The sequence below is a fragment of the Lupinus angustifolius genome, chromosome LG10, assembly GCF_001865875.1.
Source record: "Lupinus angustifolius cultivar Tanjil chromosome LG10, LupAngTanjil_v1.0, whole genome shotgun sequence".
NCBI classification, from domain to species: domain Eukaryota; kingdom Viridiplantae; phylum Streptophyta; class Magnoliopsida; order Fabales; family Fabaceae; genus Lupinus; species Lupinus angustifolius.
Window position 1 is genome coordinate 16,156,092 of NC_032018.1, and position 72,089 is coordinate 16,228,180.

General features: G+C 31.5%; 4 protein-coding genes across 4 annotated transcripts; 2 read left to right on the forward strand and 2 right to left on the reverse strand.

Annotated features, from left to right (window-relative positions):
- Positions 602-2,944, reverse strand: LOC109358855 (squamosa promoter-binding-like protein 16). Its single transcript, XM_019603336.1, has 3 exons — positions 2,317-2,944; positions 2,038-2,174; positions 602-1,419 (listed from the first exon to the last, which is right to left on the reverse strand). The coding sequence occupies exons 1-3, from the start codon at positions 2,664-2,666 to the stop codon at positions 821-823; spliced, it is 1,086 nt and encodes a 361-aa protein (XP_019458881.1). The 5' UTR covers positions 2,667-2,944; the 3' UTR covers positions 602-820.
- LOC109358508 (protein LAZY 1) lies at positions 14,578-17,112 on the reverse strand. The gene is made up of 5 exons (XM_019602772.1): positions 17,004-17,112; positions 16,858-16,924; positions 15,223-15,968; positions 14,877-15,114; positions 14,578-14,768 (listed from the first exon to the last, which is right to left on the reverse strand). The coding sequence occupies exons 1-5, from the start codon at positions 17,007-17,009 to the stop codon at positions 14,749-14,751; spliced, it is 1,077 nt and encodes a 358-aa protein (XP_019458317.1). The 5' UTR covers positions 17,010-17,112; the 3' UTR covers positions 14,578-14,748.
- Positions 31,146-37,491, forward strand: LOC109358507 (probable metal-nicotianamine transporter YSL6). The gene is made up of 8 exons (XM_019602771.1): positions 31,146-31,635; positions 33,589-33,761; positions 34,165-34,262; positions 34,599-34,736; positions 35,022-35,211; positions 35,528-35,660; positions 36,196-37,307; positions 37,406-37,491. The coding sequence occupies exons 1-7, from the start codon at positions 31,296-31,298 to the stop codon at positions 37,128-37,130; spliced, it is 2,007 nt and encodes a 668-aa protein (XP_019458316.1). The 5' UTR covers positions 31,146-31,295; the 3' UTR covers positions 37,131-37,307; positions 37,406-37,491.
- Positions 50,146-51,906, forward strand: LOC109358825 (transcription factor TCP20). Its single transcript, XM_019603284.1, has 2 exons — positions 50,146-51,637; positions 51,721-51,906. The coding sequence occupies exon 1, from the start codon at positions 50,540-50,542 to the stop codon at positions 51,437-51,439; it is 900 nt and encodes a 299-aa protein (XP_019458829.1). The 5' UTR covers positions 50,146-50,539; the 3' UTR covers positions 51,440-51,637; positions 51,721-51,906.

The following is a 72,089-nucleotide window of genomic DNA, read 5'->3' on the forward strand; positions in this document are numbered from 1 at the left end:
TGTTTCAAGCTACATGGATGAAAAGACAAAACACTTAAGGTGTCATATGTAATAAAAATGTATGGCTCAAGCTTGAGGAAAAAATTTATTGTACAATTATAAGATCTACAGTGTTCTGTGGGACACACGAGAAAAAATTCAATGTAGTAGAGATGAAATTGTTGCATTGAATAAATACACATACTAGACATGATAGGATTAAGAATAAATACATTAGAGAGAAAATTAGGTAACTATTTTTTTATAAAAAAAGATGGTAGAGTGGTGTCTTAACACAGTTTCAACATGTGTTGGAGGAGATTTTTATAAACTCAATAAAGAAAGTAGATTAAATAGATGTTAGTCAAATTTCTAGAAATAATGAGAGACTAAAAATGCAATAGGCAATACAATTAAGAGAGTTGGCAATACAATTAAGAGAGTTTTAGTAATTAATGTTTTTTTAATGAAAATGATTTAAATAATAATATTATGACATTTATTCGATATTACAATGAATATTTTCAGTTATTTCAAAGTCTTATGCAATTAAATGGGATTATATATCATTGAAGTTATTTTTTATTATGAGAAAATCAAATCTACTATAAAAGTACAAATCTTTCATTGAAGAAAATAACATAAACAAGTTTCATGACAACTTAGAACAGAAAACTGATGCCAAGAAATCCATCTTAGCATGCTTTAAAATTAATTGAGTATCCCAATTTAAATTGTCAGGAACAAATGAAAGCTTTAACAAGTTTAGCTTTATTACTGAACCACACAACTTAAGGCCAAAATTCCATAAAATTCTTAAGAAAACACATAACTTTGCTACTTACTCCCAGAAAGAGGGAAGAGTCAGTGAGTCCCCATTTTTCACCAATCCATCAGGTCCCATTTGCAGCATTCCATTACAATGAAGGTTGGTTGCATTTGAGTCAAGAACGAATACCGCGCCATTCGGCTTATCTATTTTTCTTCCCGAGCACGAGTACTCATCCACGGCATCGAAATTCACAGATCCTGTTGGAGATTGTATTGGACAGGTGGTGCCAGACTGCACCAAACTCAACTTGGAGCTTTGTGTTTGAAGTGTTGACAGAAGATAGAGAGCACAACTTGAGTCAAAAGATCCAAGTTTGCTATCAGAAGACAGTTTCCGGCTGCCCTTTCCGCTTGCTGATGCGGCAATGGCACCAGAAGTCGGTTGGCAGATTGGAGTTCCAAGCATTGCTTCATTACCAATGCTTGCTTTCGGAGCATTTTCTTGCCAGAGAAGAACTTCCTTCTCCTGCTTATGCTTGTCAATTCGATATAAAAGTCGGTGATGATCATAACCCGACTCAGCTCCAGTTTTGGCCGTGGCAGGCCACACATTTCTCATAATAGGGTTTGCATATGTCTGAGAACTATCAAATTGCAGGATCCTTGGTCCTAAGTTGTGGAAAGATAAGTCAGTGCCAAAGTCCATATTAATTAGACACTTGATGGAAGAAAAGAAATAATAGCAAGCTTATTTCTACTAAAAAGAAAAGAAATTGCAGGATCCTTGGTCCTAAAATTAAAGGATGCATGGTTATGCGACCACAATTTACTTTTTCTTTCCAATTATGTACTAAGGAGACAAATTCGTCCGATTCTTTCATATTAGTACACTTATCTTGTTACTAGTTCCATCTTTAATATCAATTTTCACAATGATAAAATTAAATCCAGCTTAGAATCATTTGATGCCGCATACAAACCAAATAGCAATGACTAATTTTAATCTTAGCATAGAATTCAGTTCATACTAAACCTTGAATTGACTTCTACCATATTCTAGTTCTATTGTCAGATCTCTAAAATCATTGACCAGCTTAAAAGTAAAGCATTATTGTTACTTGATTTTTACCGACCTACTTTCTTCTATTCTTTCATGTTAGTTCAATCATATCTTGTTACAGATTCCACCATTCAAGTAAAATTTCACAATACTGTAAAAATTGAGATCCGGGTAAACCATTAACAGACAAAAAGTCATTTTAGAATCTCGGAATGCCACACACTAACCTTTGTAATTGTACAGAAATTCCTCAGCAGCCATGAAAAGAGACGGTGGCTGAGGTTTCCTCCTGCGCCGATTATGACCATCTAGACGTTTCCTGCAACTCCTCTTGACATCATCAAACTCCCCGAGTGAATGAAACCTACAACAATCAGCACCACCCCATGTCACAAAAAAACAACAACCTCGAACACAAACACGTCAAATAAAGAAACAACAGAATTGAACAATTTCACACCCACAAACCACCACAACACCCACATAAGCAACTTCAAAACCATTACCTGCTGCATTGCTGGCAGAACCGCTGCTGTTTACCCCCGACCAACACAACAGGGGTTTTCGAGTGCTTTTCGCAGACCCTATGACGCTTATGATACTCCCTACAATCACTGAGGTCAGAGTTGCACCCATCAACCAAGCAACACAAATTCTGCGATCCATTACTCGAACGCGATCTCTTCGATGACCCCGGAGTTGATAACACAGTCTTTAAGTCTTTGAATTCCTTAGGTGTACCTAATTCCGGGTTTTCCATCAAATCAGAAGCCTCACCAAGCCTCAAACCCACTGAAGCAGCATCAACTTCCAACCCAGATGGATACCAAGTAAACTCTTTCCAATCCCAATCCATGAACACTAATTCCTTAAGCACTTTCTATGATGCCAAAACCAAACCTGAAAAGCCACTTACACAAGAATCAGAACACTTACATACAACTTCTAATCACAAAAAGCTTAAAGCTTTGACTTAGAAACATAAAAGGGGTGAATGAAACAAAGAGATAACAGATATATGAATTGGATTCTCAAAGGAAGCAAAAGAAGAATAAAAACCTAGTTCCCAATTTTATTTTTAATTGAATCAATGGACCATGACACACACACAAAAAACAAAAAATAAAAATAAATAAATAATTAAGTAACAAATAAATAAAAAAATAGATGGATAGTGGAAGATATAATAATATACTTAAAAAATCACAAAAATGAATGTCTTATCTAACATCTTAACCTTGAAGCAGTGTTGAAAAGAAATGAATGTAAATTCAAGGACTTTGTTGTTTTGTTTAATAGAAAAATGAACACAAAGTTTTAAGAAAGAGACTAACTTCAGCTTATACACATAATTTGTAGAACTTACATCCTAATTTTGTATACTAATGATGATAATGAAGGTCTAAGAAAATGGGCAGAGAAGAAACAATAGCCATGTTTGATGATGCTTCTGCTTTTCCTTGTTTAGATGTGGGAAAGAGATAGAAGCTAGATCAACACAGTAACTTCATTCAAACAGTAAGATCTCTTTCTTTTCTTCTTTTTTCCTGTTTTGCTTTCTATGTTGTTCTTTGCTTTGCTTTTTTCTTTTTTTCTTTTTCAATATTGGTTAAAGAAATGCCACATAAACTTAGGATAATGCTTCTAGTGTACTTTATAATTCTTGTATATCTTAATTTGATCTAAAAAAATAATAATTTAAATAAGTTTAATGATCTCAAACATAAGTTAAAATATTTATTACTAGGTGTTATATGACTTACTAAAAAAATATTAATTTAACACACATTTGATATTTTATAGGTGAAAATTGATACATGTGAAAAATAAGTTTTTACTTTTATTTTTATAATGCAATCATATCATTACTTCATTTAGCTCACCCTCTTATTCAAATTGCATACCATATTATATAACGCAGTCGTAATATTATGGTAGTTGTAATGATTGTCATAAATGCATCACATCAAAATTGTAGTGTGACATTAAATCACAATTATGTGATCCATCGGAGCACAACACAACCGTATTACACCGCAATGCAACCACATTGGGTCACATCACATTGCAAAGATCGCAATCCACATCGCAACGACCACAATGACCATAACTGTAATAACTAAACTGTGATACAATCGCAACCGTAATTTAAAACACTAACCTCAAATGTATCGTATCAAATTTCACATTAAGGTTTGTTATAAAGGAAATGTTATGATGATAATATAAAAATTAATGAATTATAGATAGGATATTGGTTATCAAAACCAATAAAATATATGTATAAAGTTTGATAGGGTAAAGAAATATAGTTAATTACATGGAGAAGAAGAAAACAAAAGTAAGACTATAATGGGAGTAAAACATTATATAAATAATATAGCACTACTTTTTTGTATGATTCAACCTCATATAATGTGGTAGTGGGGGGCCAATTGGACATGGAATGGAAGAGAATAGAGAAAGTGAGTGCAGCTTTGGACTGTTACCTGTTACTTTCCAGTTAATAAATAATTGTATATTTAATGAATGATAAAGCGTGACAAAATGAGAATATAAAATGTCTAACACAATCCAAACATATTTAATTTTTATAATTTCAATCTATTTTAAATCGGGTTTTTTATTTTGAACAACCGTAGTATATTAATCACTGGTATATTAATTGGCCACTACTGCCAAAAAAAATGATTTTTAATGAAGATGATATATTATTTTTTATATTAAACTCGGTATAAAAGTCCAAGAGAGGATTTCTACTTCAAAATAGATTGTAAAAAGGCTACTACATCCTCATTGAGAAGAGGGCCTAAAGAAGGATGGGTAATACTAAAAGAGTAAGGGAAGCTAGATAAAAAATAAAAAATTATTATTAAAAATATATAATTATGTTTATTTTATGACAAGTAGTGTTCACTGTTCAGTTAGAATTTTAGTAAAAATATAAAAAATCAACAGTGATATAAATTTAAGAATAAATTATGCTAACTTCTCTTGAGGTTTATTCAAATGACACCCACCCCATTTTTTATATCAAAATTAACACTCCCATCCATTTGACTCATTGATTAAAAGAAATATTAAAGAATCTTAACGGAATATGCTTTATGTTTACTTTAATAACAATTAAAGAAAATATTGGATATCCACATAACATGTGACAATTATTTCTCTCTATATTTATGCAATTGCAAAATGATATCACTCCCATACTTGAATTTCATGTTAGTCACACACCCATGAGACCCATTTTTCAAAGTAGTGATAGATGAATATGACAAGTAGTGATAGATGAATATATTACAAAATATTTGCTTATCACAAATCCAATCATTTCAATTGGTACAAGGTGCAAGTGTTCCTAATAAAAAAGGCTAAGAGCCTTTTGTTTGGTGGGGAAGGGTTAATGGTTGAACCCATATCATTCATATTCGATAGGTTTTGATGAAAATACTAACATCAATATATAATAGAAGAAAAATATTATAGACCTTAAAGTTGAAAAACACAAGTTTATGGATAAGATTTAATATGCTTTCTAGTTTAGGATCTTACCTTTATAGTCATTTTAATTTTGATATCACATATAGCTCTTGAAAAATATTTTATAAAGTTTTAAAGGGAAGAAAAAGAATTACAAGATCCTAAAAATGAATTTTTAGAAAACCAAGTAACGAGTTACTTGAAAATTGAAATTAAGACTCGTATGTGTTCAAGACCCATATGTTTTCAAGACTTGTTTGTGTTCAAGGACTATGTGCGCTCAAGACCCATCTTAATTCAAGTTAAGATGTTTCTGAAGCTCAATCAAGATTTCTAAACAAGCATTTTTCTTTCAGAAAAATTCACTCTTAATGTGAAGAATTCAAGTCATCAATCAAAGAAGAATGAAAGATTAACTTAGTTAAATCAAGAAGGAATAAAAGAACATTTCCTAAAATTATATTTGAATAAAAAGATGAATGAATTACAATTTGGACAAAATAATCATGTTCATCTCCTTTTATAGAAAATAAATGATACTTTATTACTAAACAAGGAAAGTGTTCAGTACAAAGTACAACTGAAGCACGTTGGTCACCACTCTTGGAGACTGTCACTCTCTCTTTTATCAGAACGCTTCAACAACCATGAAGCATTAAAAGCATAATTTAGAACAACTTTGAAACATTAATAGTGGTAGAAAAGTAAAAGAGAAAATCTAGCTCAAGAGAAGAAAAAATCTAAATGAATATTAATTTCAAGAAGTTGTAGCATAACTTAAACGACTATAATAACAACTACATTAATTGTCTCATCTATAAATAGCCTCAACATTTGAAGAACAATAAAACATATGAGAACACTTAAACAAATTGAATATCAATTAAAACTCTTATTTTTTTAAGCATTTTTTCATACTGCATTTAATAGCACCAAACTATACTGAACATTTTTGTTTGATAATCTATTATTAAATTTGCAATGTTTCTCTTTCATATTCATTTCACTCTTTGAGCGAGATTGTAAGACTTGCAAAATTATAAAAAATCTTTTAACATAAACCATTGTTTAATGTTGAGCATAAAGAGGCTTGGCGTGCAAACAATACTTGATATGTTAAGCTTGGAAATGCTAGGTGTACAAAGAGTACTTGTTAATATTATCAATATAGGATTATAATGGATTCTCGGTGCTGCCAAGGAAATGGATGTAGCCTACGATTTTGGGTGAGCCAATACAAATATTTGTTTCAATTCTTTGTCTCTAAACTCATTGTTTAAGTTTTTACAATTGTTCTTTTAATCTTGGGAGTTTTGATTATATTTTATCAACAAAAGTTCTTTTCTTAAACTTCATTTAATCTCTTTTATTATAAAAAGTAATGGTCTAAAATTTATTGTGAAAAATAGATGAGTTAATTGTGTGAACTATTTTGTGATCAAAATTGTTATTTGTACCAACAAGGTTTTAAAATCTATTTTAAACTTGGAAAACCCAATTGAACCCTCATGTGTTTCTTTTGGTTATATCTAGAGGTGTCAAAATGGATAGACTCGATTGGGCCGGCTCGTGAAAGCTCGAAAATTTATAGAGTTTGAGTATTATTTTAGTTAATTTTTATTGAATCCAGACTTTTTAGCCTAGATCGACAGGACTATATTAAAACCGGGCTTACCCGGCCAGACTTGATTTACTCACTTTTTCTTATTTTTTAATCTTTTTTGTGATCTTTGGCTTGACAACCAACTTTAGGTAAAAATTATCTGACAAAATTACTTATTATAAAAATATATAATAAATAATGTGTTATCAACTTTGAATAAAAAATATAATGATGTCTAGAACATAACTATTTTTAAATTACAATATTGTTATAAAGTTAAGTAGTATATAATTTTTCATATTTTACATAATATTCTTTTAAGCACAATAACAAAAAAGTGTATCAAATCAAATGAGAAGACATTAAACCATGTAGATTTCACTTTTCATTTCTTAATTGTGTATTTAATTAGATTTAACTTCTACAACAAAACATTATAAAGAAAATAACTTTTACAACAAAACTAAAAGACATCCTAATTGTTTACCGTAGAGAGCTCCACACAACCATATTTAACATAATATTTCACAATAAAAGTGTTGATGAATAACATACAAATGATCATCATACAAAAAGTAAAAATAAACGATCATATATTACGATGATGATTATACTTTGACATATAGAATTACTTGAGTCTATATTACCGTTACTATAAGTCAAAGTGATAATATTTTGATAGTATCCAAATGTTTTATATAAAAGTGAAATTACAAATTGTATTATGGTAGGGAGTGAAAGTCCAATAGAAATGAGAGGTTTAATATGAGTTAGGTTAAAAATCATATAGTGGACTTGACACCATATCTTAAATCAAACACAAGGCATTATATCCATAAGTTTGGTTGCATTGGCCATAACAAATGTGTTAAAAAGTGATACATTAATATCAAATTATATATATATTAAATATTTTAAAATTTAAATAAAATATTTTTTAGTATTATGCGGATCGGCTTACCACAACCCACAACCCGTTTAGGATGAGTTTGTGCTATAATTTAATATACATAAATTGTATTCAGACTTTTTAATCAAGTTTAGGTCGAACACAATATGGGTTATTCCGAACCTGTCTAACTACATCGTTTTGACACCTCTAGCTATGTGTGCTAGAGTTTCAAGTTTTGATGAAGTAAGGATACTGCATTCATGATGTAAACATGAAACTGTTGGTTTTGATGAAAGACAATCACTTCAGCAAAAGCTACAACCACTTCAGCAAAAGCTATAATTCAACGAATAGATAGGCCAATTTATAATATAATTATTGCACATAGACAAACAAGCAATTGTATACAATAAAGAGAAGTTGTCTCATTCATCTAGCCAATGCCCTAGGGATTTGAGTAATTGATATATTAGAATTAAACTATGGACAACACAATAATCATAACCTAATTTCATCCTAAAGTTCCATTAATAATAAGGGTACAATCACCTGATAATATTGTACTTGCAATGAAGGTTAATTGATCACTTGGGGTACAATAACCTAATCAACAAACAATCACTTAATAATATCAAATAACTGACAAGAATCATGCATCAACATATTCAGATTAACAACTATTTGGGGTTCGGTCACCACTACAACTTGCAAGTAATTAATTTGATTATTGCTAATTTAACTTGTAGCACATTAAAATAGAACCAATCATATAGATAAGATAAAATATAAAATAGAACCCATCAATCGTCATCTCATAATAAAAATTAAAGAATCATACACAGCCCTAGACAAGGGAGTTAGGTAAATTAACATAGTTAAATAATAACAATAGTAAAGCACTTATAATTATAGCCATAAAAGAATAGAAAAGAAAATAATAAAAGAAATATGTATTGGCCTCTGGTGAATCTAAGTAAATAGCTAATGTGGGAGTTATGTTTGAGTCCTTCAAATAGAGCTTCTATGAGGCTTTTCCCATCATGAAGGACCTCATTAGAACTAATGCTCAACCTATCTCTTCTCTTCTCCTATCCTAAAACAATATTTCCCCAACCTTTCTGCAAGTACCATATGCTTCATGCACGTATGATTCTTTATTAACACATTGGAATGCAGTAGAGATTCTCTTCAATAATAAAGAGACAAGTAGTTAAAAAAATATGATGTGACATTTCTACTCTTTTATATACAATAATAAAATAACAATTTTGTCACTGAAAATAAAAGGAAAAAAAGAAATTTTCTCTCTAGTAATGGAGATGATCTTTATTCATTACGAATAATAAATTACTATTTGTACATAATTCCTCTCCAGCATTGTAGAGTCATGTACTAGTGTATTCATTAGTTATGAGAATGAAACGAAGTGAAAATATAAGAGCAAAAGTGTTAAATAAAGGAATTCAATCAAGTGAAATTATAATAGAGTTTGACTGTTCTCTTTCTCTTCATATTATACTCACCATATTTCCAACCGTAGTTGTACAAATGATTTATAAACATACACAACTGCAATATCATAATACACAAGAAGGGGTGTAGAATTGAGTTTTGGTTTTTTATATTGTAAAGTTAATTTAAGGTGAAAAGACATATGAAAAGGTTTGAACAAAATTCTTCACTAGATATGTGTGGTATATGAGTTAAATAGATTGATTGAAGTAGTGGGCTATCAGTAAGTGTATTTTTTGGAAGACAATTGGGGTTCAGATATATCCTTCGAGTATATGTTTCCTATATTGAGTGTCATGGGAAGCTGGGAGAATGAGGTATGGATTTGGATATTGCACTATTTGACCGACAATCATGTGGTCGATTTGGATAATCAGAAAAAATATTATATTCAACTTTTAAACCTGATTTCTATCAATAATATCGTTGAGTCAATAAAGGTGAACACATCTCTTTTGGATCAATAGAAAATTACATAAACTAACTATAATTTATGATAATTGTATTATCTTTCGAATATTTGTTAATTTCTTTTTCTCCTTTTTATCTCATTTTTTCATCTGTTACATATGTGATCTTAGTACCTTTGGTATTTTATTAATAAAATTTCCCATTTGCCGACTAAAAAGAATCTATTGAGAGGGAATAGCAAGCCAATATCTACTATACAAATCTTTGAAACAAGAACGAGAGCAATATTTTAAATTGTTGTTGTGGTTACGATTATGTTGCTTTTACAATAATTGTCGCGATATTATTACACAAACTCCTAAAATTGTAATATTTCAGCCGCAATTATTACAACTATAGGATGTAATTTAAAATACTGTACACAAATATGGTGGATCATACTTAGTCAAGAACAATTATCATACTTGACGCAATTAGGGTTTTCTGTGGAGTAGATGAAAAAAAGGACGAACCATATTTTCTTTGGATGTAAGTGTTGATACAGAATATGGAAGAAATTCTATAACAACTTCGGGCTATACAATGTGCTATAGACATGTGGAAGATCAAGTTTCAATAACCATGAGGCGAAGTTGACGTGCAAAAAAAAGATAAAAGGAAATTTGGGTTATGACTTGATTTATTATCATAGTCTGGGATACATGGATGAAGATAAATATGAAAATTTTCGATGAAGAGATATCTACAAATTTGGAGACTATTCTAAAAAATATTTATTTAAGGATTTGGTTTATGTTTAAAGCTAAACTTATAGGAGAAAATTTCTCTAATTTAAATTGGATGTTAAATCCATCGGATTGTATCAAAACATTTTAAAATTTTACTTGTTCTCGGAGAATATTTTTAATATCCATTTTAATTATTTTAAATTGTGGTCGTAGTTATGTTGCATTTACTATAAGAGGATAATATCTGTACACTGACAGTGTAAAGATTTATACATAATAGTATATTATTCATCATCCATTTGTATTACTTTTTCTAGGGATCAATGGTGATTGAAAATGAATAATGGATGATACAGTAATAATATAATTTTTTTACACTGTTAACACATATATTCTTTTCTCTTACTACAATTATGGAATTGTAGGAAAAGATGACTATGTGGCCACAATTCTTTTGTAGATACAACATAAACCACAATGTTGTGGCTGTCATTATGATTATGGAATGTAATTTAAAACACTAGACATTGTTGGGTCTGCTTATGACTGAGGAACCTACAACCACTAGGGAATCAATTTTTACCTAGTCATTGGGAGAGTGAAGATATATTGTGAGACATCATGTCTTTAACCAAAACTTTAGGATAATTATTTTGTTGGTCTTGTCCACTTATAAACTTACTATGCTAGAATTGCAACAAACACTTAAATTTGATATTCAACAACACAGTAGAATGTAGGGCTAGATTCAACAAAGTTTTTAAAGCATTGTAGTAAGTGGGGAATTAATGGCGCTTGCTTGAGAAAACGCTGTTGATAGTGATACATTCAATAATGTTTTCTTCTCAAGAAAGCATTGTTGCAACTTTGAACAATGTAACACTTTCCCAATCAAGCATTATTGATTGTGACACATTTAACAATGTTTTCAAGCAAACATTGTTAAATGGGTCAAATCTCTACTTTCAACTTATTCTCATAAGAGTATTGATTGATATAACAATACTAATATATCAAAAGTTTCTGCATATGCACATCCAGTAACGCAAAACACATACATATAAAACAAATTCAACAATTTAAAGCAACACAAAACACATATGTAACAAATCTCATTTAATTTATTACTCCAACAATAAGTACATCATCTATTTGAAAATCTATACAATCCAACAATGTATGTCTATCTATACTAATTAGTCTACCCATCTATATAATACTTAGGATATAGTTAGCTCAATGTTCCATATGTTGTGTAATGTGATCGTCGGTGTATGTCAATACATTATTGAATTCACATAAAGTCCTAGCTTGTATTGTGTTCTTTTATCATTGTTGAATGTCATGGAAGATTAGTATGCTAAAGTTAAGTGTCGTAGGAGCTGAGTTGTTGAATGTCATGGAAGGTTAGTTGTTGAAGCTCAGTTGTTGAAGGTTAGCATGTTGAAGGTTTTCTTTGGCCGAATGAAAATGAACATACTGAGAGTGTGAGGAGGAACGTGTGTGAGGTTTTGTATTTTAATATTCAATAACATCAACAACGCTCACTAGAAAAAGTAATGTTGAATATACACTTTCAACAATGTTCACTACTAAGGGTTTTTAAATCTATAATTTCAACATCGCTCACTATAATGAGCATTGTTAAATGTGTATATTCAATGACGTCCACTATAATGAGCGTTGTTGATTCTATTTTTAAATACACAAACGTTAATATATTAGTTCTTACAAAAACCTCATTTGTAAACTTTTTTTAATGAATATAAAAATTATATATGCGGAATATTAATAGAATATTTTATTTAAAATATTATTATAATACTTTAATTAGAACATTATTAGAATATTTTAATTAGAATATGTAATATAAATGTTTTAGAAAAGCAATAAATGAGATACCAAGTTTTAAATCAAAATCTTAAAACAAAGGTATTAAGGTCTTTTGCATTTGCAAGTTGTTTTATTCATCATTTCAAATCTATTGTGAGATTTCACAATTGAGTATAGCCAATAATCTCCCATGAAGTGTGAATATCACACACTTACTAGTCTACTTTCTTTGAACCCATCATATCTCCATCAAATAAATGACTCTAATACCAATGTTTGGTTAATTAGAAACGATCATTCACAACATTGGTCACAATCAATCAAATAAAAGAAAGATAATAAAAGAAAAGAAAATGATAGAAGAATTCATTAATTTCATTAATAAGGTTCAAGCAATTAGCTTATATTCCTAAGTATATTGAGTGACTATCATTATATTATTAGAGATTTTAGCACACCCAATTAGGGTTTACAAAATACATATAAATATCTTGGTACCTTAATCCAATACCATGAGCTCAAGGTTCATATGATGTTTCTAATTGGTGCAAGATATAACAAGGAACTTTAGCTTAATATATAATCTTGATGTTTCTAATTGGTGCAATATAAGTTTCTGAATATCCTTGGTAATGATACCAAGAGCTCATTTGTTCTTCAAACGTACAACTTCTCCAAACTCATAATATCTTATAATGGAACACACCACATAGTTATCTATTGCTATAAGGACTTTTAACACAATTGAAAACCATGCGTGAGAGATTACCAACAACTTATTTCTTTAGTAATAAGTCCAACTAAACTATGGAGCTTTCTCGGAAAGCCTCAACAATAACAATCATTGTAAATACCGACAGATAAAGTTCATCGAACTATCCCGCTCCACCTTAAGATGTATACTCATATCACACATCTCGCTCAATGCCAACCATTATCACACACCTCGCTTAAGGTGTATACTCATATCACACACCATAAGGGTTCACCCACTTTGCTAATACATCTCTCAATTGCATATTGATCTTTGATAGTTCTTATTGCTTTATTCACAATATGACTACCTTGAAGATGATTTAATATGCTGAGACTTACAATGGCTTATATACACTTAGGATGTCCTTTCACTTGGATATGAATTTCATTTATGTAAAGAAACCTAGTATACATTTATTTGATTTGTGGAATTTTAGGCTAGGTAGTTCTGCTCATTTACTTCTTCACAATATATTCAAAGTTTTCCCTTGTGTTCATTTTGATTCCTCTAAAGTTTATGACTATTGGCATCTAACAATAAATCACAGTCCACTTTTGATTTGGTGCATACAAATATTTCAGGGTCTCTAGCTTACACTTCCATCCATGGATATATATATTTTTTCACTATTGTTGATGACTTTAGTAGGCATACTTGGATCTTCCTAATAAAATCCAAGAATGAGGCACGAACCCTGGTGAATAATTTTATCAAAATGATCCAAACATAGTTTAACAAAACAAAAAAGGTGATTAGAACTAATAATGGTTCAAAATTTACTATGTCTTCCTTCTATCAAGGCATGTGCATCATTCATCAAAAAACGTGTGTTGAAACACCCCAGCAGAATTCCATTGTTGAAAAAAACACATACATATCCCTAATGTAACTAGATCACTGTTTTTTCAATCCAATCCTCCAAAGGCTATATGGTGCTATGCTACCAAGGATGTTGCTTACCTTATTAATAAGTTACCTAGCATTCCTTTAAAAGGAATGCCTACCTTACTCCACTTAAAAGGTATTTGGAAGCCTTTATTTTGCCTCCAGCCTTACTAACAATATATCCAAACTTGATCCTAGAGTTAGAAAATGTATTTTTCTAGGATTTCAATCTCGAGCAAAATCCCTTATTTAAAAACTGACATGTTTATGTTCACCCTAATTTAAGTGTACAATGCATGAGCATAAACAATGTGACTTTAATTATCAATACTAGCTCCAAAGATCAACTTACCTATATTTTCAGAAGTCCTAGGATAACATGCATATGTGACAAGCTTGACAAATACGATCCAGTTTGATGGGGAGTGTTGAGATATTGTTAATTTATTATTAGATAATAATATTATAAATGTATTTGATATTGTTTCCATAGTTAGTTGATTTTATTCTCTAAACTTTTGGGATTGATTAGGCTATTAATGTATTTAAATATTGTAGCAATCCTTGATGAATTACATGTGATTCTCACAAACTCCTTAATTGGGTTTGGTCTTGGTTGAGTTGTAATGGTAGAATGATTCTGAAAAATTGATTAGAAAGTTGTAAAAGTAACGAAAATATGTTTGCTTATTAAAAAGATTTGTTGAAAGTTACAACATTATTGAATGGTGACTGAGAAGTACACACATGACATGACATGACATGATGATAGTATGAAATACTGTATCTTATAGAGAGGCCCAATTCATTACCACTTTGTTGCAGCTTCATTTGCTAAAGCTCCAGCACCAAATCTACAAAGTCAATAATTATAATCAATTTTGTATATTTAGTTTGAGATTTGCCTTATGTCATATTTTATATGGAGATTGTATGCTAGAGATATGCATAGTAACACTTACAGTCTGCATCTGTTTTGATCCAATGCTCATTGTTTCCATTTGAATTGCACTGTTGGGACCACTTTCTTGAGTTCTTATCTGAATCAAATCTTGTGCTTTTTTCTGTGGCCTCTCCGTTATCATATTCATTCAACAATTCATTCGGAACACTCTTCATCTTATCTTTCTGGGATTTAACCAAATCTTCTGTATTTTCAGAGTTATCAGGATAGACTTTTCTCTGAAACATACGTAGAATCTGCATATCCATATGAATGAACCAAATATTTTATCAAAATATCATACTATATATGCTTTATTATACATTCCAGACATTCATGCAGAAAATGTAGTGACATTGACCAACCTTTTGGAGCTTTTTATTGGTTGAAGCAGAAACAGCATCATTCCCAGACTTATTGCAGCTTTTGGAAGAACATTGGACCTTTTTCAACATCTTTTTCATAATCTGAATGGCAGAATTATGTGTTTGCTTCATTTGTGTCTCTGCTATTAGTCCTGTTTCTGTGCCATATGCAGTTGTTGTTGTTGTCTTTGTCTTATTAAATAGTTCAGCAAGTGATGCTCTCTCTTTTCTCACTTCTGTTGTCTCTGGCAGTTCAATTGATGACCCTAATAAGTACCCTTGCAGAGGACATAAACTTGTTCCATAATCTTCACCTTCAGATCCATCTATTTGTTTTTCACTAAGACTGATAGTACTCACGTGGCTGTTTCTTCGCGATGGTTCCAAGAAACTTTCATCCTTTTCAGCCACAAGGAATTTCTCAAGCTCGTAACTTACGAGCTTTAGATCATTCTCGCTCACCTCCACCTTTTCGTTTACTGAAGGCATGAGGAATGTTGGTGTTGCTGGCTCGTTGGTGAATGTTTCGACATCGAGAGTTCCAATTGTCAAGAAGCCTTCAAAGAGCTCAGAGATGGCTGCAGGTGTTTCTTCTTGCTGTTTATATTGGTCTCTGTTGTTATCTAACCCAGAATATGATGTTTCACTTAGGAAACTGAGTTGGTTTATGGAGCTGAAGCTTGTTTTTGTATAGGAGTATTGGTTGTCAAGTGTTGGCTTCACTGTAAGGCAAGTACAAAGGTTACAAAACTTGGTGAAACATATTACTTTATTCCAGAGCATGAAATAGAACTCCACATTTTAGTACAGAAATGCGAATTGGTTCTTGTGTAGCAATTCGAGATTCTTTTGCGAATTGGTTCTTGTGTAGCAATTCGAGATTCTTTTGCAAATTGGTTCACCATAAGGAATGAACCAGATTTGCATCTATCGTTGAACTATTGAATTTAAAGAAGAAACAAAAAAAAAGTAATGTGCTCTCACCTATATGAATGAGTTTTAACAAATAAGAAATAATCTTATCATGGTCAACAAGAGTTGATTCAAACTTATAAGAAACATTACTAGAAACGGTTGTGCATGAATAGGGTAATTAACTAAGTTATTTTTGATAATATAAGTATAAAGAACATACTAAACGTATCAACTTTTATGCCCTTAAGATATCAGTATTTGATAGAGTAATGTACTGTATACTACCTATCCATACCAGAGAGAACCTCATATCATAAAACTATCTTTGAGAGGAATAATGAACATGTGAAAAAAAGGATAATAATCAGATGAGTTATATGTGGGCAAGGGCGTTGAGACTGATATATGTGCAACATTTTTATCTGAACAAGGTTAGAGTATTTTTCACAAATACTGGTGCAGCTCAGTAAAATAAATGTAGTGCATATTATTGTGCTATGACATTGTTGGACAGCTACCGGCCAGTTAAACAATATAGTTCTGTCAAAGGATAACTAATGACGGTTTGTAGCACTCGTTGGAATCCTTACAACAACAACGACCAAGTCTGTAGCCCACTAAGTGTAGTTAGTTACATGAATCGAACGATGTCATAATGTTAAAAGAAAAAGTAAGAAAAGATGCAGAAAAAAGAGATGGATAATAAGGACAGCTGAATACCAAGTGGGAAATCCTTGAAAGGATCCGTATCGTTCTGCCGAAGTTTTCGATGCACCCATTGAAATAACTGCAAGAAGTAATGGTAGGTTGAAGGTAAATGATTGAAATAATTGTTCAATTTTAAGTTAGGCAGAGTTTACACTTACCTTCATTTTGATATCTTTAGTTGTAGTCAAGGTTTTCTTGTGAGACAGGTTATCCTGAATGATATATATGCAAGCAAGAAAAGTGTCTAGGATTGAGAGGTTGTTATTGATAAAGTGAAAAGGCAAAAAGACCTTCCATTTTAGACACTTAATTAGTTGGGAGTAAGTAGATGCCAGAAGGGTCTATAATTGATGTATGCATAGAGAAAAACAATTAGATAGTTCCAACAAAATGGTTGGCTATTCTTTTCAAAATCTAATCAAATATACAAATTGTGTGGTGGAATGTGTAACAAGTTTCTATATGTCTATGTATTAACTTTCATGGGTTAGATCATAATAATGTATGTCAGTCCATAACCTTTGATCCAAGGCATACCAAAAGGTGCACTTAGATACCAATGCATGGTCAATTTTGTAAGATTAAGTTGTTTTACATGTCAATTGCTAAAGCAGTTTTACCATTGAACATTAAATATAGATATATGGAATGTTCATTGTTACAAATGTGCATAATATCATGTTTTAACTCATTAGGGATAGCAGAAGAAATTATGGAAATTTTAAGCTTTGTAAGTGAACATGTTTTCAGTGACATGCTATTGTTGGAGAGACTTCGGTTTTATTCAGAAGCCCCCCACATGCTTCTACAAATAGTAAATACTTTTTGTGAGTGCAAACCATATTTCTGGTAGCATTGGTTATTATTGATAAAAATGGTGAATTTGGCACAACGGTAAGATTTTTGTTTAATGACCACGATATCATAGGTACAAATCCTCAAAACAGCATTTCCGCGTTGGAGCCTCATGCAGTGGGTTGTCCATAAGTTATTATTGATAACTTTTTCCAAGGCTAGTAAAGGCCACAGTCCTAATATCTAGACTGTTTTCAACATTATATCTAATGTTAGTTAAGATTTAGAGTGGCAAACATGATACTTTGCAGGGTCAGGTTGCAAATGTTATTGATATGTTTAAAGCATTCAGAAAATCTTGTCATCATGCATGGATGTCACTGGAAGCTTTTGGTGATATATTAATATAAACATTAACATTATTGTCTCGCCCATATTCAGCTGTTCTCTTTTGTACCCCGAGATAGGTTAATATATACTGGAACATTATAAGTATATTTAGTTGATACGTTTAATATATTTTTTATATTGTTAGTACAACAAAAGCGATTGTTACCTAACGTTTACCACAATGAATGAAATAAAGGGTTTAAAATATGAGTTTAACTCCTCTCCAACGCCTACCAATATATTATTAGAGAATAAAGATTATTTGGGTCTATATGGTGTTTCTAATTGGTGATTGTATTGGATGCGCTGCGATTAATAACAATGGACTTGAGTCCAATATATAACTTTAATATTCTTTCATTATTCGAATACCAGGCGATATGAGACTTCATATAATAATATATTTCAAGCATCCAAAATGATTTCACCTTGATTGAAATAGACAAATAGCTTAGTCCATGAGAATTCTACATCATAATTTCCAACCTAGCAAATATTCTACTCCACTTTGCTCATTGCCTAATTTTCTTTAACAACTTCTCCATATAAGAGTTTGCTCCCCTTCAGCATAAGTCTTTCTGAACATTCTTGACGATGCTATCAAGAGCCTAGCTCTTCAAACATGTAGTGCAACTTCTCCTATCACCGTCAAATGGAACACATCACATAGTTCTCCATTGTCAGGACGCCTTTCGTTATTATGGAACATCTATATCGAAGTTCATCAACAACCACCCTCTTCAATACTCAACCAGCTGAACCCATGGAGTTTCCTTGTAAATCTTCAATTGCTACCAACATTGTTTGCTCCATAAATCATAGTTCAAAAGAACTATCATACTCCACAATAAAGAGTATACACACAACACACACCTTGTGTCAATACCAACTAATGCCTATGCCACATTAGGTTGCATCCAAGCAAATATTCATATCACATTTTGCATCTCTACTAGGGGTGTTCAAATCCAAACCAATCCAACAATAAAATCGAAAACTGATCCAAAATAAACTAAACCCACAAAAACCAAATGTTATTAGCTTGTGTTGGATCGGTTTTTTTAAAACCAATAGGTCTGGTTCGGTTATTGGATCCAAATCTAGGATCCAAACCGGTCCAAATCGAAACACATTAATTTGGCTTATTCGAAATATGCACAAACAAAGTTGTGTGTTGAAGTAATTAACACTTCAGTTCAATAATATTTTGAAACAAGTTAGAATGCAAAATTAACAATCAATTAGTCATATGGTAGATTCAATAATGTTATTTGATATGAATAAAAAGTATCTACTCGCTAAGTAATATATTCTCACATGTAGGTAAAATGTTTACACTATAGAGATGATATTTATTTTGGTAAATATAATTAAGTTTTTAGATTTGATTTATTCTGATATACAAACAATTACTATAAAGAAAGAAATCAATGTCAACTGCTAGTGTAGTATATCCAATTGTTTCTTTTTATTGAGAAGTCTTGTTATCAATATAATATCTTTACTTATTGTTGTGACTCTAATTATATTGTACTCTTTGATAAAGTAATTTTTAAACTTATTCAATAATTGTTTGTTTGTTTATATTAGCATGATGGTAGGAACAAAGTTGAGGACTTGTAGCATTATGCCTGTATAGAAACAGTACTGTGACAAGGTTGTGACAATATTAACATGAATGTATATAAATTTGTTATTTTAAAGTGTATTACACTGAATATTTTAGTCATATTTATGATTTTTGAAGTGTATGTCTAGAGTTTCAATCTTTTATATAAAATCAGTTGAAACTGATTGCGAACACCCACAATCTGTATAAATGTCAATGTTACACCTTGCATCCAATCCAATGCATGTGTTACACCTTGCATCAAAGTCAGCCAGTATCAATGAGCTTTTGTTGATCTGCCAGCAATTAACATCCTTCTCCAGGATACTGTAGACACACATTAAGGATGTTTTATTCTTATCTCAAATGAGATAATCCTCTCCAACATCTAGAGAGATATTGCAAGCACTTGTCACAGCCAGACTAAGCACCTTAGTATCTATCTCCACTTTGGTCTTAATCCAATACATGAACTTTTATAGTTCTAGATCCAACATAGTTATGATCCCACCATAGTCCCACTATGTTTTCCTCTCCTTCAACTCGTCTAATTTATGATTGTGCAATGCCTTTGACAAACCTTGCTCAACTAATGTGTCATTCACCTTCCTTTGCCATTATATAGCGTTTGAGGTAAGAGCTATCTACTAATTGGTTGTGGTACTAATTGTTGGCGCAATGAAATTGTTGCCAGCGTTGACCACAAGCTATCAAACAAATGACATAAAATAAATAGAAGAGAAGAATACAAGAGAATGTGTTACCGGTGTTTAGCCAATTGTGCCTACATCTACAAGAGCATTGAACAACTACCGATATATTATTAGACAATAAGAATTACAAGTTCTAGTATACCCTTGAGCCCAAGGTCCATGATGTGTTTCTAATTGGTTCTTATTGGGTGTAATGCAATTAATAATAAGAAGATGTTCCTATTTAATTTTAAGTCCACTAGTCATTATCATTGGCAAATCATACAAAAAAAATCATGTTGATGCAACTTTTCTTGTTCACTAACTATATTTATGCAACTTTTCTTGTTCACTAACTATTTAATTAAAAATCGTCTATTTCAACATCCAAACATTCTTTTGTTCACTAACTATATTTATGCAACTTTTCTTGTTTTTGGTATAAACTTTTTTTAACATAGGTAGGGCTTTCCTATTTGACAGAGATAACAAACATGGAGAGTAAGTATTTTTTCCATTAACTTAAGGTTAAAGTGTATTTAGCCAACCATTATTGGTAGTATAAAAAATGTGTAGAGCCTAGTCTTACCACTAAATTCTTAGTGGGACTTATTTCCATTTGTTTATTCACTTCCTTCCGACACTATAGTTAAAATAGTTAGTAATGAGGTTAAAGTCCTAAGAGTCTTAGAATTAAGTTACAGAAAAATTATGTTGTCTTAATAGTCTAAAAAAAATTAAGATATGTTTGTTTGAGTAACTATCTCATTTTGCCATAAGATATTATTAGTTTCTTACTATATTTTATTTAGAGTTGTACTTTGGGCAACCCCACAAATTATGGGATCATCTTTTGAGTTGTCAAACCAAAAAAACATGTGGGGTTATCCAAAAATAAAGATATTTCACTAACTTCGATAACCAACCAACTCTTATACTTTGTTTTTTTGAAGAGTGAAAAATAAGATAAGAGAGGGGAAGAAAATAAATATATGAGCAATAAAATAGATTCTTACATTATTTGGTATGAGAAGTATAAAAGAAAGAGAGGAGAAAAAGATAGATATAAATTTTTAAATTACACTAATATTCATACAATAAATTTAGATTTTTTAGTAGACTCTCGAATATGCATTCTAAATTTGACAACTTTCCTATTCAAAATTTTGCTATATATATTTATATGAATATAATTGTGTCTAGTTTAATTGAGGTATAGTTTAATTAGTGAACAACTAGTTTAAACAATGAAAAATATGGTTAAATAGTGTGTAGATTTTGTTTATAATATTAATACAAAGTTGTAAGTGACATATCACAACCTTTTCTTTTGATTTGTAGATCAATGATATTTCATTAAATAAGTGAACATTTTAACCGAATTACACATACAAGGCAATTAGCTTAATTAAAAATATTAAGTTGGAAATATTAAGTGAACATTTGAATGATTTTTCCTTAAAAAAAGTGACAGATAAAACCCACTTGAAGAGGAAAATAAATAGGTACATTTTTTGCATGTGACTTTAAGTTATGAAGGTTTGGATGTTACATTAATACTGTACCTGGTACTATGATATGGACATGACATGTTGGATGTTTCTAAGTGAGGGAAAGGAAACTATTCTCTTATTCATGCTATCCATGTTTCATGTTGCTGCTACTTGGAGCATATTGCACTCATATTTTCAGTTCCTGTTCCTCAAATATCAACATCTTACCAATCAAAAACTGTATAGTAACCTCAGACGTGGAAACCATTAGAGTCACTCTTTTATTTATTGAATTTGAATCAATTAATATTAATTTATTCAATTTTTACATTAAGTAATTGTAAAATTATATTTCCTTTGTTTTAAAATAATTGTACAAGTGTTTGTATGTGGTGTAAGGTCTCGCTAAATCTCTAAGATGACAAAAAGGTCAATGATTTGATTCCTAACACTAATAGTTGTTAGAAGGGCAGTCATACATCCTAGAAGTAATTAATTCCTTACCAAAAAGGGTGAGAATATATCTTAGGTAGTAGAAAAAATAAATTTTTTATAGAAAAAACACAAATGTAATTAATTTTATTAGAATTTAGAAAGATTATATCTCATTTCCAAATTCATCTCTTAAACCTTATTATGTTATTCTCTCCATAAGCACATTATTGAAAAATAATCATTTAATAGTCTCTATTTTCTTCAAAATATTTGTGCAAAACCATTTTTTAGTTTTTATGCCCAAAGTTAAAGTGAATTACATTCATACCTTTGAGTTTTAGTGACGTTACATAAATTACTATTTTTTATTGTACTTATACAAAATACCCATAATTATATTCATATATTACACTAACTACCACTGCATTAAAAATATTCGTGATATTTTAAACAAAAAGATTGATGAATGTAATTAAGTTAACCGATATAATATGAAAATAAATTAAAATAGTATGAGAGTCAATATCTTCATTATTTTTTATTCGTTAAGGAGATATTGTTTAAATCATTATTAAATTATATTGCTACCAACCAAAAATAGTAAAGATATATTAAGTCATATTATTTGGACTTATTTTCACAATATACTATATTTTGTTTAACTTAAGTACATTATCATATTTTTTGTTTAAAAATTACACTTATATCTGATGCAGAAGTAGCAGTCATTCTGATGTATGTATGTAAATTAGGGGTTTATCTAAGTGTAAGAATATATGAGTGATTTGTGTTATTATCAACTATTTTTTCTTCTTAATTACCCTTTAAACTTCCTTCTATAAAGATAGTGTCAAATTAGTAACAATTAAAAAATTTAGCTCATGTATTTTTTAATATCCATTGATAATTCATTATTATTTTATTTTATTTTCATATATATAATAATATTATTGCATTAATCATTTTTAACTTTAAAATTTACTTATTCTTTTCTTTTTAATTAACTTTGTATTTTGACAGCGTTCTCCTTTATATGGGAATATTGGCTAACTTACAATATTGCACTACTATACTTGTTAGTCTGATTGCAATAATTTTATTATTGTCTATGAATAATTTAACAATTTATACATGGATTAATTTTAGTAACTAATAAAGTTTAAGGAGTAAGTAGGAAGAAAAAATAATTTATACGGTAACCATCCCATTAACATGTACTGTACTCATGCCTTAATTTAATTTAAGGCATTTCTTTTAGTTCAAAACTGCCCCACTCATGTTAGAATCAAGAGTCAAGACAAGTATAAATTTTGATTTTATTTATACTAAATGTAAATGATAAAATATAAATAAAACTCATCCATAAGTTTATTCTATACGCGTGAAATCACTAAAAACATTTATAGAATAGAAATCAATAATCAAGAACATAAGATTTATTAAAACAGTAAAGTTATTACTTAATAATTAAAAAGATCATTAGTTGAAATATGGAAAACACACAATATGAGTCGGTACAACTATATCCTAAGTTGGTTCCATTGCAAAAAGTAAACATTTTCAGTAGGGAATCATTGTTGCTATGCTAACATAGAGTACTAGAGTTAGTGTCTTTGGTGTTTTTTTAGCTTTTCTTATTACCAGATTCTTTTCCATACAAGAGAACATAAACAGTACATTCCATTCACAATTTTGCATGTCGAACAAGGCCTCAAACTTTCCAACAAATAACCATGCATGGCATTCCAAATTAACAAAAACATTCTTAGCATAACGACACTAACACACTATGTTGTAACAGGGGAACATGTACCTAGTCCTAGATGCAATAATTGAAAATTGAGACATGAAATATCAAAGATTATATGTCCCGAAAAAATTATATTTCCATATTCTACGTTAATTAAATTTCATCAAATAAAATAAAAATGATAGTTTATGATTTTTATAATTTTTTAATGAAATATCACTTTTTGATTGGATTCAGACACCAAATGGAACATATAATCTTCATTTGATACTAGAACCTTATTCATGCAAATGGGCAAATATAAACCAACGAGTAGAACATTTGTGTGAAGAGCATCTTCATTTTTAGCTAAACAATGAGAAGATATAAACCAAATGAGTTGCCACTTTTGGTGGATTTTGAAGACTTAGGAGTAAGAAGAATGGCATGTCACAATCATTCATCTTGTTATAAATCAAAACAAACACTAAGTCTTCATAGTTATGGGTCACTTCTGACTCAGTGCGGGGTAAGGTGAGACCCATAACAATCATTAAGGCTTCATAGTTATGGTGACCACGTGAATTCCACGCTATCATGAATATTTGATATGGTTAATAACCCTTTTCAATTAGTAGAATGATTGTTTTAAGTTGTAGTTCTCAATAGGGTTGTAATATTGTAATATCACGATCATAATACAATCGCAACTTAAAACATGAGAAAGACTCAATCTAGATAGTTTACAAATAATAATTACCTACCCATTAATTAATAATATCTTCTTTTATTTGATGGTTCCTCACATCATTTTATGTAAAACTAAACCCCATTTGAATTATTGTGGCTGACTCTATCCACAAATTCTTTATCGAATTAGAAATCGTGTTGTTGCATAGTCATTCAACTTGAGCCAAAGTTATAGGTTTACTTTACTTATAATGTAATAATTGTGTCACATAGGATAGTTTAATAGTTAAGAAGAGATAAATTTGAAATGTGTAAGACTAATTTTTCATACATATAATAATAATTTTTCATGTTGATATGATGATTAAGACTTTATCAAGATGAAATTTTAAAACTTGTTGTGAGATTGTTTGTTTGACATTCATCTCCATATAGTTGTAAGAGAGAAATTTGTTGAGTTTTGAGCTTCCTTTCTATGTAGAGAAAGAGTGTGCAGTCAGTTTAGATAAGATAGGTGATAGAAAAATGAGAGAGAAGAGAAACCAATTCCACTAGAACTCAAAGCAGTTGTTTTATATTTGTTACCGTGTCTTAGTTCACCGTTGGATTGGGAGAGACATTGGGCAATTATAATGAATGTTTTTCAAGTTTTTTCTGGTAATTTTTGTTCTTGTTTTCAAACTTGTTACACTGTTGTTTGCCTTATTGTTAAGTGTGTTGTATTTTGATAGAGTACTCTTGTACTTCTCTTTTGATTGTAGTGGAGCTTGATTGATTGACTTATGTCTGTGATTTTTACTCCTCACATGGTAAAAGTTTTCCATGTTAAAACCTTGTTGTCCGTTGTGTGATTTTAGTTCGTGCTGTTATTTGTTATTGCTTCTTATATGTTTTCGTATGTTTGGATAATTATTATCCCTTACACAGTGATTGTTATTTTGTTGAAATTCTCACCAATCCTCACTCTATCGAGTCAAGAAGTGCATTGTCCCATCAATAATGTACTATTAAGTAATAGGCAGGAGATTTATTTCATGGAAGTCTTCTTCTTCAATCAAGAATATGAGAATGGTACGCATTTTATCACTTATCCTTGTTGGAAAAATTGAAGTTCTAGATCTTAGTATTACTATGTTCATGATAGTTTACCCAAACTAGTGAATGTTTAGATTATTTTTTTCCAGAATTTCTTGGCAGATTCTTTTCCATACAAGAGAACATAAACAGTACATTCCATTTACTATTGTGCATGTTGAACAAGGCCTAACATTTTCAAAGCAGTAACCCATGCATGGCATTCCATATTAACAAAAACAATTCACAGCATCAAAATACATGAAGTTGGAATGTTGTAACAAGGGAACGTGTCCCTAGTCCTAGATTCAATAATTGATAATTGAAAATTGAGATATGAAAACCCTATTCATGCAAATGGGCACGTATAAACCAAATGAATTGCCTCTTTTGAAGACTTAGGAGTAAGAAGAAGCCCATGTCAGAGTCATTCAACTTGTTGTTAATCAAAACAAAGACTAAGTCTTAATAGTTATGGGTCACTTCTGGATAAGGTGAGACCCATAACGATCATCACTAAGACTTCATAGTTATGGTGACCACGTCAATTCCACGCTATCAACAGAATTGGATGTGGTTAACCCTTTTCAATGTGTAAAAGGGTTTTATTCAAATGGTAAATTCCTTACCCAAAATGAATCCTTAATAGTATAAAAAAAATAGTCTCTATAATGATATCACAACCCTAATTGTGACTGCATTGTTCTCTTCTCTCCACAATTTTGGTGAGCTTACTACAATTGCATTTTACAGATAATCGCCAATTAATTAATAACATTTTCTTTTATTTTAGGGTTCTTTGAGGTTACTCACATTATTTTATGTATAAATCTAGTTTGAATTATTGTGGCTAACTCTGTCCACAAATTTTTTATCGAATTAGAAACCTTGTTGTATAGCCCTACAACTTGAATCAAAGTTATGGGTTTACTTTTAACTTATTGAATATTATATTGAGGCATGAAAGCAAGTAGCAAGAATATATATACTCTTTACATACAAATTACCATGCCATGGACATCTAATAACATAATAAAATTTTGATTTATATAGGGCTGTGATATATATAGGCTTATATTAAATTTAGATTTCATTTAATTATAGTCATCATCACCACTTTTATTTCAAAAGCACAAGACACTTTTGAGGAGTCAATCAAGTTATTGCAATTTCAATCAACGCCGTTTCAGTCAGTCCCCTGCAATGTAGGTTTAAACCATCCTAAAATGCAATGTAGGTTTAAACCATCCTAAAATGTTAGGATAATATATTATTGAGTAGCATAATAAATTTAATATAGTACTTAATCCATGACAATCTCCATTTAATAGATTAGTTTTTTAGTTTAAACTATTTTTATGTGTTTAATTCTTAATAGTTGATATCTCTTATCGAAAGGTGTATCATGAAAAGAGCAACTTATAGGTTGAATTAATGTAAATATTGATAAATGAGTGTGATCTCCAAAAGGAAAATGGCTATCACTGACTTGTATCAATAGAGTGAAAGCCACAATAATCTTTGACTTTTTCAATGAGTTTAATAGATAATTAGTCTTAGATCATTTGGGGTTAGCACCTTTCTCAAACCATATATATTGGCCACCACATATAGCAAACTTTCTAATATAACAAGTATTATGAGTATATCCTATAGTATTCTAGTAAAAGCAAAAAGGTTTCTTGTTATGCATTTTCCGTTAAGAACATAAAACGATCTATTGTTATAAGTCTTTCTAATATGATCATACTTATAAGTATTACTTAGTTTTATAAAAACATATTTCTTTACTCCACTAGTTTGACCATTAATCGAGTAGCCTAATCCATTTCGATTTTTTTGCATGCATTTCATTACTTAATAAATCATCTAATTTATGTGTACCTTTTTTGAACTTTTCCATGATTTATTTTATCAATCTTTAACTCAAGAGAAGTGCATTTTTTCACAATTTTGAGCGATCATTGTTTATATCATATTTTGATTTGAATGTATCTAAATCTTTTTGCATAATTTTATCACTGCTCACAAGAAGTTCTACTCTATTTTTCTTTTTAACAAATAACCTAGAGAGTCTAATAGATTCATTATGCAATTCATTAAATACACTTTGTAACTCATGATATGAAGGTTTATATTTAGTTCAAAGTCATTAACTTCATCATCGTCATCTAGTTAATGTGAAGCCCTCAATGAAAGATGTGATCATTCATCGTTTTCGAGTTCTGTATTTGAATTGACATCATTATCTTCTCATATAATGTATGCTCCTCTAGGTCGCTTGCTCTTTCCTTTGAATGTATTACTATTTTGTAAGGAAGGGCAATCAACTTTAGTTTATCCTGGTTTTCTGCATTCAAAGTACGTTGATTTCCATTCTGATTTTATAGAAAATCATAACATTCTCTAATGAAGCTTAGAGGTCTTAACCTAAAAAGTGTTTGGAGGAAGTCATCTAGGTGAGTTTTACTAGCATCTAGGAAAAAATTACCTAACCTTTCCCTAGTGTTAATTGTAACACTAGATAGCAACCTAAGATGGATAAAGGTGGATTAGGTTTGCAACAATATTATCATTTTTAAATGATAACTCATAATTTTCAATATAAGCATAAACTTGTAGAAAATAATTTCAGAAAATTATAGGATATAAGGATAGATTCACAACAAGATGTATATTAGTTCACCTTCTTCATCTGAAGGTTACTTTTTGTCCTTTTTTATTCAAGAGATTTTCACTATATAATTGAGTATCTTTACAAGTCTCACACAAAGACTCTCTTCTAGAACACTCAATTCCACAAGAAAGAATATCATTTTCTTTTTACATAACCACTCACCAAAACCTATGGCAATTCTTTGATTTGATAGAGTAGAAGAAGACTATTCAGAATGGCTAAGGATTACTACACCCATTTTAATGACACTTAAATTATTTTCAAATACACTTTAAAATGAATATCACACATGGCTCTTGTTTGTCAAAAAGTATGAAAATGCATAATTACACTTAAGTTTTTTTGAAAAACTTATGATAGATTTGCAAGTAAATTTGTTGCAAAAGTGTTTTTTGTTTTTCGAAACTTAGGATGATATATATATATAGAGAGAGAGTTTAAAGTGGTTCAAATGCCCATTCTAGGAGGTATGAAACACTTGGCAATATATTAGTTCTTTGGGTATGTAGTGGTTGAGTTTCAAATTAAAAAATACACTTCTAACATAGAGTAATCAGTTACTGATTCATGGTGATCGTTTACTAAAACTTACTATCCATCCAATAAGTGATTATCCACCTAAGTAATCAACCCTTTTGTCCAACCAGGTAAGTTGTTGTTCTATTTCAAGTAACCTATTTTTGTTTCAAGTAATTTGTTACTTGGTGTTCTAAAAATTCATTTTTAGAAACTTTAATTTACTAATGTTTTTATCCTTTGAAAACCAATTTTCATGAGATCTACGTGATATCAAAATTAAAATAAACTATTAATGTATAATGATCATAGAGCCGAAAATCGGGATTAATCTTAACTTTTCCAATCTAAAACCACCTTCTACCTTTTCCTTCTTTATTAGTGTTGTGTCATCATAACAACTTAGTCAAAGTCAATGAGAGATTATTTTTCACAAAAAATTATTTTTAAGAAGATATGAATTAATTCACTTAGTTGTGAGATAAGTGATATAATAACTTGTTATTAATATAAAAAAAACATAAACTTATTGAATGAATTTCCAAAAAATGACATCTCAAAAAATCATATTTATTTTTTATAAATTTACAAATGTAAATCAAGATTCATTTAAAAAACATGGAAATGGATATTATATATAAGGTTTCTCATAACTTATGACTTTCTCAAATTCACTCCATTCTCAATTTCATATCCAGTATTTTCATAAAAGAGCAACAACATAACAATGGTAAAGTAGACATTTCTAAATTCACAACCTCCCAACAAACAATATAAAATAATATTATAACATAAATGGACTATTATGCTCCAGATAATAATGTGTTAGATCTCACATAGGGATATATTAAAATTAAGCAAATAAACAACTTGATATATTACACATATAACATATGAGTCTAAAAAATAATTATTAGTGTATCACAAATAATTACATGTCTTCAAGTATACTTATTTAATAATATTTCTTGACAATGTAATACTATAAGCTAAGACTCATGTACATCATCATAAAAACAATTTAAGAACTTTAATAGTAAACATTTTCCATATGAGTTCCTTAGTCTACAAGAATCTCTAATTTTAGAATTCATTGAAAAACTTTAATAAAATAATCTAATATCACATAAATCTTCTCCTTCACATTAGTCAATTTAACTTTGTTGCATCATGATGAGCTTCGTCATAGCGTATACTTGACTCAAACATCCACTTGAGACAAATAACCAATTTCATTAATAAAATATTGTAATATTTCAATATTGTTAAAAGAATAAACAATCTAAATAATAATAATAATAATAATAATAATAGTTCAGCTGGTTTGTCCAAATGTCAATAAGGGCATAGGACTTAAAAGAGATAGTCAAAATTATATAAAATCTTAGAAAAATTATATACACATTAAGGGAATAATAAAACTAAATTTATACATTAATAAAGAGAGACTTAATTGGTAAAAGGGCATAAGATATATTATACTAGAAAAGAGGAGAGAGACATTACATGACATGACAAAGATGATGTAGGGATTGTTGACTTGGTGCAAATGGTTGAATAAGATATATATATATATATTTTGAAGATAATTCAAAATAAGATATAGAAAGATGGAAAGGAAGTGAAACCATTGTTTTTAAGGGTGTAGTGTTTATTTGGATGGCAGTTTCTGAAATTTGTAATTATGAAATTGAAATAAAGATTAAATAAGAGAATGAGAGATTAAACTTGAGTTATGCCAAAGATTATAAGGCGGGAGCAATATATATAATAATATAACAATTATAGAAAATATAAAAAAGAGAATGGAAGCAACTTTTTAAATTTGTATATAAATATATTTTATCTTAGCATATATATATATATATAATAGGATAAGTATATATGTAGTTAGAGATCAAAGGCATAAAAAAAGAATAAAAAGTAAAATATGAATTACTTTTTTAAAGAATTAAAAATTAATGATAACATTATATAAAAGTTATCAGATATACTTCTTATCTTGTATTAAAATCAATTTAAAAGAAAGCATGAAGTGACATTAATTTAACAATATCTTCTATCTTAAAGTTTACATCACTTTATATGCTCATTAGTTTTTATTAGTGAAAAGTAAAATATTAATTAATAAAAATAAATAATTTATATTTTCCGAGTAATAAAAATGAAAAGATAGAACATTAACTTAGTTTCCAAATAAATGTCCACACCCACCCACCCAACCCTTTTCCCGTCATAGTTCATAGAACTCATATCATTTGATTCCAAAACCCATATCTGAAATCATTTATATCCCAACAATCCATTCACACCCACCCAAAAAAATCGAATCTTTATCGATTTTCCCATCATGGGTACTGAGATTTCAGAAACTTTGCTTCTGGATCCATCACATGATGATGGTGAAGAATCAGAACATGTTCCTGAATGGAAGGAACAAATCACGATAAGAGGGTTGGTAGTGAGTGCTTTTCTTGGGACCCTGTTTTGCATAATCACACATAAACTCAACCTCACCGTTGGGATTATCCCTTCTCTCAACGTTGCTGCTGGGTTATTGGGGTTCTTCTTTGTTAAGACATGGACAACTTTCTTATACAAGTTGGGATTTTTCACAAAACCTTTTACCAGACAAGAGAACACTGTTATTCAGACTTGTGTTGTTGCTTGTTATGGTCTTGCTTTCAGTGGTAATGTTCTTTTCTTACACTTCATTCCTCATGTATTTTTATTAGAATTTTTGGTTAGTTTGTTGAATATCATTAAATTTGTGTAGTTTACTAAAATTGTCATTTTATTAATAAAACAGTTATAAAAAGGATGAAAGGACTAGAGCAATGTTTTAAATTGTGGTTATTACTGGGCCTAGCGATCCGGATTGTTGTTGTGAATTATTTTGTGATTAAAAAATATTTTTGATGTCCAAATGCGGTCCAATGCGATTGCGTTACGACCTAATGTGGCCACATCGTTGTGATTCGGTGTCACACCGCATTATGATTTCACGTGATATGGTCCGTAATTTAAATCAGTGGACCAAAGTGAGTATTTTTGTTCATTTAATATAATTTTTGCTATGATGGGATTAGCTAGCTTTTGTTTTCTTATATTTTTGTAATTGATGTAATTGTTGCTGTTAGTAATGCCCCACAATTCAACTGTCTTAAAAACTTCACAATGGATAATCTTCTATTTTATTTCATCTGTTATATTCTGCAGTCTCTTGATGCTTTCTTGAAGGACATATCTTAACTTGCAGTTAGTTGTCTTTACTGTCCCTATTAGAAATTTAGAGCTTAGATTAGGAGCGACTTAGTACACGAGGTTCCCATTTAGTGGGGTCTGAGGATAATAAATTTACACAACATTATCCCTGCAAGTGTAGAGGTCTCACGATAGTAGCATTGTTGTGGTTTTGTATACTTTTGTAACTGTTGTTATTGACTCGCCATTCAACTGTCTTAGAAACATCACAAAAGATAAGCTTTGATTTTTCAAGATAGTATCAATCTTGTGTTTTTGTATTCATCTCTACCTTTTACAGCATTGCGCTTCTCTTTATTTTTCATGTCCAATGAAATCTATGACTATAAACTCTTAAGGTCATGAGTTTAAGTCGCGGAAGGTTTCCTCTTGGAGAATAAAATACTGCAAGAGCATATAAGCTTAAAGGATGGCATGGTTAGCAAATTCATCGGACATATGTTAAGACTGGGGTGTTCCATGTCACATTTTGTATAGCATAATATTAGCTGTGTTGATGAGAGAGGAGTTTAAATATTGTCTTCCTTCTATTTTACTTGAAGTTTATGTTTTATTTAGAATACAAATTTTCCATGAACTTGTCTCTTGCTCGCTAAAATAAAAATATATAAGAGGCTTCCCCAGATTATGGGCACATGAAAATTTGTCAATAGAGTGTGGAGTTATAAGATGAAAAAGATACTATGAACATGAGAAGAATGATATCATTCCTGTGAGAAATACAAACTTTCTGAGGTTTTATTGGCAGTTAGCTGATGTGGTAATTTTTCTTTGATGATATCATCTGATTGAACTTTATGGCTTAAGATGAGTTGACCAGGAACCATTAAATTTCAGGAAGAATATGAGAGGATCTTCATTCTAGTATGGTTCATGATCTTTGTTTCTTGTGTCTCATCTTTCCTCTCTTACTGTTGGATTTGAGCGTTTTTTTCCGTTACAAAGATAGCGAATTTCTGGAAAAGGGGGAGGGATTACATGACTATAATGTATATTTACACAGTTCTGGTTACTTTTGAAGTAATGAATTGACCATTCAATTAAAGCAATGTGTATTTTTCTTCTCCTGTTCTTTCGGGAACTTTTGAAACTTCACATTTTAATATATATTTTTTAGTTCTTTTCCCTTTGTTTTTCTTGGAATAATAACACAACAAATCAAATTTGTTATTATAGTGAATGTTAAAATGTGGTTTTTTTGGTTGATTCGACAAGGTGAAAATATTGTGCTGCACATGATGTTCTGATACATTGTTTTTTCCAACTCTTGTTAAGTAATCTGGTTTATCTTGAAACCCCTTGGTCATAAGAGTTGCTTCTTGTAGTAGTAAGTTTTTTCCCAGATAAATTTCTCAGATGTATTATGAAATTTTTGACAGGGGGGTTTGGTTCATCCTTGATTGCAATGGATCAGAAAACGTATGAACTCATTGGCCCTGATTACCCTGGTAATCGAGCTGAAGATGTTAAAAACCCGAGCTTGGGTTGGATGATAGGTTTCATGTTTGTTGTCAGTTTCCTTGGACTTTTCAGTCTTGTGCCACTTCGTAAGGTAAACTATATGGTTCATAATTACTAAACTGGATTTGCTAGAATTTCATTTACTTCTTTGTGCTTTACTTATTTTTCTACTTTTATCAATAGAGAATTATATTTAGAGATGGGGAGAGAACATCGAATAAATAATACGAGTAAAAAAAGATTGCACAGTGCACAAGGCTCCCATTGGGAGGGATAGAAAACTTGTTCAAAATGTTGTCAGTAGATGTTAAAATCTAAATGGAAAAGTTAATTGATAGGAGAATTGTGCAATTTAATGCTTTTAACTATAATGTCAAAAGGCATCACTTGAGTATAATATCTGTAATTTTAGGTATAGCTTTCTGTTTACTTTTAACTATTGATATATCATTTCGTTTGCCAATGCGTCCCAATCTCTGTGAATACGATTTCAGGTTATGGTCTTGGATTATAAGCTTACATACCCCAGTGGGACAGCCACAGCAATGTTGATTAACAGCTTCCATACTAAGAGTGGAGCAGAACTTGCCGGGTATAAATTACAAATTTTGTCAATTTGACCTCTTGGAGTTCGTTTGCGAGTTAGGTTTGCCATGGAAGGAAAAAAATAAAAGGCTTCAGAGTCCTCTCACAAGTGTATTTATTGGCTTTGAAACCTTTCATTTTTTTTATTCTCTTCTAAAACCCAACTTGCAAACGGACCCTTCGAAGCTTTTCATATCTTGCAGTCTAATGTAGGTCATGCACTTTATCGCTTAACCTATCCGACTAGTAATCGGAGGATTGTGAAAGCACATTAAACTTGAGCCCTCATAGTTTATTTTTGTTCTTTTTATTTACTAATTTATTGTCGATGACAAATTTACAGGAACCAAGTACGGCAACTGGGAAAGTATTTAAGCATAAGTTTCTTCTGGAGTTGCTTTAAGTGGTTCTTCAGTGGTATTGGGGATTCATGTGGATTTGACAACTTCCCTAGCTTTGGTTTGGCATTATTTAAGAACACGTAAGGCTCTCGTGATTTTGGCTTTCTTTTTTCTGAATTCAATTTATCTCTTCCCACTTACATTAAATTATGCTGCAGCTATTCTTGTGGGTCACATATGATATATTGACTGAAAGACATATAAACATACATACACACATACACTTGAGATATGAACCACAATAGATATGAACCACACAAGATATGAACCACTTCCACAGTTTTATATCCAACACTCATGCTAGATGGTAAAAGCTATGTCTGCTGTAATCGTTCAAACACTAACATGGCATCCTTTTCATGCAGATTCTACTTTGACTTCAGTCCAACCTATGTTGGATGTGGTCTTATCTGTCCTCACTTGGTCAATTGTTCAGTTCTTCTCGGAGCTATCATATCATGGGGCTTTCTATGGCCTTACGTCTCGACACATGCTGGGGACTGGTATCCAGCTGATCTTGGTAACAATGATTTTAAAGGACTTTATGGATACAAGGTATGGCAAATGCAGGACACCACTTACATATCTTTATTCAGTACTTTTGAATTGTGATCTATATCTGAAGCAGTATAAGAAGAATAAAGGGAAATAATTCCTTGATGTTTTGTCTGAGGTGCAATTTCCAATTTGGAACTGACACCGGAAAGTCTTGATCACATGTAGCTAGAGAACCAATCTTAGGCAAACTACTATTTGTTAATTTAAATTATCAAATGGAATACATGTTATTTATCTTCTATTCTTCCGTGTCAAGCTTTTGATATGATTCTGCAGTAAAGTTTATTTCTTCCTTATCATGTTTTTTTTGTAGGTGTTCATATCTATTGCCCTTATCCTTGGGGATGGTATTTACAATCTGGTGAAGATTATACTAATAACTGCTAGGGAGATGTGGAGGGCTAGCTCCAGACGAAACAGCCTTCCTGTTGTGACAGAAATTCTCGGTGAGTACAGTATAATACTATCTCAACATTTCAGATTTTATTCTAATCAAATTATGCTTGGTATGTAAATGTTGTCCTTGGATGTGTTTACTTTATTATGCCAACATAAACTATACTATTGGGATCTTTAGTGTTGATCTGAAATCCTGCATAACAGCTTGATTCTGATAATAAAAAATGGGTTACATTGTGGAAAATAATTAGTTAATTAAACATAAACTAAAATGCATGTTGATCTTCTGCACAGAGTTGTAATTGAGGCATGTACATTGATGTTATCCTTTTGTAATGCTAATTTTGTTTACCTCTATCTCACATTCACACTGATCTGTTATTATTTGTAAATGAAGTTATGACATAGATTGATCTGGTATCTGATTACTAGTTAGATGTTGTTGAGCATTACTTCTATCTACTGACAATAGATGGGGACCATAATCCAATCTATATGCCTTGCTCGACCTGGTCTGGTCGAAGGTATAAGTGCGAATGTTTGATCTGTTCAAGTTAATTATTTTCATTTGCATGTTCTCAGATGATGAGAGTTCTCAACAGCAATCAGAAAAAAAGAGGAAGGATGAAATATTTTTAAAGGACGGGATACCGACCTGGTTCGCAGCCTCTGGATATGTGGGTTTGGCTGCAATATCGATAGCAACAATACCTATTATCTTCCCTCCTCTCAAATGGTACTTGGTTCTTTGCTCTTACATCCTCGCCCCTTTCCTTGCCTTCTGCAACTCTTATGGCACCGGGCTGACAGACTGGAGTCTAGCCTCCACTTACGGAAAAATCGGTCTTTTCATCATTGCGGCATCAGTTGGCCCAAATGGGGGAGTGATAGCAGGAGTAGCATCATGTGCTGTGATGATGTCCATTGTTGCAACTGCTGCTGATCTCATGCAGGATTTCAAGACTGGTTACCTCACTCTCTCATCAGCAAAATCCATGTTTGTAAGCCAGTTGATAGGAACAGCCATGGGTTGCGTAATTGCTCCTCTCACATTCTGGATGTTCTGGACTGCCTTTGATATTGGCTCACCTGATGGCCCTTATAAAGCACCATATGCTGTTATATTCCGAGAAATGGCCATACTAGGCGTCGAGGGGTTCTCGGAGCTTCCAAAGCATTGCCTGGCCATGTGTGGTGGTTTCTTTGTTGCAGCTTTGGCTATCAATCTTATAAGGGATGTAACTCCCAAGAAGTTCTCACAGTATATACCTATCCCAATGGCCATGGCAGTTCCGTTTTACATCGGTGCTTACTTCGCCGTCGATATGTTTATCGGAACAGTGATATTATTTGTCTGGGAGAAGTTGAATAGGAAGGGTTCAGAGGACTATGCTGGAGCAGTTGCTTCTGGTTTGATATGTGGTGATGGGATATGGACAATTCCTTCTGCAGTTCTCTCTATTTTGAGGATTGATCCACCCATTTGCATGTACTTTGGTCCTTCTACAAGCAGCTGAGTTTGGAATCATCACCTAGCCTCTAAAACTAAAATGTTTATAATAGTTCAGGTTCTGTTTGCAAGTTGAGTTTTGGAGGAGAAGGAAAGACAAAAGAAGGTTTCAGAGCCTTCTCACAAGTGTATCTCATGGTTCTCAAGCCTTCCATTTCCTTCATTCCCCTTCAACACCCAACTCGCAATCAGAACCTTGGGGTCTGTTTGCGAGTTGGGTTTTGAAGAGTCAGTGAAATACACTTATGATAATATGTTTCTTTCTCCTCCAAAATTCAATTTACAAACCGACCATAAGTATGTGTAAATATCAGGAATCACAATGACCTATTTGGTTTCCTCTATTTGTCATTGCAAGTGTGTCTACCAAAATATTTAGGGAAATTAATTTGTCCCTTGAATATATTGGGAAAAAAGAAAGGCAGAAAGAAGGGAGGGGGTGCCTTAACTCCAAATTATTTTTAGTGCATTTATGTATTTCATTTCATCACTCTGATTATTCAAATAAATGGCTACATTGTTATGAATTTTGTATTATACAATTAATGTGACTAAATGAAAAGCTATATTGGCCTGGTGGGTCAATCCAAAAGGAATTATTTGATATATCAATCCTATAGCTATGGTATGAGAATGGCTCAATTTGAAACTCCTTCCTTCTTTCACTCCTTCTCACCCTTTTTTTCCTTTTGTTTTTTGTTCCCCAATGTGAAATCGAATAGATTTTTAATGGTATGCATCTCTTATTTTAACCTCTGTTTAATTGTTCTCTCCTATTGCTTCATAATATGCCTCAAACTTAATTCACTTATAGATAACACAAATTTGCATGTCACCCTTATTTTTATAAGAAGGGTTAAAATGTTTATTTTCAACTCGTTTAACATCTTACTAAACCTCATGATCTCATTAAAAAAATTATGAGCTAACTAGCGCCCTTCTCTTCTAGAGTCTGAAGTTCTTAAATAGATATAATTGTTTATCATTCTCCATCATTTTCAAGGCTTCTTCCTTCTCCAATTCCTTAATTCTACAATTAAATGTCCTCCTCTATCATGTTTATTCTATAAGCAAACAACAGATCATGTCCCTTGTTGAAAGTTTGTAAAAGTATTTGTTTCATTTTTTCTTAATATCTTTGTCATTCATTAAGATTTTTCCAAGTTCATCTTTAATACATTTCACTTTTAATTCTCTTTTCTTTATTATACAAATTATTTTAAAATCACTTTTAAATTAATTAGATAAACATGGTAAGGTGTGTGATTCTACTATTTTGAAATGATTTTTCAGGCTTATACATTAAAAAAATATTTTTACCCAGCTGAAAAGACTGTAACAAGATTTAGAAGTTGAACAAATTAACAATGAAATTGGTTTTTTATTAGCAATACATGTACTTGTTTCTGGAATCATGTCGAAGAAGACCCTTACTACAACAATAATATCATGTATATAATTAGTTGGAAATACTCATTCTAGAAGAAAATTGTAAAGTTTAATTTTTTCATATGAGTGAAAAATGGTTTGCAATTTTTCAAAATAAAGAATCACTTTGATTCAATATAGACCAGAATATCGAATATTTGATTCCTTTGAGCGACAATTGTTCTAAGGTGATACCTTTAATAATAACAAAAAAAAAGAATTTAGATTTTTTAAAAAAAATTCTATATAATTATAAGAAGGTTTATTTTATGAAAGTAATTATTTTATTTAATAAATTAAAATATACATAAAGTAAAAAGAGATAGAAAATTATTTCTACATAAATGAATTATATACAATGTTGCAAAAAAAATGTGTTAGAGAATCCACATCTCATAAGAAAAAAAAAAAGAAAAATAGAAAGTGGGTTGGAGAACTTGCTACCAAAGTCTATTTGTTATTTAGCTTTTTAATTTAATTTGAGAATCTAGTTCTTCTTATTGTGATTGACATTGATGTTAGATTCTGTTTATGAATGGAAAAATGTAATACCATCAAACTAACCCAAAGTCACAAAATGCAGAAATTTGGCCAATCAGTCACATGGCATAGATTGTGACACTTTTGACAGTAAACCCACTAACCTCCATAACTATCTTTTTCAACATAAACCATCCATTTTAGTGCCTTATCTCCAATTATGGCGATAATTTTGGAACATATATGACAACTTGTATACCTGTTTTTATTTTATTTTATAATAGTCACCTCAAAGTTTGTATCACTTCATGTTATGTAGTACTTATTTCTTACTGGTCATAAAAGTAAAACATGAATTAAATATATACATTTTTTATATTTTTTTACTAATGAGAATGAAAAGGTATATGAAATGATATGTATCTTTAGACAAAAGATATACTCCCATTTAGTCAATTTCATCAAGTGAAATAAATGTTTCATTGTTGTTGTTATTAAACCATTTATACTACTAATGATATGTTGGGAAGGATACTAGAGGATTTCAAGTTGTTCATGGTGGATATGAAATAGGAGAATCAAATATGAAAGACTAGATTATTCTAGATTTCTCTTCAGCTTTTGATTTCACAATATCCAATACGTGTTTTAAGAAGCGGGATGAACATCTTATCACATATAAGAGTGAGGTGGCATGTTCTCATATTGATTTCTTTCTGATAAGGAAATTAGATAGACAGTTTTACTTGAACTGTAAAGTCATACCAGCTGGGGAGAGCTTGATGAACCAACAAAGAATTTTGATTATGGATGTAAGAGTTAAGAGTAGAGTAGAGAGAAATGAACAACATCGAGTCTCAAAGATTAAATGGTGGAAATTGAAGGGAGAAGACTGTATGAGCTTCAATCAAAGGGTTTTTGGAAGAAGGATTTTGGGAGGTACAAGCTAAGGAAGTGCTAGTGATATGTGGGAGGAGATGATCAAAGTAATTAGGAATATAACAAAGGCGATACTAGACAAATCTAGAGGCTTTGTACCAAAGAGTAAAGAATCTTGGTGGTGGGTTAAAAGTGTGTTAGACAAAATTAAAGTGAAAAGAGAATGTAATAAATCATGGTCATTGTGTAATAATCCTGAAAGTTGGGGAAAGTACAAGGTAGCTAAGAAAGAGAGCAAGAAAGCATTAAGCAAAACTAAAGATAAAACATATGACGGGTTATACAAATCTCTAGGTACCAAGGGGTATATAGACTTGTAAGGGGTAAGGGAAAATAAGAGACTTGGATCAAGTGAAATGCATAAAGACGAAGATGAAAAAGTCTTGGTGAAGGACACAAATGTGAAGAAAAGATGGAAGAACTGTTTTCATAAGCTTTTCAATGATAGACACAATTTCTTGCATTCTGATATACTATGCACGGAAGAGGAGAATCAAAATTATACTATTTTTGTAGAATTCAAGAGTTGAAGTGAAAGAAACTTTGAAAAGGATGGAAAATGACAAAGGGTTTGATGAGATAATATACATATTGAAGCCTAGAATGTTCTAAGGAAGAAATGCATTAGATGACTCATAAAATTGTTTAATGAGATTAGGAGGTCTAAGAAGATGTCAAATGAGCGAAGGAAAACATCTTAACCCCTATTTATAGCAACAAGGGTGACATACAAAATTATGCAAACTATAGGGGTTAATCTTATGAGTCATACTATGAAGTCATGGGAGAGGATAATTAAACAGAAGTTTATACAAGAGACAAATATCACTGAAAATTATTTTTATTTTATGTCGAGGAGGTCGACCATGAAAGCTATATACTTGCTACAGTGATTGATGAAAGTATATCGGAGGAAGTAAAGAGACTTGCACAAGGTCTTCATTGATTTGGAGAAGATAAGGTGCCTATAGAGTTTTGTGGAATGCTCTAGGAAGAAAGGTGTTCACATTGCCTATATTCGAGCAATCAAGGATAGGCATGATGGGGTCAAGACCAACTTGTGTACACAAGATAGGGTATTAGAAGATTTTTCTATTGTCATTAGACTACATCAAGGGCCAACGTTGAACCTCTACTTGTTTACATTGGTCCCAAATGTGCTCACTAAGTATATCATATAACTAGTGCCACAATGCATGCTATTTATGGTTGACATTTTCTTAGTGGGAGACTTGATATGGGAATTAAATGAGAAGTTAGAAATATGGAGACAAAATTTAGAAGAACATGAGTTCCGTATAAGTCTAAGTAAGACAGTGTATTTGGAGAGTAAATGTTGCAAGATTCAAACAAACTCTACTATAGAAGTAAAGATTGAGGATCATACCATATCACAATTCAATAGATTTAGGTATCTCAGGTCAATCATACAAAACAATGGCGAAATTGATGGAGATGTAAGACATATGATTCAAGCGTGTTAGATGAAATGATGGAGTGCTAATGTGTCATTTTTAATAAAAAGGTATCACTCAAGCATAAGAGAAGTTTTAACTACACGATTATATAACTTACAATATTATATTATAAGAGACTAACTGAATGTTGGGTGATAAAATGTCAACAAAAGAATAGACCCATATAGAAGATATGAAAATATTGTATTGAATGAATGGACACAACAGACAAGATAAGATTAGAAATGAATATATTAGGGAGAACATTAGAGTAGCTCTTTTCGTAGAAAATATAGTAGAATTGTGTCTTAGGTGGTTTAAGATGTGTGGAGGAGAGCAATAGAAACCTCATAAGGAGAGAAAATCAAATAGAAGCTAGTCCAATATCTAGAGGAAGAGGGAAACTAAGAAAACTATAGGGAAAATGATAAAAAAAATTTAAAGATCAATGTTTTAACAATAAACATAATTTATGATAGAACGTTATAATGTGATTAAATGCATATAATTGAACTTGGCTAGTTGAATAAAAACTTCACTTTTGTTGTGTATATAGTTTTGGCTTCAACAAAGGCGTTGCAATCATTATTCTCCGCAAAATCAGCAATTAATTTTATAAATAAAAGGCATCTAAATGAATGGCATTTGCTGATTAAGGCAACACGTGGACACATGCAAATCAATTACATAAGAATATTTGATTGATCATGCAAATATTTGCATGCTCCTTTATATGAATAAAATAATCAACGCATAAAATATAGTTATTTTATTTTACATTTCTTGTAATATAGTTGATCTTAAGCAATTAAACAATTAAAGAATTTTAACTTTAGCAAACTTCTTTCAAAAGTTGCAACAATTACGGTATTATCCATAATATTCTAAAAACAAAATACATATATCTCTAAAAGAGTCTGACCTTTTAATAATCGTGTAATATTTCTAATGAGATATTAATTCATTTTGTCGAATTTCTTTCAATACCTTTAATTCTACAAATTAATCAAGGCAATGAATATCAGAATCTTCACCAAAAGTTGAAGAAGAAGAAGAAAAAAATAACTAATACACTTTTTTCAATTCATCATCGTCTAAAGGTATAATATTTTGAAACCTTCAGTAATCGATGGCATTAGGCAAACGCCTCAAATCTCTAAACATTAACAAGACCCATCAAAAAGTTTCTTCACTTGTTTTGTGAATCAATGTTTCTTTTTATAATTTAGATAGCCTAATAATTATTAAATTGATAATACACACAAATTTTCAGTAGATTATATTGGTAATTATTAAATTAAAAAATATAACCCTTAATGACTAATGAAGAGAAACACAGTTACACGGTGGATATACATAACACTACTATAGAATAATAAAAGATAATAACTACGAATGTTTCATATCTTGAAACACTTGAATAGAATCATCACTAATCCTTGCTCGATGAATTAGTTCAAACTCTTGATAATGATGGGAGTTAAAAAGGATCCATGAGTCATAATTAAAGAGATTAAGACAAACTTAGATTCAAATAAATCCATTAATGGAAGTTAATCTTTCAAATGAAAATGGAAAAAAAAGGAAAAACAACACAGCAAAAGAAAAGAAACCTAGTGGATTAAAGAAGATATTTTCCAATAATCTAACTCTTTTATAAACCACATGTATCCATTTGGTTGGGATCTTCTCAATATTAGATTTAAAAGTGAGTTTTATGATTTATAATTTTTTATTTAAAAATAATTTAAAATTTGTATCATTAAAATATTTTCAGGTTTTATATTTTTAATTTATTGTTGCACCCTCCAATATTTGAGAGGATCTGGTTTCATATGCATTAAACTATTTATATCATAATAGAGTAGAATTATTGAGTGAGACTCATCCCCATTACTGAAGAGAGAAGTACAGTGAAATATCAAAAGAAAAATAATATAGACTGACATTTATGTCATTTTTATTTAAAGTGTGATTACACTTTTACGGATAAAATTTAAAGGAAATAATCATTTTTTTTTTCTTGGAAAAGAGGGGTATTTTTGTATTTTTATGTTAGATGAATTACATCCAATTGATGTACCCACTTGATATTCTATTAATCCCATTCAATGGATTGAAAGAGGGCCCTCCCTTGTCTACATGGTGGGAAGCACGTATGACTGAAAATGCAATGACCAACACACACATAGTCACACCTACCATTATTATTATTATCATCACACAAATAGTGGAATTGATCTTCTCTTCATCAAAGCAAAAACTCCTAAAATTTAAGGTAAAGAGAAAAGACATTTTATAAAACTTATGTGTTCCTATCTATCATTTTTAAAAGAAAACAAGATGGATTATAACTATTGGAGGTTTCCATCATATTGAGTGATCATTTCACTATATTCATTATGTTATTCCTCATGAGTCTCCTCATCTTTCATACCTTGGGATTGTTACACTCACTCATACAAGTGATCCCACGTTAGGGGTAATGCCTTCTAAACAATACATGGAAACTCTTGTTCAAGAATCATATTATATCTTGAGAGCATAAAGGAAAATACAACACTAATCATAATTGAGGTATTAAAATATTATTGATTTTATTAATTATATAATTAAGAGCATTTACAGATAATTACTTTTTGTTGTGTAATGACTCATATCTGTAGATACAGCAATACAAGTTATGGGCATGGGCTGATGTAAAGGAGTTGGGGTAGATGGCTATATATATTGATGTTATGTAAACTTAATGTAACAATGAGAGGAATAGTAAAACACTAATCATTATTCTCTAATAATATATAGTGGTAGCCGTTCAACGCTCCCGGAGACGTAGACACAATTGGTCAAACATCGTTACCAAATCTCTTGTGTTATTCTCTTTGTGCTGGAATCTCCTTGTTTTTCTACTTTTTGATGAAGTCAAAAGGGGGAGAAAAATTGGGGGAATTGTATTTTCTGTAAAATTATTTCAGGCACATTACTCCAAAAGAAAGGGGAAGCATACAAGATAGGGGGAACATACTCAAGTCAAACTTCAACATATATCAAAGTATGTTGCTCTCAAGAAAACTACACCGTCAAGAAGATCTTGGTTTGTCATCATCAAAAAGGGGGAGATTGTGAAGAAGATCTTTGCTCCTCACCTTGGCAAGGTTTTGATGAAGACACCAACATCACCAAAAAGAAGATTACTTATGAAGACCAAGAAGATTAAAGCTTCAAGAAATTTAGTCTAAGTCTAAATAGGTATTTCTATCCTATACTCTTTAATATAATAAAGTAGTAATGCTGAAAATATTTTAAAATAAATTGAAATACTGCAAGTTTTAAAAGAAAACATTTTTCAAAATAATGTGTAACAGGTTACTGAAATTCGAGTAATAAGTTACATGAGTGAGAATTAGTTATCCAACAATATTTAAATTGGAGTAACCTATTACTCAAATTTGAGTAACCGATTACTGTAAGTGAATTTTAAATTCACTGTTGGACAGAGAGTTTGAGTAACCGATTACTCAAGTGAGTAACCAATTACTCGATGTAATTTTTCAAAATGTCACGTTTGGGTAACCGATTATCCACTTGCTGTAATCGGGTACTGAGAGTTGTTACATCAGTTTTTCATATTTGAAACTCAAGGGTTTTCATCCCAAACGAAATGTCTTCATTCCAAACAATTTCTACTATTTCATAAAGACACAATGACTGATTGGAATGCCTATTTAAAGGCCTTAGAACTCTTTGAACAACTCTTTCATAACTCTTTCACAATTTTCTCACAACTTTCCTACACTTTTCTGAAATAGTTTTCTACACTTCTAGCCACTTGAACTCAAACTTTCAAAGCTATTTTTCTGAGTTGCTTGAAGTAAAGTGTTTTAAAGTTTTGTAAAACATAAAGAGCATTATTTACTAAGCATACAAAAGAGTTGATTGGATTGCAAGTGTTATTATATTTCATACTTGTAAAGGCAATCTATATCATCATTCAAATTCTTCATTCATTGTAATTACTTTCTTTCACAGGGTGTGAATAGAAAAGGGATAGAGTTACTTGGAAAAGTGTTTTCCAAGGTGATAAGTATTAGTGAGTGTGTAAGGTACATAGAGATCTCGGGGTGAGATATTGTAATTACAACTCATAGGGGAAAATCTCTTGTGTTGCAAGAGTACTAGACATAACCTTTGGTGGATGTTAAGTGCCAAAATGTTAATGAAATGTGTATGATTTTGGGGCACTTTGTGTGGACTTATGATATAATTGCATATAATTCCCAATAATCTAGCAATCTTGTATTGTTTATGAATTTAAGTAATTGTTGTCGTTTGCAGGTAAGAAATGATGAAAAAAGGAGGAAAAAGAGAGAAAAATATGTTTTTGACAACACTAGCCTCGCCCAAGCGAGGTAATGGTCGCTCAAGCCATAATTTAGAGGAAAATCACCAGAAAACACTAGTACCCCTTGCCCAAACGAGGGAGCCTCGCTCTGGCGCTATTTCAAGACAAAAAACCTCATGCTTACTGTTTCTCCCTGGCCCAAGCGAGGGAGCCTCGCCCGGGCGAGGTGTTCAGGCATTGAAATGCAACTTCTCTCGCTCAAGCGAGAAGATTTTTTAATGCTGAAGTTTACTCTCTCGCTCGAGCAGAATCTCTAGCTCGAGCGAGAGACCAGAAGTCTCGAACAAATATAAGCGGTTACGAAAAGCAGAGGGGGTTATCCAACCATTTTCCAAGCTTTTTCACACGATTTTAGGGAGAGAAACACTAGAGATGAAGGGAGAAGTCGTGGGAACGACTTTAGATCCGGAATTTCTTGTATTTCTCAATATCAGAGTGTTGTAATAGCAAGGATGAGTGGCTAGTTCTTCGTATTTGATAATCGAAATATCTTCTTACCTTTTGTACTCTTGGATTCAATTCTATATTAATGTTGTTTGATTTTGGAAAGTTTATCCCTTATTTATTGCTTGGTTTCAATTAGCTACTGAATTCATGATTTAAGGTTCAAGTTTAACTGGGAAGTTAAACTTGATACCAGATCGTAAAACACTAATAATATATAGTGGTAGCTGCTCAACGCTCCCGGGGACGTAGGCACAATTGGCCGAACATCGTTACCATATCTCTCGTGTTATTCTCTTGTCTATATACTCTTTACTATTTGATTGTTTGCTTGTTCCGAACGCTTTTATTTAATTAAATGAAATCAATAACAAAAATATTGTATTGGTAGTGACCTAACTATTAAAATTCCATTAAATTCATTAAACATGTCAAGCGCAGAGACCTGAAAATAATGAATTTTAAACATGTCAAGCATAAGAACATGGAAAATATGAATTTTAAACATGTCATACACGGTAACCTGGAAAGTATGAAGTTTAAACGCGGCAGACGCGAAGACTTGGAAAGAAAGTATTTAAACACTTCAGAAACGTGGACCTGGAAAGCATGTATTTAAGCACATCATGCACGTGGACCTGAAAAACATGTATTTTAAAGCATGTAATGAAATGAACGCTTGAGAGAATGTTATATGTGATATTTGTAATGCTTTGAATTATGCAAATGATATCATGTAGGAGCGGTGAATGCAATAGAATGAATGATAACTCCCATGGACAAATATTGTAGTGTGTCAATAATGATTTTTGTTTTGGTATATGGTATAGAATCTATCAATTTAATCAACTCTTATGGACTCGTCTGAACTGCAATTCTTTTTGCCATTTTGCTCCAACGTCATCTTCAGAAAAATGATTAATCTAAAAAAATTGCCCTAGTGTAAACTTGCTTGGAATTTCTTTATGAAGAGATGAAAATGCTCTAGTATAAAGTGTTTGAATAATATCTTTCAACTATGTCAATCACCCAATTTCCCCGCAATGGCTATTCATTTCATTTACAAGAAGTTAGATTCAAAAAGTCGCCCTAGTTTGCTTAAATGATGGTGGACTTTATCAAGATTTCACATTGAGAGTGTTCACTTAACTTTCCTTAATTTTTTCATAAAATACCTAGTGGAGATACCTTGTCAGAAATTATCTCTTTATCTTAGATTGGTGTTGACCGGTAATTGGACAATTATATTACAAAATCAAGTTATCGCAAACATGTATAAAAGATTCTCAAATCCACAAGGATTTGCTTAATACTAGTCTTTCAACTAATTTTTTTTATTGTAAGTTAGTTTTAAAAAGAGTTTTGGTTGGTTTGTTTGATTAACTAATTACTAACTAATCAATTAAACTATTTAGAATAAAGGTGTTGAGGTCAAATTTCCTACTCACTATGAATATACACTCAATTCAACAACATCATTCATCTAGCAATGATTCTTCCACACAAATGATCTCAGTACTAAGAGCTAATGTCTTAGTCAATTTAGTAGTTTATGCATTAACAGTCTATGTCTAGTGACTTTACACACAAGATGAAAAATTATGACTCACAAAATCATATCTCTATATCTAGTAGTATATACATGTGTAATTGACTTAAATACAACACGTCAATTATACTAATCGGCAATGTCTTGGTCATATTAATAGCTTATTAAAATAGCTCTATGTCAAGCAACTAAGTTAACAAGATGAAGATATATAAATCATTAAATATGCCTCTATGTTTAGTAGTATATGTTAACAAGTTTAAGAGTTATTAATATATTGAATTAGCTCTATATCTAGCAACTAATACAATAACATGCATAAAGTGACAATTTGATATAAATCTATGTCTAGGAATTATTCCAATTGATGAGTTGAATAAAGTGCAAGTCAATAACATAGATAATAAGAGACACAAGCAAAAATAACAGTACAAGTCAATAACATCTATTCATAAGTATTCAGTTCATAGTGTATCAACTCAAAAACTCGCACCACTTAATATATCATGCATTCCTTTTGGTTTTAGTAGGGATGCCAATAAAAACCGAACCCGTGGGTACCCGCCCGAACCGAACATGAATTTAACGGGGAAAACCCAATGTGATTGGGTACAGATTCGGGTTTTACCTAGGTTTAAATTTCGGGTTCGGGTTTGGTATAGCAAAGACCCTAACCCGAACCTGCCCCGAAGTAAGGTAATTCAATTTAAAATTGAAATTTCTATCATTTGCAAATTGTTTTTAATTTTTAATTTTAATTTTAATTTACATACTATTGGATCTTCAAACATAAAAGAAATGAAATAATGCAAGAGAAAATAGAAATGTTAGAAAAAAATTACACGAAAATAATATCATATTTTCCTTAATATTTTATCATTTTCAGGTTACCCGAAACCCGACAGGTTCGGGGATGACATTTTTATTTTCAACCCCGTTGAGTATGGGTTCGGGTTCGGGTTTTGAATTTCAGGTTCAGGTTTGGGTATGTGCAAATCCGACCCCGACCCGCCCCGTTGTCATTCCTAAGTTTTAGACAACTTCATGTTACAATTGTTACGGTCTATATGATCATAGTAGCTAAACATGACAATTACAATTATGAATGCAACCACACCATTTCAAAAATCATCATTCACTAAACACTCATCTTTTCATGCAAGCCAAACATCTAATCAAATTAAACCAATACATTCAAGATAACTTAGAATTTCAAAGCATTCTCAAGCAATATACATACTAAATATGTAGTCACCCAATGCAAAAAGTAAAAAAGAGAAAAGAAAGCATCACAAAATTGGAGCAGAGTTCCAAATTAAGTCTATTACTTCAACCCCTCCTCGGAGTTTTGATTGTCCTCAACCAAGAGCATCCAACATGCAAAGACATTTCCACTGACTAAGTTCCAATATGCACATGAACCAAAAATCAAAGGTAGAAGGACAATAACAATGAAAAATAGAAACAATAATAATAGTGGCTTAGATGACGGGAATGATAGATATGTATTTTAGTCTAGGAATATACTTAGTAACATTTTAAATGATGAAATTGATCAATGGGTTATCGAAAAATCTTATGGTTCTTGAAAAGCTATTTAAACTAGTTTTTAAATACTAAAAACTTCATTTTTAGAAACTATATACGTTTCCATTAATTTTTGTTCACCAAACCACTCTAATATAGAGTAAAAAGTAAAAGATACTAGAAAATGAACATCTCATAACATCAAATTAGGAAATTTGCTACCCTAAACATACCTATAGGAAATTAATTGGCATCAATCTTAGTATTTAAAGATTCATGGACTTAACATTTGATAGTATGTACATTTGTCATTCTCTCACATTAGTGCATATACTGCATCATACCTCGCTTTAATGAGTTCAGTTGCTAAATCCCATTGTTAATTGATTTTGTTACTTATATCAAGTATTTATAGAAGATGGGCCTAGTGAAATAAAGTGGGTGAAGAAATAACCCCACAAGGCCTGATCCATATACATAGACATAGACTCCAATTGTTACTTTTGTACTTGTCCAAGTGTCATTTTGTTCCCTTATAAGAGATGACATCCTATATTTCAATGTTGCAATTATGGTATGCATGAAAGAGGACAATGGTTCCTATCCAGTGCTGGAATATGAGGAAGAGATGACAAAAATAATTTGGACCTTAAAATAATAAAAAAATAAATTTTTTTTAGTGTCACATGTCATGATCTGAAGTCGATCGATACTAGAGTCTAGTATCGGAGATGATCCCAAGAGAAAAGAAAAAGCATATAAAAATGGAGAGATAATAAAGGAGATCCATGAAATATAGGAGGAAGTGGGTTATATTGAGAGAGAGTTATAGTAGTATCCAAGGTAGTGAAACTGGCAGTTAAAGTAGCTTTCAAAATTCATATCTAGCTATCTAGTCAAACAAAACCCACTACACCTAAAAAGAGGTAACAAAGGACAAGAAAGAAAGAAAGAAAGAGAGAGAGAAAGAACCAAAAAAAACAAAGGAGTGAAATTTTTGACATGGGTACTTTGAGATTTCAATATTTTATAGTTTTGTCCCTCAATCCTTGCCAGAAACAGTGAAAACTCATGAAAGTTTAGGACTTTTCAGGTCACCTTCTTCAATCAAAGAGGACCCATCATTTCTTATTATTATTATATTTTTCTTTTGCTTTTCTTTTTTCACCCTTTTCTTTTGTTCCTTGTTGATGGATCCCAAGGGCTCAAAGCAGCCACAACAAGAACAAGAACAAGAACAAGGTAAGAACAACAACATGGGAGAGAATAAAACATCAGAGGTAAAGGATTTTCAGATTGTGATTGCTGAAAAAGAAGATAGTAGTAAGAAGCAATTAGCACCAAAGAGGGCTTCAAACAAAGACAGACACACAAAAGTTGAAGGAAGAGGAAGAAGGATAAGGATGCCAGCTTTATGTGCAGCTAGGATCTTTCAGTTGACCAGAGAATTGGGTCATAAATCTGATGGTGAAACAATCCAATGGCTTCTTCAACAAGCTGAACCATCTATTATAGCAGCTACTGGAACTGGAACAATACCAGCATCAGCTTTATCTGCTGCTGCTAACTCACTTTCACAACAAGGAACTTCTCTATCTTCTGGGTTGCACCAAAAACTTGATGAGTTAGGGTCCAATATTGGGTCAGGGAGTAGGTCAAGTTGGTCAATGGTTGGAGGAAATTTAGGAAGACCTCATGTGGCTACAACAGGTTTATGGCCACCTCATGTTAGTGGATTTGGATTCCAATCATCATCTGGTCCATCTACACCTAGTTTAGGGGCTGAAGGTTCAAATTATCTTCAAAAAATTGGGTTCCCTGGGTTTGACTTACCTAATCCCAACATGGGTCAGATGAGTTTTACCTCAATTTTGGGTGGTGGGTCTAACCAGATGCCTGGTTTGGAGCTTGGTTTGTCTCAAGATGGTCATATAGGGGTCTTGAATCCACAGACTTTGAGCCAGATTTATCAGCAGATGGGTCAACAAGCTAGAGTTCAGCAGCAGCAGCAGCAACATCAACATCAACATCTGCATCAGCACCAGCAGCAGCATCCTACTAAGGATGATTCTCAAGGTTCAGAACAGTAGAGTATTTGTTTTATGGATTTGGATTTTAAAAGTTGCATTTGTCCAGAGGCTGATGTTTCTATACAATGGCTTTTGTATTGCATAATTGGGAGAGTGAGGAAATAGTATATATGTCTCAGAGAATTCAATAGAAGCTGGATTTGGTTTTACCAACCTTTTCTTGTTCCTTCTCCACTATACTCAAGTCTCCAAATAGAGGTACTTCAATTTTGTCTTCATTTTTTTCTCTTGGCCCATTTACAATTTTTGATGTTTATATTTACTATAATGTTAACTTTCAGGTGGAATTGCATGGCTAGATAGCTTGGTTGCTTGGATATGGCCTTAAAAAGTGTTGTGTAATTCAGAATTCAGAGGTGTGTTGATTATTTTGTTCTTGTCTTGGTCAGAATGGTGTGTTAATGAGTTTGTTTGTGAATTTGGTGATATAGTTTCATAATCATATTTTTATTATATTTGTTATTGGATCTAGTACACTAGTAGTTGTTTATCATCTAGGAATACATTGTGTGTGGAATGGCACTTGTTAACTGGAATCCTTTCTTTCAAATTCATCACCTTAATTTTCCCTTATTTAGAAGTTATTACATTCAAGAAATTTGCATATGAATATTTGGTTGAGATAACTTAGGTGGAGATGTGACATGAATAGTAATAGAGAGTGAAAAAGTAACCATTCTCCATTCTGATGATTACAGCTTTGATGGTACTTTCTATTATCTCACTATATAAGACTCATCTTCAACCCAACTCAATCTTCAATCCTTGTTCACAGTATAGATAAATTCACATGACATGAAGGACTTTACGTTTTCATTGTTTATTTTGTTGACTTGATCATGCTCATGTCCCTGCAATGATTTTTTCTTCTTACTCGAATCTTTGTGGTTGAGTGGTATCATGTTTTCGGTTACAAAAAGAGAAAGGAAGAATATTACATCAACTTTGCTTAATATAAATTTGTTATTATAAAGGTAAAGATTTTATAATTTGACATACTTCCTAGTTTCACTATTAATAATACCAAACATTGGAATGATAATAATTCATGTGATTGTAATTAACATTTAATTTATGCATCCACCATTATTTTTGAAAAGACAGGCACTGTTGTTAAATGATAACACATCATCCACATTTACTTTTTAAAACAGAAACAAATAGTATGAATTCCCATCAATCAATTCAGTTCAGTGCCTTATGTTGGATTTGAACTATTCTAAATAAACTATTAATTCACAAAAATACTATTCCAGCTACAAGCCACTCACTTATAAACTCAATTTTACTTATAACTTTCTCTTTTACTTAAATTTCCTTATACGTTTTTAGTGAACGAGATTCACAATAAGAAAATATGAGACAAGATCATTGCATGCCAGCATAGAAAGTATTTGGTAAACTTGATACCCAAGCATCAATCGTTTTTTCTTTATTTGACCATACTCTATACTTTTAAATTTATTTTGTCTCCTAATCAAACGTGCCATTCATGTTTTCATCTTATACCCCAATACCTCTAATTTATTATAGCTTTCTCATTTCCTCTTCTGCATAAACACTTGTTTTTCATTTCGTTTTTAGACTAAAATTTGTCCCATATTGGAATAAAGCTCAATCTCTCTCCCACTAATTTCAAGTATTTGTCTGAAAGTGAACCAGAATCTCAGAAGATATTCAAAATGGAATTTGATTTCATTATGTTTTTTTATATTTGTTCCTGAAATAGTTTGTTTTTACCTTCAAAAATGTGATATTTTAAGTTTTTTTAATGAAATAAAATAGTCTATATATTGATAATATAAATGTTTTTACACTATTATTTATGTGTTAACACTCATGAATAAAATTAATATAGATACATGAATTGACTGACTTTGTTGGAAACTTGACTACATGTAGATATAGATATTTAGTTATCTTAACATATGCCTCTAGACAAACTAAAACCCCCTTTCATCTTACTGTGGCATTTAATGTGAAAACCTAAGAATGGCTTAACATCAATGACAATGATATGAGGCTAAGAAATTTGTAGCTAAGCCCAATCCTAAGAAAATTTGGATTGAACAAACTTACTTGTCCACTAAACTCATGTAATAGTTTGATGGTAGAGTTTAATTAAACAGTAATAGAAAATGAAATTCAGAAGGATATCTGTATTGAAGTATAGAACTGGATGACAATGGAAATGAAATTAAGCAAAGAAGAGCAGAAAAGAAGTATCTCAGTAGGGGAAAAGAGAAAAAGGATTACAAGAGAGAGAGAATAATCATTACATTTCATATCTTTTCTCACCCCCATATTCCCCTACTTATTACCCTACCACATATTCCCCAAGCCTAGTGCTGGTCGTCCTGACCCTACTTCCTCTCCTCAACATCTTTTCCTCATTTTGTGTAACTAATTCCGCTGACTCAGCATTGCCACGTGTCAGTTCTGTTACATTGCCTACCCTTTGGAACGAATCTTGTCCTCAAGATTAAAGTGAGGATAGTGAGTCTTGAGTTCATCGACATCTTCCCAAGTGGCCATTGACCGATCCATATCATCCCACAGAATCGAGACTTGTTGCACGTGGGAAGCTGCTCGCAGTATTGTTCTCGTTGTTAGGACTGTGCAAGGTGAAAGAATCGGTCCCAACTCAGTTGTGAGTAATGGCAAGGGCATATAGGGTTTTGTGTACGTTCTATGAAAAGGTTTTAGTTGAGAGATGTGGAAAACAACATGAGTCTTAGCTGTTGGTGGCAACTTCAGTTTGTAGGCGACAACTCCAATTCTCTCCAAAACTTCAAATGGGCCAAAGTAGCGCATATATAGTTTGTGACTTTTTCTTAATTCTACTGAATGTTGTTTATAAGGTTGTAGCTTGACCAAAACCAGATCACCAACGACAAATTATAAATCACGCCTATGTTTATTAGTCTGCACTTTCATCCGTTGTTGAGCCTTATGCAAGTTGCCTTTAAGTTGTTGCAATAACACATCTCTAGTAAGCAATTATGTTACCACTTCAGCAGAATCGTTACTGTTATAAGGAGGTCTGATTAAGGATGAAGCATCTCTTCCATAAATAACTTTGAAATGGGTCATTCCTAAACTGGTCTGGAAAGTCGGATTGTACCAAAATTCAGCCCAAGTCAACACTTTGGACCATGATTTCGAATTCTCACTAGTAAAGCAGCGTAAGTACATTTCCAAGCACTTGTTAAAAATATCCGATTGGCCATCCGACTATGGATAGTATGCCGAACTCATAGCCAGAGTAGTTCCTTGTAATTTGAACAGATGTTGCCAAAAAGAACTAGTGAAGACTTTATCTTTATCGGACACAATGGATCTGGGAATCCCATGTAACGTGACTATGTTGGTCATAAAAGCCTCTGCCACGCTTTTACTGGTATATTCAGATTTCATCGCTACAAAATGTGCATATTTTGATAAATGATCAATGACCACCATGATAGTAGTATAGCCAAAAGATGAAGGAAGGCCTGTAATAAAGTCCATCACCACATCCTCCCAAATTTGAGCTGGAATGGGCAATGGTTGCAACAATCCTGCCGGTAATGAATTGGATGATTTTGCTTGCTAGTAAATCTCACATTTTTGGAAAAAGTCTATGACATCTTGTTTCAAGTTTGGCCAGTAAAATTGGGCAGAAATCCTAGCAATAGTGCGAGAAATTCCAGCATGGCCTCTGAGGTTCACATTAGCCTCCAATGGGTGAGTTGTGGTATTCTTGTAAGACCTCTTGAATTAAAGGGTTGTGTTATGGAATCACCAACCTATCCTTCCAATACAACAAACCATCCTGACTGTGATAGCCCTTATGCACTTGTGAGTTCTAGACAGCATATTGTATATTGTCTTGCAGTGTGTTATCAGCCCTGACTACATGTCTCAACCGTTGCACAAACTAGGACTGTGGTTCAGACCACGCCATGAAGAACCCACGAGACAATGCATCGACAACTAAATTTTCCTTCCCTGGTTTATATTCAATAGTGAAATCATACCCCCAAGAATTTGTGCAGCTATGCTTGTTGTTCAGGCGTATGGAGTGTCTGAATTTGGCCAATGCTTCCGTGATGGCAAACACTTCTCTGGTATAAGCAGATTGCTGTTGCATTCTAGGCACCAATTTCTTGGAAAAATATGCAATAGGATGACCATTCTGACTCAACATCGCGCCAACACCTATGCCTGAGGCATCTGTTTCCAAAGTAAAAGATGAGCAAAATTAGGTAATGCTAACACTAGTGCTGAAGTGATTGCCTCTTTTAACTTGTTGAAAGTTGCTTTAGTAATAGTATGCCACTTGAAGCCCTCTTTCTTTAACAGATCCGTTAAAGGACTAACAATAGAAGCATACGATTTAATGAATCGTCTATAATAACGAGTTAAACCGAGGAAACCCCACGGTTGCTTCACCGTAGTAGGTCGAGGCCTTTCTACAACCGCCTGAACCTTAGCTTCATCCATAGCAACCCCATTACCAGACACTTTGTGACCCAAATAGTCCACCTCCAACTTGCCAAAAGAGCATTTTTGAGAGTCTTGCAAATAGCTGATGACGTTGCAGAATTTGTAAGACTAGAGCCACGATACACTATAAACCAGTATGTCATCAAAGAAAACTAGTACACATTTACACAATTCCTACTGGAAAATTTCATTCATGCGGCTCTAGAATGTTGCGGGAGCATTAGTCAAGCCAAAAGGCATGACAAGCCATTCATAATGCCTGTGATGTGTCCTAAATGCCGTTTTATATCGATCATCCGGTTGTAGGAGAATTTGATGATAACCAGATCGTAAGTCTAACTTCGAAAAGTATTTGGCACCACACAACTCATCAACTAACTCATCCACCATTGGCATGGGGAAACTATCCTTAATTGTAATGGCGTTTAAGGCTCTATAATCCGTATAAAATCTCCATTTCCCATCCTTTTTTTTACTAGCACAATAGGAGTAGAGAATAGGCTAGTACTATGCTGAATAATTCCTTGAGCCAACATTTCTTGCACCATCAATTCGATTTGCTCTATCTGACTATGGGGGTATCTATAGGGTCAGACCATAACAGGTTTAGAGCCCTCTTGCAGAATAATGGCATGGTTCTGATCACGTCTTGGTGGTAGTTGAGTAGGATTTTGGAACATGATGCCAAATTTGTGCAACCCTGCTGCTAAGTCAGGGTCTACGACAACTTCATTGATCTCATTATCTTCAGAAGTGTCTTTTAGTGGAAGCATTTGTACGGTAAAATATTCACAAAGCGAATCTGTGGACTGCATCCTCCTTAACTGGTGGAAGTGAGCATGTGTCGGTTGCAACCGTTTTTCACCTTGCAATGTAATAAAGTGGTCATTATGAAAAAAAATTAATAACCAAAGTAGCATAATCGACTATAGGTGGTCCAAGAGTGACTAGCCATATGGATCCTAATATTAAATCAGCACCCACTATTGGTAAAAGATACACTGGTACCAATAATTCCTGATTTTGCACACTGACTTGCAGTTGTTCAATCCACCCTTCAATTTTCATAGTTTGTCCATTCCCAATTAATACACCAAAATTAGGCACTGGTTCCACTGGCAACTTGAGAAATTGTGCTATGCGAGGTTGTAAAAAACTATCTGAGCTCCCTCCATCCAGAAGAATTTGAACTAGAAGCTCGCCAATTCGGCCTGAGAATCTGATGGTGCCCACGCCTACACCATCTTTCGTGGCATTCAAAGACAAGTGGTGTTCACCCTTAGTGACAACAGGTATGGGTTGTTCCATGGTCTCCAGGTCAGTTGTGCCTTCTGCCTCATCTTCCGTGAGTTGAAGCATTATCATTTGTTGTCGGTTTGGACATTTGTGGGAGTATGAGAATTTCTCGTCACAAAAATAACACAAGCCTTTATCCCTTCGAATTTTCATTTTTGGAGCAGACATTTTCTTGACAGCTAAGTTTCGTTGGTTTTGGTAGGTTGGTTTAGCGTTTGGTGTAGGCAGCAGGGGTGGCATGTGAGTCTTGTATGTTAGCAGTGTTTTAGCGTCAGGTAGTGTAGGTTGTGAAGTGGAAAATTTTGAGGAAAAGTTAGTGTAACCTGGGTGGTTTTCCGTGAGTTGAAGCATTATCATTTGTTGTCGGTTTGGACATTTGTGGGAGTATGAGAATTTCTCGTCACAAAAATAACACAAGCCTTTATCCCTTCGAATTTTCATTTTTGGAGCAGACATTTTCTTGACAGCTAAGTTTCGTTGGTTTTGGTAGGTTGGTTTAGCGTTTGGTGTAGGCAGCAGGGGTGGCATGTGAGTCTTGTATGTTAGCAGTGTTTTAGCGTCAGGTAGTGTAGGTTGTGAAGTGGAAAATTTTGAGGAAAAGTTAGTGTAACCTGGGTGGTTTGAGGGTCGTGGTTAGGATAATAGTTGCTTTGGCTTATGGATGTTGGGGTATTTTTCTTCAAACAACTTAGCTAAGGAGACTACCTTCAAGAGACTATGAGAGGATAGGGATTTAACATCTCTGTGAATGTCCTCATGTAACCCACTCATGAAGCAGTCCAATAATGCCTCGACACTTAAACAATCAGATCTATTAGCGAGAGATGTGACGTCTAAATAATACTTAGCCATAGTGCCCAATTGAACCAACTTAAACAAAGAAGCCTGAGGACACTCATATGGAGAGCGACCAAAATCCAACTCAAGAGCACAAGTAAATTGATTCCAAGACTGAAAAGGATTCACCTGTTGCATCATTTGAAACCAAGGGACTACTGTTTGATCCAAATGAATAGAATTTACCAATAATCGTTCTGCATCTAGTGTATTATAATACTCTAAAAATTGCTCTGCTTTGAAAATCCAATTGGCAATATTTTGCCCATCATAGTGCGGAAAATCCAGTTACACTGACCTTACTTGAAATGAGGATTTGTTCCCATCAGATTGTGAGTTCTCGTGGCCATGGACAGAGGACGGCGAACCTGCGGCTTTCTACAACAAGGTGGCGAACGCATCGTTGATTGCTGATAACCTCGAATCAATGGTCATCGCCATGTGTTCCATCTTCTCAAAATGGTGGGAATTGTCCACCTCCAAACATTGAAGCTTATTATTTAAGTCAGCACAATGTAGCTCCATGGATTCATAAATGCGTTTAACCTTTGTCTGCAACTCTTTCATACGTGTGTTGTCCACCATGGCAGTAATGAATGCACCAATGTAATAGTTTGATGGTAGAGCTTAATGAAATAGTAATAGAAAATGAAATTCAGAAGAATATCTATATTGAAGTATAGAACTAGATGACAATGGATATGAAATTAAGCAAAGAAGAGTAGAAAAGAAGTATCTCAGCAGGGGAAAAGAGAAAAGGGATTACCAGAAAGAGAGAATAATCATTACATTCCATATCTTTTTTCACTCCCACATTCCCTACTTATTACCCCAAGCCTAGTGTTGACCGTCCTCACCCTACTTCCTCTCCTCAACATCTTTTCCTCATTTTGTGTAACTAATTTCGTTGACTCAATATTGCCACGTGTCAGTTCTATTACAACTAACTCTCTTATTTTAAATTGATGAATTTAATCTTTAAATTTTAAGATCTTTAATTCATTTCAAAATCAGAAATTGGAGAAAATAATAAATAAATTATACAATGTTGAACTTTAATTTTTATTAAAGGTATAGTACCATCCTCTTGGAAACAATTTGCACGATTTAAAAAATAAATATATTCTTCAACTGAGCTATATTGATGATATCATTCTTCTTTAATTTGAAATACAAACAATTTTCTTTTTATTAATTAAACGCTTAATATTGATGATACCGTTCATTCTAAAAGCAAAACTTACTTCATAATGTCTATTTCGATAAACAAATAATATTTTAGGAGCTAATTCTTGGATTAACACTTGGAGCCAAAAGCATCCATGTTTGAATAGTTAATCCTTACCGTTTGGAAGTTTGGTGTAATTCTATGTATTCAATCTGATTTCTTAATGTGGATATATGCTTTGATTTTATTGATTCATTTCATCTATTGTTAATGTTTATTTTAGATTGATCACCTAAAATATGATTTTAAGATCCAAAGTCTTTTTATTGGATTAATCAATAAATGATCTAATGGCAAGACCAAGCGTTAGATCATTTATCATATCAAACATCCAAAATAAGCAACTTGTTTTCAAGGCTATCAAGTATTGAGGAAGCTGAAATGAGATGTGACATGCTCATTTCGACATGTGCAAACCAATGAAGGATAATGCATTAAACAAGGTTTAAAAATTATCTCTTTTGCCCATGCCCGAGGAGATTAGTTAAGAACTGGTGTATATGGTGAAATCAAATATATCAAAATAACTTGTATAATCAAATCATTTTGATATTAAAATGTTAAAGAACTTCCGTATTTCTAAACACTATTCTTCTCTTATAATTGTAAATTGTTAGTTTTTACTTTTATTTCATATTCATTCACATGTAAGCAACAAAACCAATCAAACTATTTTCTTTTGTAATTGATTTAAAACTAAAGTAAGGCCGATATTTCTATTGCAATTCCTTACGGGTCTAGTCCTATATTATATTATAATTGAATTATAAAAGACATTTGAGAGTAAATATAATAAAGGACAAAATTGTTGTACAAAAGTAAATTCTTTTATTGATTGAAACTGAAACTTAACTTTTCATACTATCATTCAAGAGGTAGCTCTTGCGCTCTCAACAAATGTCTTTAAATAGATCGAAAGGTATGTGTTAAAATGTTAGATGCAAAGTAAGAATAGTACCATAGAACTAAAGTTTTACCCCATGTTTGAAAACTTTATAAACCAAAAGTATGATTAATATTGATCTAATAGGTTTTAAGACTAGTTTAATGTGTTCAATGTGTCATCTTAGCTTGTTGTTTCGTTTTTTTATTCGTCGTTGACGACGAGGTCATTGTGGTTGTTAAAATGTGTCATTTGTTTGGTTATTATAGTTGGGCTTGGATAATTAATGTAACCAGATTTGAGTTACAAAAATAGGTATGATTGTATTAAGATTCATAACCCCATTATTTTTTTCTAAATGTCAAAAATAATCTTTTCTATATTTTAATTTTCTTTTCCCTGAGTTCTCATCACCAATTTCATCTTTTTCATAAGTCATTTCCTCCCAACACACTACTTTTGTGATAAAGATCTTTGCTCCTGACATTGGTATGGTTTTGATGAAGACAGTAACATCACCAAAAAGAAAGAAAATGAAGAGTACTTATAAAGACAATGAATATTCAATCTCCAAGATATTCAAGACTTTTAGTGTAAGTCTAAATAGGTACTTCTATCTTATACTCTTGAATATATAATAGTAGTATTGCTCAAAATATTTTTAAATAAAATTGAAACACTTCAAAGTTTAAAATACTTAAAACAATTTTCAAAAATAGTGTGTAATAAGTTACTTCATCTAAGTAACAGGTTACGAGTGTGAGAAAAGAGTTATCCAACTTAAAACTGATCAGAGTAATTCATTACTGTATTTGAGTAATAGATTACCAGTGTTAATGAAGTTGAGTAACAGATTACTCAAATTGTTGTAATCGATTACTCTAAGTGAATTTTAAATTCACTGTTGGACAGAACATTTGGGTAATCGATTACTCAATGTTGTAATCGATTACTGAGAGTTGTTGCATCAGATTTTCAAATTCAAAGTGAATGAGTTTCAATCCAAAAGACATGTTTTCATTCCAATCGATTCCTACCCTTTGAAAGAGACATTTTGGCTGATTGGAAAACCTATATAAAGGCATTGGAACTCACAATCACTAGACACAACATATATACAACTCTCATACAAATTTCAAAAGCTCCTACACATATTCTGAAATTATTTTCTGCACTTTTGCAACAAGTTCTTAAAACTTTCAAAGTTGATTTTTCTGAAGTTGCTTAAAGTGAAAGTATTTCAAGTTTACAAACTTATAAAGAGCATTATTACTAAGTATACTAAAGAGTTGTTTGGATTGCAAGTTACATCACTTTCATACTTGTAAAGGTAATTCCGCCATTGTTATACATTCTTCATTATTATTGTAGAATATTTTCTTTCACGGGTGTGATAAGAAAGGGGATTAGAATCACTTGGAAAGGTGTTTTGCAAAAGTGAATAAAGATTAATGAGTGTGTAAGGTACATAGAAATCTCGGGGTGAGATATTGTAATTGCAACTCATAATCTTTAGTGGAAAAATCTCTTGTGCTGCAAGAGTACTGGATGCAGCCTTCGGTTGACAAGAAGGTCAACCAGTATAAAAATCCTTGTGTAGTCTCTTCTCCTTTATCTCTTTGATTTTACTTATTAAATTTCTGCATATATTTTCCGCTGCACTTTAACTCTTGATTTTGCAGAAAAAGTGGTTATTATTTTAAATCAACTAATTCATTCATCTCTTAGTTGCAATCTCAATCTCACAAGTTCATCATCTTCTATGATACTAAAACCTCAAACCAGATAGTAAATCAAGCTACATAAAAAGCCAATCCACATGTTATTGCCAAGTTTACATATAGTCTATTTAACTGAAGGACAACTGGTATAAAATATAATATAGTATAGTATAGTATAATATAGTATAGTATAATATAATATAATATAATATAATATAATATAATATAATATAATATTAATCAAATCAATAATTAAGATTTTATCCATATGATCTTAGTTTGTTATGGATAGTAAGTGCAAATCTATCAGATCTGAACACATTATGAAATATAATAAGAAAATAGTGGACAAGTTGGCCAAGTAGGTAGATATATACATATTCTAAAGAAAAATAAGAAACCTAATCTCAAAATGGATTATCTACGGGATTATAAAGAAAATTAAAAAAATACAAACAAAGCCTAACATAATTGATAGAAATAATTGGATTCTTTAAGCGAGATGCCAAATATTTGATTATTTGTTAGGTGAAGTTGTATTCACATCCATGATCTCTTCTAAAAAAGATTCAATCTTTGGTTATCAATTGGAAGACACCCTTAAACTAATATACTAATTTATAATTTGTCTATTGTCCTAAGTCTCAAACTAGCTCATCAACTACTCACCGAATCCATAGATTTAGTCAAAGAAAATGCATCTTTAGGAGATTTATTTTTACTTACTTTTCTCAATATGTGCGAATTATAGAAGGAAGTATTAAACATGGTTGGATTATTGGTATTTCTTAATGTCATATGCCATTTGAAGTGGTTTCTATGATTAAGAGTGATGCCACTAGTGTTTGTCTAGAGCAAGTTTTGTGGGAATATAATTCCTATGTTCATGCTTTGTCCAAGCTTGGAGATATATGCCTATGGGGTGATGTGTGAGTTGAGATTCTCTCAAGAAGAATGTTAGTATTGGAATGTGAGGTAAATAACAAGTTTAATAATTTATAATTTTTTAAAGGAATAGTTTAAAATTTGGATCATTACAAATTTTCAGGGATATGTGTCAATCTTCATCTAATATTGGACCATAGAGAATCTGATTTCTATGATTATTGCCATGTCTACAAGCAGCATCCACCAGATACTATCATGCTCTTAGCTAAGGACCAAGAGGGACATGTATATATGAGAATTTAGTTTCTGTTTCAACATTATAAAAAAAAAAAAAAAAAATTCACAAAACCTCCTTAAACTATATGTGTTTTACAACTAGACATCGTAAACTATTTTTTCTTTATAATTACTCATTAAACTTTAACTATTGATAAATTTGTCTCTAAATATATATAATTTTAAATTACTAAAAATAAAATTGGAATTAACACATTAGACGGTGTAAACATTCATATAAAAGTACGCCATTAATTCAACTCTACGGGTATGCAAGGAAATTTTTAGTTTCGCTCGTGCTCTACACCGGAATGGATGAAAATGTGTTGGCACCTGTGCTGAACTTATATTTGCTCCAATTGATGTATCATTTGCTAATGATGTCTCGCTTCTGCCTTCTAGATTTTGAATGTTAGCCTCAGTTATTGTCTAAGCTGTATGTTTTGTACTTTTGCTTGTATTTAGTATTTACCTTTTCATGAGGTCTTTTAATTACTACTATAAAAAACTTTGCAGGAAGTTTCCAACCTAAATTGCACCCTTGACCTTGCATCTGCCCTTGATGTTGGTCCTTTTGGAAATAAAGGATCAAATGATTATTCTGGAAAATCAAGTTGTAAGAGATATGTAATGACAATAGCATTTGAATTTGAAAGTCATATGTAAGAGCATGTAGCTTCCATGGCATGACAATACGCAGTGTTACATCATCAGTTCAAAGGGTGACATTAGCACTTTCTCCTTCTCATTGGAATTGTCACAAGTCGGGCTTAGGACACCATTGAGTACTCCTTAAAAACAATTTTGTTCATTTGGTTGATGATGCACTCTTTTAAGACTTTTGTTCAGTTGGTTGGTGATGTTTTGAACCATTCCTTGCATCATTCTAGCCATATGTGCTATCAAAATAGTGGCAAAGTGGAATTAATAACACTTTCATCAATAATTAGACGATTTAATGTGCTAATTCCAATTTCATTGTTAGTAATTTAAAATTATATATACTTAGGGACCAATTTCACTAATACTTAAAGTTTAAGGTGTAATTAGGAAGAAAAAATAGTTTATAATATCTACTTGAAAAACACATATAATTTAAGGGGGGTTTGTGAACTTTTCCCTAAAAAAATTGCAATTTCTACCGAGATTATTTTGTTTTCTTAACTAATATACTTAGGACAAGGTTAATTAGCATTCCCAAACTCAAAATTAAGTTATAGTATCAATAACTTAATTAATATAATTTGGTTATTTATTTGAATTGTCCTTATTTGTCAGATGAGGGAACACGGATAATGATATAAGTTCTTTTCTGTAGGTCAAGTATGGTCAGAACGAGAATCCGATTAAGTAGGTTGCTTCTAGAAGTTGACTGGAATAGTTCTCTGACGCTCAAGTCAGTATGTGTTTAAGGAGAGTTAATGAAGAATGAATGAGGGTGGATGAAAGTAAATGCTAGTAATAAATGCGAGAATTAAAATGTTTATGAGTGTGAGTAAATATTTATGATGCAAGGGGAAAGATTAATACTTGATGTAAGGGGGACATCCCCTATTTATAGTAAATGTTATAGTAACGTGTCAACTATCTAGTGTTTGATGGTAACTTGGTAGTGTGTATCATAGGGGTGTAGCAGGTCTGCCCTTGCCGTATGGTAGGTTCGTCTCTAAACTTACGCTGCATATATTTTGTCCTACTTCAACTTAAATAAAAGTTACGTACTTCTAAAGCTTGTTTCCACATTTCTAATATCTCATTTAACTCATCTCTAGATTCTCCAAGTTTCTAATATCTCATTTAACTCATCTCTATATTCTCCAACATAATATCATTCACAAAAAACAAGGGACAAAGGTTCTTGAATAAGTCCAGTAAACACATTCAAGATCAATGTAAAGAGGTAGAAGCTCAATATTGACTCTGAGTAAAGTTGTATAACACTAGAAAAATCCATAGCAAGCGAAAACAAGGGACATAGTTCTGTGATATGTTGTCTTATACCCTCCACTAATCTTAACTTCAACATGTGAATGATTGTTTTGAGGTAGGAAAAACATTAAACATGAGATAGGCTTTGAACATTAACTTTACACTTGGAATAAACAGTCTAAAATTTGTTAGTGCGTGGAATATTATAAACCAAATTTAACATGAAGCGAAAAAGATGAACCTTTTTTCCAAAAATATCATAAGCAGATAACAAAATTCCCAGCATCCTTTAGCACCACAAACCCACCCACCCACCGACCGTACAAACAAATATTCCAAATCTTGGTATGCATATATAAGTTTGGTAGAATAAAGGAATTAAGGGAAATAACAGAACTATGAAGAGAATCTCAATAAAGTTGCTTATTTTTATCTTATACAGCTAAGGTTATAAGCCAAGTAGCATGCATGCTTTATATTATAAGATTAGTTCTGACTTTGCTTTGGAATATAAATATCAGATTCAGTTAGGCATGCATAAGAGGATTGGAGAATGACATTCTAAATTCTTATTCTATTCTAACATAAGATTACAACCATTTTACAGCTCAAACAAGGTATGCTTTTCTTGATGCTTTTTCTCAATACTTTTTCATGGCAAGTTGCCAAATAACAAAGCCACGTGTGTGATCTAGAATTACAAGACATCAATTTATTAAAGAGAATAAAATAACTTCTCATATCAAAAGATAAGTTATCTCATTCAGCATTAAAATTATAATATATGTACTATATTTTTTTAGTTTTTAGAAATATTTATTTAGAAAATAATAAAATATAACACATGTCATAAATATAATGTATATGAGATTTATCATAAGGTTCACTCAACTTAAACTCTACAATTTCAAAGCTTCTTAGGACCTAAAATAAAAAGATTACTCTAGCCTTGGTGATATGTTCGTCAAGCTTGAATATGAGTCTTTATGTTGTCGTAGTTGATTTGGGCGTTGAGCATGAATCTCACATGCTGTCTGACATGCTCAGTGTGATCCTTGTGGAGCTTGGTCGAGATTTGTCCAGAAACTTAGGTTTTTTCGATCATTCTTCTAGATTAAGCCCGCAAAACACTTCAAAGATAATATTTGACCTTGTAACAAATTTTAATCATGCATTAGTATAATTTCATCTATTTGAGTTGATTAAGTAGCTAAAATACTATAAAAATTTATGATATGTAATCAATTTGACACTTAATAATGAGATAAATGCAAAACAAAACAAAAAATGATAGAATGGAGTTGGATAGACAATTGCAAGAATGCCTAGGGGAGAATGAATGAATAAAAATTATTAGGGTTTTGGATGGGACTTTTTGAATGAATTTTCTCTTCATATATATTTCACGAGAGTAATATCTATGTATTGTTAATATAAAAATTTATATACAGTCAACGTATTATTCACCATTCATTTGCATTATTTTTATTTAAGAATCAATGAAAATTAAATATGAATGATGAATTATGCATTAACATTATAAAAAAAAACTCTTACATTGTTACTATATACATTTTTTTTCTAAAAAAATTGAATAATATTAGTGAATTTGGAATCCTTAAAACATAATCTCAATAATCTTGAATGAATCAAGAGACTTGTTTATATTTATATAAGTCTTGATTGAATAGCATGATATTCTTTTATCATAAAGGAGATCATCAAAATCTTATGAAATCTTAATCCAATGCACACAATAAATCTATGCACAAGCTAAGCTACAATAGGACTGTTATCCCTCACAGTTACATTAATTATAAAAAAATATAGGTTGTGCTCCCTCTCAATTTTTTGCCTGTGGAGAGCAAGTGAAGATCACCGTACTCAAAAGTCTCTTTCTGAAATGGTTTTTATGAGTAAGGATCTTCACGTTGAAAATGAGTCGAGCCGAATTGAACCAAAGCTCAGCTCAATAAGGATTTATTCAGGTTGAAACTTGACTCGAGTTTAGTAAGAGTTATTTTTTTAGCTAAAGTCCAACTCGGTTAAAGTTCACGAACTATTCTGCTCAATTTGAATTGGTTCATTTAGACAACTCAAATAATTTATTCATTTTTAAACAATAACACACAAAGTTATATATATAAATATAAACTTGTTTATATATAATAATAGTAATCATAAAAAAATTATGCATGAGTCATGATATAATAATAATAAACATAAAGAATAGTTTATATATATATATATATATAAACAACTCATGAACCTAATGAGTCGAATTGTATTGAGCTTAAGTCCAGCTTGTTTATTTAACGAGCTTAGATTTGACTCATTTGGTTCATAAATCAAGTTTGTTGAGTTTCAAATAACACTAATTTGCTTCGGTTCATTATCAGCCATATCCATAGTAGCAATCCTCTTCTTTGAGAGGCAAATACTTCAAAAGCAAAAGAGAATTCAACATCTTATTTTGTTGTACTTAAAAATATAAACATATGATAACATGTTTGATTTTCTTTTAGCTGTGAAGCATTTGCTTCTAAGGGAAACGATCTGTATTTGATTTGAAAGAGTATATAAGGGAAACATTGAAAGAGTATAAAAATAAAATTATACTTATGAGTAAGTTTGAGAGTTGAAGATGATAGATTTGTTAAACAAAATATGTGATGAAAATAAACACACTTGGGATAAAATTTAACATACATCATTGACAAAAAACGATTATGATGCAAAACTTTATATGATGAACAAAGAAATTAAAAATTGGAAAAAGTATATAATATATCAACCAACAAAGACAATAATTAAAAGAATAGAAAATCATTGAGTGAGTTTGACACTAGAAGATGATAGATTTATTGAATAAAATATGTGAAATTTATATTATGAAGAAATTATATCTTCCACAAATGAAGAAAAATTTGAAAGAGTATAAAAATAAAATTATACATGTGAGTTGGTTTTGAGAGTTGATGATGATAAATTTGTTGATCACAATTTGAGAAATAGTACAAAGTATATCTACCGACTACTAACAAAGACATATATTAAAAGAATAGAAAATTATACATGTGAAATGAAAAATTGAAATAGTATAAAGTATATCTACCAACAAAGACAGTAATTAAAAGAATAGAAAATCATACATGTAAGTGAGTTTGAGAGTCGAATGTATCTACCACAAATGAAAAATATTGAAAGATTATAAAAATAAAATCATACATATGATTTGGTTTGAGAGTTGAATATCGTAAATTTGTTGAACACAATTTGAGAAATAGTATAAAGTATATTTACCAACAAAGACAAAAATTAAAAGAATAGAAAATCATGCCTTTGAGAAGAATATAAAATCATAGTTGTGAGCGAGTTTGAGAGTTGAAGATGGTAGATGTGTTAGAAAAGAAGAGACGCCTAACAAAACGGCAACCGGAACAAATGTGAGAAAAAAATCCACAACGTTTTGTCCCTCCCTTATTATTTATTTAGTGAGTTATTATGTTCAGATTTTTTAATCAAATAACAAATGATAGTTTTGATCTTGTATGTAAGGTTGTATAGTAAGAGATAAGAAGATTTTGGAGGGAAAACTTTGCATGAGGTGTTGACATGTGTCCCTAGCTAATGTGACAATAGTAAACTTTGCATGAGGTGTTGACATGTGTCCCTAACTGATGTGACAAAAGTTTTTTTGTTATATAGTAAATAGAAGGGGTTATGAGTGCAATTAAGTTAAACTCAAGAGGTGTTGATGTAATTTAATCTTAATTAATTAATTATACATAAATTGATCATTTGTGAATTTGCATATAGAATTTGATATTAAAACCATTCTTTTTTTTTTTTCAGAAACACCTCCTTAGAATTATTAATATATTTTGTAATGAACCAAAAATAATGAAAATGAATTGACTCTAATTCTATATGCATATGGCTCCATAGTATACATATTTTATGGAACTCTTGTGTAAGATTGAACAAAGTTGTATTGTTTCTTCTCTATGACCATTGTCGTTAGTAAATATATTTGTTTGTATAATAAACGACAGTTCATAAGTATTCATAAACTTAAACTCAAAGTTAACTTCAATATACTTTTTTATCCCCAACACTTAAATTTAGAGGTGGAAAAATTATCCATAATCCACAATTTGTTCAAATCCAAAAACTTAAATTCATCTGCTAGTTTGGTTAGATGGTTGTATATGAGATTGAAGGTTGAGTGAAGCAATGTTATGGATTGGAGGTATGTTTGTAGGTGATGTTTCAATGTGATTGGGAGAGTTTTCTTGATTTCTAGTGGTCACTATGATGTAGGTAATCCAAAGACGACGCACATATTCTTTGGGTATGGAGGTTACTAGGTAGGAAAAGCGGAATCTGGTTAATGTGTTGTCTGAATGTCGCTTGAGTTGAGTTTAGGAGCGCTTGAGTGGGTACCTGAAAATATATTCTGACACTTAAGTTAATAAATGAGAGATATATGTGTATAAAGAATAGAATGCAAGAAATAGAGAGTTTTAGCTCTTAACTTCCTTACGGGACATGTCCCCTATTTATCGGGAGATTGACATAGAATATTCTCTGGTAGATGTTGTAGGCATAGCCAAAAATCTGTTCTATCATGCCAGTCCCAAACAAGCGGGGAATGCTTGAACCTGGATGGAACACATTGTGATCCAAATATATCCATTTGTCAGCCATACTTAATTTAGTTGTTGCTAAAGATGTAACTCTATAACCAAGAAATATTTAAACAAAACAATAGTGTTTGGATCACATTTTATTAATATTAATTTAATATTTATTGAAGATGACTAAAATATGGTAGACAACTCAAGATCAAATAAAAAGTCTTATTTTATATAAAAAAACCGATAATAATGTAAATATGTTGGAATTGTGAATTTTTATATGAAAATGTCATTACTAAAAGAATAAAACATTTGAGCTTATTTTATTATTCAAATATTAGTTATTTGGTATGACCAATTAGTTTTGAAAATGTTGAAGAGAGTAATAGAAGGATAAAGAACTTGTTTTTTGGTCCAAGGAAAGGTGGATTTCAGTTTTCTTCATTAAAATGTAAGAAATTATCATTTTCATACTTAACAACGTAGTATATCTCAAAACTTATATCCTCACCATTTCCTAGATGATGAGTGACACACAGTACAAAGGAAAGTAAAATCACACTAAATTGTAAAAAACCAATTTTTGTTCGTTACAAAATGTGTCAATAATTTTAAGGAAATATTGCTTAAATGCACAGAATAGAAAAGTGATTTCCTAATCAAATTATATACGCAAAATTTTAAATAATCAATTTATTCATACGAATATAATTAATTAACAGAAAATTACACTGACACCTCTTGACTTTTAAATTAAAATTACATTCATCACCATTTTTGATTAAAAAATTACACTCATTTCCCTAATATGAGTAGTCAATATAATATATGTATATAAATTAAAAGTGATGTATGTAGGTGCAAAAAAAAGATGAATGATTTGTGTAATTTCACTAAAATTTACGGGTGTAAGCATAATTTGTTCTTGGAATTACCTTCCCATTAAGAATAAGTCAGCAATCGTTGATATCATTATATTTTAACACCTACCAACAAAGTATTGGCCTAGTGTAAGGTCCTCTAGATCCTCATGATGACCAAATCGTCAATGGTTCGATTCTTGAGAGCAACACTTGTTAGCATATGCAGTCACGCATCCCGAAATGATTAGTTTCTTACCCAAAAAAGATGAGAGAATACCCTTAATAGTACCAAAAAATGTATTTTAACACCGCGTCAAAAGTATAAACTTTCTTATCTAAAGACATTTGCCATTGCAAAATCAAAGAAACAAAGTGATTATGTTAATTCATTTTTAAGAGGATTTGAAATGGAATAAAGAAAATGATTATCAATGAACACAAAAAATAATATGAAAATATTATAAAAGGGGACAAAGACAATGTTGATTAAGGGGTGAAGTGGGGTAATATTTATTCAACTACAAAAATAATGTTTAAACACTAATATCATTCTTATTTATGAGCATTTCATCCTCTAGTTTCTTGCTTATTCAGTTACAAAAAATAATGTTTCAATCACTAATGTCATTCTTATTTATCTACATTTTATCCGTTGACTTTTTTTCTAGTGGTATGTATATAAAATGTCATGATTGCCTTATATTCGCTATAGAAGGAAAATAGATGAAAAATTTCGCAATTATCTGAATGTCTTTTGGCCATGTTTTGCATTTATGACTTGATTTGTCAACTTCAAAGGACAAACTTGAGAAGGAAAATATTAAGACCTTTTAAATGGATAATTGAGTGAATGAAAAAAATAATTTTTTTAAAGTCATTTACTAGTCAACTATACCATACTATAGACTTAAATTTTAGTAATGAGTTTGAACTCAATGGTTAAAAAGACAATATTAACATCTTTTGGCTATGACATGAAAAAATGAGTTTCTTAAGTTATCCCGTAGTTAATTATAATGATAATTAACTTTGTATAAATCTATATAAGGTAACTTATAAGAGTTTCACAATTATAGCATACCCTGACTAGTTTTATTTAAAATTATTTTTTTAACGAAAATGATTTATTTTTATCAAAATGATGGTATGAGGGATAAAACACACAATTAGTATATTTTTATACTTCTAAAATATGGTATGCTATCAAGTGATACATTTTTTTGCTTTAACAAACTATATAAATAAAAGTTGTTATTGTTTTCTTTATTGATTTTTCAATATTAATGTTAGTATAAAATATATGTTTATCTAACTTCACCATATATGGTTTAATCAATAAACCAATGGTTGAATCACTACATCAATACTTTGGCCAATTTAATAACCGATAAGTTGTTAACATTACCCTTAAATATGTGCTTCATGTAGCAAGAAACACACTTCTCTTCTTCTCTTGTTATCTTAGAACCATATATTTGGTGTGAAAGTATTTAATTGTAAGTCTTGAATTTGGAAATTCCATTCTTCAAGTGTTGTTAGCAAATATTCAATTAGATATTTTTTTTATGAATTGTTTGATTTTTCGACTGTATATTTAAAAG

Bases quoted from the DNA above. Each gene is read 5' to 3' on its own strand.
- LOC109358855 (XM_019603336.1), bottom strand. From the start codon at position 2,666: ATGGATTGGGATTGGAAAGAGTTTACTTGGTATCCATCTGGGTTGGAA. The intron at 2,175-2,316 runs GTAATGGTTTTG...TGATTGTTGTAG, and splicing joins TTCTGCCAGCAATGCAGCAG to GTTTCATTCACTCGGGGAGT. The intron at 1,420-2,037 runs GTTAGTGTGTGG...TCCACAACTTAG, and splicing joins ATTTCTGTACAATTACAAAG to GACCAAGGATCCTGCAATTT.
- LOC109358507 (XM_019602771.1), top strand. From the start codon at position 31,296: ATGGGTACTGAGATTTCAGAAACTTTGCTTCTGGATCCATCACATGAT. The intron at 31,636-33,588 runs GTAATGTTCTTT...AATTTTTGACAG, and splicing joins TTATGGTCTTGCTTTCAGTG to GGGGGTTTGGTTCATCCTTG. The intron at 35,212-35,527 runs GTATGGCAAATG...TTTTTTTTGTAG, and splicing joins AAGGACTTTATGGATACAAG to GTGTTCATATCTATTGCCCT.
- LOC109358508 (XM_019602772.1), bottom strand. The intron at 15,115-15,222 runs GTTGGTCAATGT...ATGGATATGCAG, and splicing joins CCAATAAAAAGCTCCAAAAG to ATTCTACGTATGTTTCAGAG. The intron at 14,769-14,876 runs GTAAGTGTTACT...TTGACTTTGTAG, and splicing joins GATCAAAACAGATGCAGACT to ATTTGGTGCTGGAGCTTTAG.
- LOC109358825 (XM_019603284.1), top strand. From the start codon at position 50,540: ATGGATCCCAAGGGCTCAAAGCAGCCACAACAAGAACAAGAACAAGAA.